This window comes from Eptesicus fuscus, chromosome 19 (genome assembly GCF_027574615.1).
Source record: "Eptesicus fuscus isolate TK198812 chromosome 19, DD_ASM_mEF_20220401, whole genome shotgun sequence".
NCBI lineage: Eukaryota > Metazoa > Chordata > Mammalia > Chiroptera > Vespertilionidae > Eptesicus > Eptesicus fuscus.
Window position 1 is genome coordinate 31,016,172 of NC_072491.1, and position 72,089 is coordinate 31,088,260.

Below are 72,089 nucleotides of genomic sequence, written 5' to 3' on the forward strand. Positions count from 1 at the left end.
AACCCTATATTTATAAACAAGGGAAATAGACACAAAAGGGCTAAACCGTTCAATGATTTGTCCCAAATAACACCACTAATTATATATAAAATGTTTATATACAGCCAATAATATATAAGCCTATGCTGTGCTCCATGATCTGTGTTCTATAATTTGCCTTTCCAGGGTGATAGACACTGTTTATTATAATAATGGCTAAAACACTTTTGAAGTGAAGGCAAAGTTGGTTTTCCTATCAAAATTTCCCACATTTTTACTACTTCATAAAATAATTAAGAGCTAAATTTCTATTAAGTTTTTATGTTGTATTCTGCAGATAAGCATGGATCAAATTACTTAGTATGAACAATCTAGTTTCTTCTATCTCTTATTTTCTCATCCACAATTAAAGAAAGAAGATAGTACTTTCCAACTCTCTGACAATTTAAAAGACCGTTGGAAATTGTGTGGGAAAGCAGGCCACCTCTTAAACTGTATGTTAGAGAATAAAATGGTGCTAAAGTATGCTAGTAATTTCACAGTATCTATCAAGAATTTAGATCACATAACCTTTGATGCCACAATTTCACTTCTAGGAATTTATTCTGCAAATATCAATTGTAACATTATTGGTGATAGCAAAAATAAAAAGAAAATCTGGAAACAACCTGTTATTAACAGGAAACTGATAAGATAAATTATAGGTCATTGATACAGCCATACTATATGAAATACCTACAGCTATTTTTAACATGACATAATTCTATGGGTAATTATAAGAAGAGTAAACTTTATGTTTAAAGGGAAAAAAAGCCAGTTATATATGTGCTATCATTCCACTGGTGTAAAACTATATAATTTTATATTTACAATAAATATATATTAAAACTAGAGGCCCGGTGCACAAAATTCGTGTACTTGGGGGGGGGAGGCTCTTAGCCCAGCCTGTGCCCTCTCGCAGTCTGAGAGCCCTTGGGGGATGTCCAACTGACAGCTTAGACCTGCAGGGAACAGGCCTAAGCTGACAATTGGACATCCTTAGCACTGCTGCAAAGGCGGGAGCAGCTCCCACCACCACCACTGTGCTCGCCAGCCGTAAGCCCGGCTTCTGACTGAGCGGCGCTCCCCCTGTGGGAGCACACTGACCACCACAGGGCAGCTCCTGCGTTGAGCATCTGCCCCCTGGTGGTCAGTGCATGTCATAGTGACCGGTCGTTCTGCTGTTCGGTCAATTTGCATATTAGCCTTTTATTATATAGGATATGGTTTTACATATATATAATTTTATAAATATACTAGAGGCCCAGTGCACGAAAATTCATGCAAGAGTAGGCTTTCCTTTCCCCGGCTGCCAGCACCGGCTTCCCTCCAGTACCTGGACCGGGGCTGGCTTCCCTCCTGCCCCAGCTTTATCAGAAAGGTCATCTGAAATGATGTCCAGTCTAATTCGCATATTACCCTTTTATTATTATAGATGATAATGTATATACACATAAACAAAAATGCATTTGTTTATTCCTAGAAAGGTCTCTAAGGCATGTTACATCTTTTCAAGTTAATGATTCATAGCAAAAAATTATTCTACACTCTGGGGTAAACTGGAGGGGATTCAGGAACATCTATGTGGAGCTTGGTACAAAAGAAAACAAAACAAAAAAGAAAACACGTGATTTTTTTCTATATTTCAAAATTAATATAAAATCCATACAGTATTTGGAAAGACATTAAATACTAAATTTAAGCTTCAAAAGTTGTCAAATATTTAAGTACTTGTAAGTTTGCTACAATTAATATAATTTTAATACATATGTGATTTTATTCTTGAAATGGCTACATGCAATTCCTAATCAAGACTTTTAAAAATGATTTAGTCTAACTTTTGATAGCTATGGTTGATTTAGAAAGCTTTATTGCACTACTATACAATAAAAATATTTTATGACCATGCAAAAATTGTCACGCAGCTGAGAGCCTATCTTTAATTGAATAGATTTTCCTTTTCTGTCATTGATAACTATAATGTTAAAACTTCTTTGATGTAGAACGTCGGTCTGCGGACTGAAAGGTCCCAGGTTTGATTCCGGTCAAGAGCATGTACATTGGTTGCGGGCGCGTCCCCAGTGGGGGATGTGCAGGAGGCAGCTGGTCGATGTTTCTCTCTCATCGACGTTTCTAACTCTCTATCCCTCTCCCTTCCTCTCTGTAAAAATCAATAAAAAGTATATTAAAAAAAAAACAACTTCTTTGATGATACAAATGGATTCCCAACTTAATTAAACATTTCCATACCATTTATTTCACAATCTAAATAGCCTCTAATTTGCAAAAAGGCATGTGCCTTGTTACAGCAATCACCCTCAAAGTCATCTGGATGCCCCAAAAAAGGACTCATGCGCTCTAAGTAGACAGAATTATATAATACATATGGTGTACTAAGTTGAATAGTGTCCTCCCACCAAAAAAAAAAAAAAATTGTGTCCACCCAGAACGTGAGAATGTGACTTTGCTTGGCATAAGGTACAGTTCAAAATAAACTCATCCTGGATTAGGGTGGGACTGAAATCCAAGGACTTTCCCCTTAAAGAGCCAGAGAAGAAGACTTGGGGACAGAGAGAGAAAGGTGATGTGACTATAGAGGCAGTGGTTGAAGTGATGCATCTACACACCAAGAGATGCCCAGGATTGAGGGCTACCACCCGAAGCTGGGACAAAGACAGGAATGGACTCTCCCTCAGGGCCACCAGAAAGAACCAATCCTGGGGACAGACTGGTTTCAGACTGCTGGCCTGCAGAAATGGGAGAGCCTAAGTTTCTGTTTTAAGCCACCCTGTTTGCAATGGTTTGTCATGGCAGCCCTGGGGCGCGAAGGTATTATGGATGCCACCACCTGCACGCCGCCCCCCCGGGATGAGACTTCTTAGGGCTCGGCCGCTGCCCAGCTGCAGCCACACTTTCTGCAGCCTGGGGGTGGTGGAGGGAGGTGGATGTCTGAGAAGGAATTACATGTAGCCATCCCCAGAGTCAGCTGTGGCTGAGGAGTGCAGCGCTCCCTTCTCTGGAGGTAAACCAAGATTTCACTTTCAAGACGGAAAGTCCATGCGTCTCAGCCGTAACCTTACCCAGCTCCCTACAGGCCTGTTCCAGTCCATCATCTCCCCAGTGGAACAGTTCATGAAAACAACCTCTGAGGGCGACACCTAGAGGACAACCAAGGAAAACCAGATCGGCATTCAATCCGTGGGACAAAACGTCCTAGAATGAATGGAGAAGGAAGAAAACCACCAGAATCTTTCAGAGAAGCCAGCTTTTTCCACAGAAGGAAACTGGAATGGCACAAAACGTTTAGACACACAGACAGTGACCTGGACGAAAGGACGTATTTGAAAAATACCTTCAAGAATGTCAGTGCACGTGAATCTCAGTCACTTGATACTGGGTCCTGCAAGTGATCTCCAACATGATATTCTGAAGGGGAATCTTCCCACACCAGGATTCAATGAAGAAAAAGCAAACTGGGGAAGCAGGTACAGGAGAAAAAAAAGACCTTCTTCAGAGGCTAAAACTAGTCAAAACGTAGAACTCAAAGAATGGCCTGTTTCAGTTACAGCTGTTAAAGAAGCGAAGAGGCTTGGCCGGCTGTCACCCTGAGAGTCGCAGTCAGGCATGTCTGAGAACAAGAAACTCTTTACTCAGTTGACATACCGCTGTGGGTCCCATGATAAATTGCTACGTGATAACAGAAATGGAGACGATTTTATAAGTGTTTCCTTCAGATTTTTTTTTCCTCCAGAATATCTTTGAGAATGACAAGTAAATTTAAGGGAAGGTATACACCATTAGGGCTTAGAGAAAGCTAACCTTGTGAACATCAATTTAGAGCATTCTGTTATGTAAATATAAACTAAGCTCTAAAATAAACATTTGCTATTTTAGGTAAATTTGTCAAAGAAAATTTGATAGTTAAAAAATTTGAAAAAAAAGTATTAAAAATAATTTGGATAATTCTGAAAGTGAATTTTCATGTGTTCTTTTGTTCATTGTAGTAAAAAGGCTTTGTCGAATATTTTTTAAAAAATCGTTCAATCTGGTGAATGTCTAAACCTAAGCTGGTCTGAAAATGCCTGCCTCTTTCTTAGGCTTATGACCCTTGTTTTCATCCATTTATTGCATATTTCCATCTGGAAGGTCTAGCTGGTAATTAAATTCATATGTACAAATTTTTTAAATTATAATACACATGGAGATAAAAATTGGGGCCACTGCATAAGTCACAAGCCTTGCTCACCTCCAACCCCCAAGCTGCTCCATGTGTCCTGCGTCAGCCCCTTTGGGCATCTGGAATGGCAGTGCCACCCTAAGCCCCCACCCTGCCTGCAGAAGCAGGTGCCCAGACAGCCAAGCCTGCCACACCCTCCCCTCCTGCTCCTTCCCCATCACATCCCTCTAGCCCAGTGGTTCTCAACCTTTCTAATGCCGCGACCCTTTAATACAGTTCCTCATGTTGTGGTGACCCCCAACCATAAGATTATTTTTGTTGCTACTTCATAACTGTAATTTTGCTACTGTTATGAATCGTAATGTAAATATCTGTGTTTTCCCATGGTCTTAGGCGACTCTGCTAGCGGTTCTCAACCTGTCTCGATCCACCTGTCTCGACCCACAGGTTGAGAACTGCTGCAGTAGAGCCTAAGACCATCGGAAAACACAGATGTTTACCTGGCAGCTACTGTCAACTCTGTTTCTATGAGTTCAGCCTTAAAAAAAAAATTTCTACATATAAGATACCAAACAATATTAAGTTTGGTATCTTATATGTAGAAATTTAAGTATAATAAGTCTCTGGCTTATTTCACTTAGCATTATGACCTGAACTAATTATGGATCCCTCAGCTCCCTAGGTGATCTCTCAGTCTAGTCAGTGACGCTTTTTGAAAATCTCTGACTTGTGCCTGGACAACAACAATGAAAATATCCATTACTGCTGCTTTGTGCAGCCCTAAATGCATCCACTTACTCTGGCCGTATTTACTTATTTAATAGACGTGTTCCTTTAATCCCTCTGTCTAAGGCTGTTAGTCCCAGGACAGACACTATTTACAGAGTTGTGCTTAGTCTGAGGGCGCTCACTGATGCTTTTGTTGATGGTGGGAGAATAATGGGAGCCTGAGGCCAAGTATTTTGATCAAATTAATTCATGTTATTTGGCAAGAAATAGAAGACAAATAAAAAGTGAAGCCCAACTGGTGTGGCTCAGTGGTTGAGCATCGACCTATGAACCAGGAGGTCAGGGTTCCATTCCCAGTCAGGGCACATGCCCGGGTTGCGGGCTTGATCCCCAGTAGGGGGTGTGCAGGAGGCAGCCAATCAATGACTCTCTCTCATCATTGACGTTTCTATCTCTCTCCCCCTTTCTCTCTCCCTTCCTCTCTGAAATCAATTTAAAAATATTTTTTAAAGTTAAAAGAGGGAACTAGTGAAAGCTTCCCCCTATCTTCTCCACTGTAAAGAGCAAAGAAGCATAGACGGGAATAATACCAAAGCTGTTTAGCCTTGACCTCATCTCTTCTTGGCTGCAGTCAGAGTCAAATAGCAACAGGCCCAAACGGGCCTCACCCAATTTCAAAAGCTAGACAGTTCTTTTTACTTAAGAATAGAACTTTTGTGTTAGTCTTATATCTCACAGCTCTCTCAAAGATTTTCCCTTTCAAATCCATGCTGCACTATGACAATGAAGAATAACCTCCTGGTTCTGTAAAATGTGAACACAACTGGGCATGGAGGACCTTTGTCTCATAGTCAATTTAGGGTGAAATTTTACATATTGGATTTTTTAAATTCATATTTACTACCCTAATTCTTGCCCTTTACTCTGAGAGTGGGGACTGGGAGTGTTTGTCTTGAGGCCAAGGGAGAGGAGTGAAGGGTGGGAATTGGGAAGTGCCCAGGGCAATGAAGAAACAAAATATTGGATGTTTGTTAAATCTCCAGAGAGTGTGCTTTCCTCGAAAAAGATGAAGGTTTAAGGAATAACTTGGCTAAAATTTGCAATCAAATCAATTAATAAAATTGTTATATTAGACTAGAGGCCCGGTGCACGAAATTCGTGCACAGGGAGGGTGTCCCTCAGGCCAGCCTGCACCCTCTCCAATCTGGGACCCCTCGAGGGATGTCCCTCAAGGGGTCCCAAATTGGACCAGCCTGTTTGCCCCTAATTGCCAGCCTGTTTGCCCCTAACTGCCCTCCCCTGCAGGCCTGGTCACCCCTAATTGCCCTCCCCTGCAGGCCTGGTCCCCCCTAACTGCTCTCCCCTGCAGGCCTGGTCCCATCCAACTGCCCTTCCCTGCAGGCCCGGTTACCCCCAACTTCCCTCCTCTGCTGGTCACCCCTAACTGCCCTCCCCTGCAGGCTTGATTGCCCCCAACTGCCCTCCCTTGCAGGCCTGGTCCCTCCCAACTGCCCTCCCCTGCTGGCCATCTTGTGGTGGCCATCTTGTGTCCACATGGGGGCAAGATCTTTGACCACATGGGGGCAGCCATCTTGTGTGTTGGAGTGATGGTCAATCTGCATATTTGTCTATTATTAGATAGGATAGAGGCCTGGTGCATGGGTGGGGGCCAGCTGGTTTGCCCTGAAGGGTATCTCGGATCAGGGTGGGGGTTCCCTTGGGGTGTGAGGAGGCATGGGTGAAGGGCCTGTGGTGGTTTGCAGGCCGGCCATGCCCCCTGGTGACCCAAGCAGAGGCCCTGGTATCTGGGATTTATGTATCTTCTACAATTGAAACTTTGTAGCCTGGAGCGGAGCCAAGCCTCCTGCTTGCTCCGTGGCCAGCAGCCATTTCTTTTGGGGTTTGTGTATCTTCTATAATTGAAACTTTGTAGCCTGGAGCGGAGGCCTAGGCCAGCCAGGACTGCAGAAGCTTTGCTTCCTCCATTGCCAGGGGCAACCCTTGCCTCCTGCTCTTTCCAGCTCAGTGGCTGCAGCCATTTCTGTTTGGATTTGTTTACCTTCTATAATTGAAACTTTGTAGCCTTGAGTGGAGGCTTAGGCCAGCAATGGCAGGCAGAAAGCTTGGCTTCCTTTGTTACCGGGGAAAACCAAGCCTCCCTCCTGCTCTCTGTGGCTGTAGCCATCTTGGTTTGGTTTATTTGCATATTTGCTCCTGATTGGCTGGTGGGTGTGGCTTGTGGCATGGCTTGTGGGTGTAGCAGAGTTAGGGTCAATTTGCATATTACTCTTTTATTAGGTAGGATGCTTTAAATAATTTTTTAAAACATTCTTTTTTGAGCTATTATAAAATGAATGGAAACAACCACTGAGAATTTCACATCAGTAGCTCATTCTCTGTCACCAAATTCAACTTTACGTTTATACATAATAACAATCACAGTGACATATTTAATCCTCCCTTATGTATATTTTATATAACACTGTATGCTCATGTTTTATAAAGTTTGGAAAGAATGTGAAGCTGGAGTTGGATTCTCAAGTTCCAGTTGAAGTCTGTGAGCTGGTGCTCCCTCTGGTGAACCATTTTTGCATTGCACATACTATTTTTTAATTTTTTTTTTTTTTTTTTTTCAGTGCAGGAACACTTCCTTCACAGGCCAAGAAACATCTCATAAAGCCAAGACCAATCAGGAAGTAAAACTCAAAAAATAGCTGCATGATCAAATACGCATGAATCTGAAAATATTGAACTGATTGTATTCACCAGAATTCTTCTAAAGAAACTTGTTAAAAGTAATGGCTTGGTAATAGCTCGGAATGGCAGGTAAAACAGCAAGGGACTTCTCAGTAATAATTATTTTAAAACATTTGTTCTGATTGATAAAGCATGGGGAATCTGGATTTGGAAATTGGAGAGGGAGAAATTCCACCTCCCCCCTGGGGACAGTGCTGCATAGTAGAGTGGGAGCCACAGAAAAAAACATGCTAACTAGTGTCCAAGTGACCTGCTGTGGGTAACCTGAGACGCCAAACCCTTCCCTAAACCCTTCAAGCCTTCAGCAGAGAAGACAGAAAAATAGTGGCCTCTGCAATAAACCTAAGAAAATATAACAGACATAAACATCGAGCTTGGATATGAACCTCTGACATTTTTAAGGAGTAAGGAGGGTAGGGTGTAAGTCAAAGAGGACGGCATCTGCTTTGGCACAGTCAGTCAATTATTTGTGGAGCTTAGAGAACATCTTTTTGTGTTTCTACAGAGTTGGGGCTTTCTGAGTACATTTTGCTAAAAAAATAATAATAATAAGGGTTGGGTTCTGAGCTAAGAGCAAGTCTTGGGAAGTTAATTTACAACTTTATAGAAAGTGAGAGATCCAGAGAGAGAACTGCAGGAGTTCTCATGGTATGTGTTTACATGGCAAGGGAAAATGAGGCCCAGGACTCATATCTCCAGGTTATGAAAGAGACTGCAGGGCTCCTGTGGCCCTTGGAGAGAGAGATTTACATTCCAAACAATACGAGTGGGAACCCAGCACCCTCTCCATCCCATCTCTAGGAAGCAAAGGTCGTCTCCCTCCTTTCGGGCAGTTGCATCTTTCTCCTGGATACAAGCAGAAGAAACCCATTTTTCTCTTTCTCTCACCTTTGGAGCATCTGGCCACTTGTCATTCCAGGGGAATGCACTGGAGAAAAAAAGGAGTTTGGGTTTGAGACACCCAAATGAAAATAACAGTTGAAAAGACAATTGGAAACGAATGTCAAGAAGGAGGTATTGGAAAATAGATTTGTAAATCCTAAAAGCAGTCAGTTGTCTATTTGCAGATTCCGTATTTGCAAATTTACCTACTCAATAAAATTCATTTGTAACCCCAAGTCAATACTCTTAGGGCTTTAGTGGTCATTCACAGACATGCACACGGAAGCAAAGAAAATGAACTGTCCAGCGAGCATATTCCCAGCTGAGGGCAAACGAGGAAATGTCCTAGCTTCTCGATTCAGCGTTTGTACTGTAAATAAATGCGCAGTCTATTTATATCATCATTTTTGCATTTTTGTGCATTTTATTGGTAAACTTGCTGTTGAAAATGGCCCTAAGCGTAATGCAGAACTGCTGTTTGCCAAGTCCAAGTTCCTAAGCACAAGAAGGCTGTGATGTGCCTTGCAGAGAAAATACATGTATGTATTAGATGAGCTCTGTTCAGGCATGAGTTATAGTGCTGTTGACTGTGAGTTCAGTGTTAATGGACCAAGAATATATATTACATAAAGTGTCTTTCAACAGAAACTGGCATAAAACCTCTCTCATCCTCAGTGTCTTTATAGTCCAAGAGGAGACAGTTCCACCCCTTCCCATCAAGGGGGGCTGTCTGGTAACAATAACATTTCCTGCAAGCTCTATTGCAAATAGCATTTTATTATCTGTTTACTCTTTCCCCCACTAGAAGGTGAGTTTTATATCGAGTGGAACTAGGTTTCACCATTGCATCCAGGGGGCATAAAAGTGCCTGGGTTAAGAGGAGCGTTTAAATAAACCTCAGATGAACGGGGAGGGTTTTAGTAGTCTCTAGCTCTGACTGCAAAGAGCACTTATGATGTTCTTTATTCCCAACACCAGTTTATGCTTTGGAGCGACATGCCACCCAGTCCGCTAGAAAAGTCAGGAGGCAGTTTTGCTCAGATAAACATCCAAAGGACGTTCTCCTTGTTCAGTTGAAAGAACTTGCTGCCCTCTATGGCGGCTTACAGAATCTTCAGGATTGCCTCAGAGGGTACAGGAAGCTCTTGCAGAGGCCTCTCTGTGGAGAAACTGAGCCAATTAGGGAACCAGGAGGCTAGGACAGGTAAGGCAGCGCCGGAAAAGAGGGGCGCGCATCGGCGCAGGAGGAAGCGCGGGGGCGAGCGCGGAAGCCGGGCGCACAGGCACGGCCTCCCGCGTTGCCCGGCAACCGGCCCGGAAGTTGCGGGAGGCAGGTCTTCCGCTGGCGCCGGCACCTGCGAGCGGGTGAAAGATGGCGGAAGGCGGCGATGCGGGGCCGGGGGAGCAGGACAGAGCCTCTGGGCCGAGACCGCCGAGCGCGCGGGACTTGCAGGTGCAGCGAGCGGCCGAGGCGGGGCCTGGCGGAGGGCGGGGCCGCGGGCGGGGGCGCGCGGGAGGCCGACCTGGGGACCGAATAGGGACTCGGGCGACGCCAGTCTCCCCAGGGCGGCGCAGCGCCCCAGGGTGTTCGTGGGAACAAGTGTCCGTTCCCCGTCCGCCCCACTGGCACAGTAAGAAGTCCCGGTGCCTTTCCGAGCGGCATCTTGTGGGGTCGGTGGAGTGGCCTTGCGGCGGGTGTTCCGGGAGACTGGCCGCGGAGGAAAGGTTGGCTGTGGCCGCGGGGGAATCGGCGGCGCTCACTTAAAAAGTAGTAACAGGTGTGCTGGCTGGATCTTGGTTCTAGGTGCTGCTTCTGTCTTGAATATAAAAACCGTTCTTTTCTTTTTTTTTTTTTATCAGATAGCTTTTCCCTTTTAAAGGGGTGCACTGAAGTATGTCATCCTAGGGGTGCACAGCCTAGTGGTAAAGGCTACAGCCTGTTAGTTTGCACTCGCTTGCTTTTTTCTCGATTCGTTTATTCTAATGCTAACCGTGTCGAGTCACACTCGACATCCGAGTGCAAAAGGTTAAACCTTGCACCTTAGAACCGGGGAATTGAAACTGGACGATGTTACAGGACACGGACAGTGGGTAGCTACTCAAGAGGCGTGCACCGGCCTTGGCTTTTATCGGATGCTTACTTAACACGACTTTGCTCGTTTTAGGCCTTTTTTTTTTTTTTTTCGGTCTCCTTATGAGATCATTGATAAAACTCAACAAGTGGCCGTCTATAGCGAGCTATGTAATGAAACATAAGTGACCCTGAACCCACAGCCTTGGTAGAAAAGTTCTATTCCTTTACGGTCCCACCTTCATTCTCTACTTCCCTGAACAAATGTTGACCACCTGCTACGGGACGCACTGCTGAGCTCTGGGGGTGCTGAGGTAGGTACAGACATAGGGACATCACACCCACAGTTGGTGCTGGACACCGTTGAAAGGGATACAATTTAAAAAGACATTTTTACCTTTTTATTATTTTTTTTTTTTTACAGAAATAAGATATGACTATATTTTGGGTAACATTTAAGATGGCGTTATGATCGAGTGCCAAAATAAGCAGTGCATAAAGTGCGGACTTGGAGCATGGTAAGGTCAGGTTAGGAGATGAGCCCAGTGTCCAGTAGCTCCAGTGCCCAGAAGTCAGGTCAGTAGGAGTAAAGAGCATGGAGGAATAGCAGAGCCATCGTCTACCTGCCTGTCTACTGTAGACCGCCCTCACCAAGAGGCAACATGGGATGCTGGGGGAACATGGAGATTCCCGCCAGGGCAACTTCGGTTAGCTTCTTGGTCCTGCCACTTAGTAGTTGTGTGACCTTGGTGCCCTTATTTATAAACTAGGGGTGATGTTATTGACCATTGATCACCTGATTCTTGGCAAATTTACCAATAATCCAGTGGGTTAACATAGGATTAATGATCAGATATTCTAATAGTGCCACCATCTATTAGAACAGTGGTCGGCAAACTCATTAGTCAATAGAGCCAAATATCAACAGTACAACAATTGAAATTTCTTTTGAGAGCCAAATTTTTTAAACTTCTTCTAACGCCACTTCTTCAAAATAGTCTCGCCCAGGCTGTGGTATTTTGTGGAAGAGCCACACTCAAGGGGCCAAAAAGCCACATGTGGCACGCAAGCCGCAGTTTGCCGACCACTGAATTAGAAGATAGAGTTTTTGGTTTTTTTATTTATGAACTAGAGGCCTGGTCCACTCAGGAGCGAGGGGGAGGGGGGACCCCTCAGCCTGGCCTGCGCCCTCTCGTAGTCCGGGACCCCTCGGGGGACATCTACCTGCTGGCTTAGGCCCACTACCCGGGGAATCAAGCCTAAACTGGCAGTCAGACATCTCTCTGGCAGCCTGAGAGTCCTCCAGGGATGTCCACCTGCCAGCTTAGGCCCACTGCCTGGGGATTGGGCCTAAGCCAGCAGGAGGACATCCCCCAAGGGGTCCTGGATGGCAAGAGGGTGCAGGCCAGGCTGAGGGGAAGCCCCCCACTCCAGTGCACAAATTTTATGCACCAGGCCTCTAGTGTTTAATATTAACTTAGTGATGAGAGAGCTATGAAGATTTAGAAAAAAATATCATTTAGTTAAGAAAATTAGGATAGGTTTCATGAAGGATGGCTAAATGAGCCTTTGCAATACAGATAAGATTTCCATTTATAGGAAAGGAATAGCATAAAAGTAATTCATAGAGCCCAAATAATATAGTCAGCTCCAGAGGAAATCCATAAAGGGTTATTCTTATGTAGAGATTTCAGGGAGGTAAAATTTCCAAAAACTTGTCCTAACTGTGTTGGTTCAGTGGATAGAGCGTCGGCCTGTGGACTGAAGGGTCCCAGGTTCGATTCCGGTCAAGGTCATGTACCTTGGTTGCGGGCACATCCCTAGTAGGGGGTGTGCAGGAGGCAGCTGATGGATGTTTCTCTCTCATTGATGTTTCTAACTCTATCCCTCTCCCTTCCTCTCTGTAAAAAAATCAATAAAATATATATTTTTTTAAATTTCCAAAAACTTTGAGCCCAAGTAGTCAAAGCATCTGTCTCTGTTTCTGTCTCTATCTATATGTCTCTCTCTCTCTCTCATTTTTGTTGTTGTTCTTAAGGGATAAAGTAGGAAAAGGCCATAGGTACTGTATATACAAATAGCACTGAAGAAAGAAAAGAAATCTTAGGGAAAATGAAACACTGATAATCATTATTACCTTTTTTAAATAATATCTCCTAGTAATGGAGCACTTGTCTTGTGTTTTACATACACTGTGTATTCCATAAAACAACTCTATAAAGTAATTTTTTAATAGACATTTAAAGATGATGGAAGCTCTTAGAGAAGTTAAAACATTTGCCCACCATCACAATAGGAGCCTAAGTTAGGATTTAATTCAGTTCTTTTAGATTACAAAGCACTTTTATAATTAGTATGTCTAGCAAATTGCTGTTAGAAATATGGAAGCTGATGTGTAAGTGGGTAGAGTGAGGGTGAAAATTTAGGAAGGAAAAATAAAGCCATTCATTTTTGTTTTCTAATGTGTATATTTTAAAAGTTTATTAATAGAATCTTCAAAGAATTAACTTGCCCCATTCCCTGTTCTTCTTTTCCTCCAGAGAAAAGAAACCCCGGAAGTAGTTTTCTTATCTCTTGTGTTTCTAGAAGGAGCACCTTATCTATTTTATTGTGTGTTTTTGTTATTGTTTTTTGTTTTTTTCTTTCCCTCAAAGATTATGACCATCCTATCTAATAAAAGAGTAATATACAAATTGACTGTACCTCTGCTATACCCACAAGCCACGCCCACCAGCCAATCAGGATCGAGTATGCAAATTAACCCAATCAAGATGGCTGCGGCCATGGAGAGAGCAGGAGGCTTGGGTTTCCCTGGCAATGGAGGAAGCCAAGCTTTCCACCTGCCCCGGCCTGCCTTGGCCTCTGCTTAAGGCTACAAAGTTTCAATTATAGAAGATAAATAAATCCCAAAAAATATGGCTGCGGCCACGGAGCAAGCAGGAGGCTTGGCTCTACTTAAGGCTACAAAGTTTCAATTATAGAAGATAAATAAATCCCAGATACCAGGGCCTCCGCTTGGGTCGCCGGGGGTCATGGCCAGCCTGCAAACCACCACAGGCCCCAGTCTGCCCCACGCCCCACGGGAACCCCCACCCTGATCTGGGACACCCTTCAGGGCAAACCAACTGGCCCCCACCTGTGCACCAGGCCTCTATCCTATCTAATAAAAGAATAATATGCAAATTGACTGTCTCTCCAACACACAAGATGGCTGCCCCCATGTGGACACAAGATGGCCAGCAGGGGAGGGCGGTTGGGAGGGACCAGGTCTGCAAGGGAGGGCAGTTGAGGGCGATCAAGCCAGTAGGGGAGGGCAGTTGGGGGTGATCAAGCCTGCAGGGGAGGGCAGTTAGGGGCAACCGGGCCTGCAGGAAAGGGCAGTTGAGGGGGACCCAGATCTGCAGGGGGGAGCAGTTGGAAGGGACCAGGCCTGCTGGGGAGGGCAGTTAGGGGTGACCAGGCCTGCAGGGGAGGGCAGTTAGGGGCAAACAGGCTGGCAGGGGAGCAGTTAGGCATCAATCAGGCTGGCAGCAGAGTGGTTAGGGGGTGATCAGGCTGGCAGGCAGAAGCGCTTAGGGGCAATCAGGAAGGCAGGCAGGCAAGCAGTTGGGAGCCAGCAGTCCTGGATTGTGAGAGGGATGTCTGACTGCCCGTTCAGTTGGACATCCCTTAAGGGGTCCCATATTGGAGAGAGTGCACGCTGGGCTGAGGGACACACTCTCCCGTGCATGAATTTCATGCACTAGGCCTCTAGTGCCAATTATAATTGAACTTGAGGCCCAGTGCACAGGAGGGTCTCTATGCCTGGCTGGCGATCAGGGCCAATTGAGGCTGTCTCTCACAGTCCCAGTCGGGGCCTATCGGGGCTGGCCGGCCAGGGGAGGGACCGCAGGAGGTTGGCCGGCTGTGGGTCACATTGACCACCAGGGGGCAGCACCGGCGTTGAGCATCTGTCCCCTGGTGGTCAGTGTGCATCATAGCTATCAGCTGGTCATCTGGTCGTAACAGTCACTTAGGATTTTATATAGAGAGACTTTAGGCCCAGTGCACAAAATTTGTGCCCTGGGTTCCCTAGGCCTGGCTGGAGATCAGGGCCAATTAGGTTCCCCGCCTCCTTCTTCCCTTGCCGCCCATGTGCTGCCACTCTGCAGTTCCCCACCTCCTTCCCTTGCCACCCACGCACGCCACCACTGCGCAGTTTCTTGCCTTTCCCCTTCCTCCTTCCCTCGTTGCCCGTGTCCACCACCACCACCCACCCCTGGTTCTCCATTCCAGCCTGATCCAATAAACAGGACATGCTGGCCAGAGGGAGGGACTGGGAGGTTGGCCACTGGCCTTGAGGAGGGAGCCAGCCCTCGGGCCCTCTGGGAAAGGGGCTGCATCTGCCGCCATCCACCCCTGGTTTCCTGTCCCAGCCCGGGGCCTGGCCCTGATCGCATTCGGGGCCTGCTGGCCAGGGGGAGGAACCAGGAGGTTGATCGGCAGTCAGAGCCTGCGGGCTGGGGGCAACTCCTGTGTTGAGCATCTGCCTACTGGTGGTCAGTGCGCATCATAGAGACTGGTCATTCCATTCATTCTGTCATAGCAGTCACTTAGGCTTTTATATATATAGATAGCCACAAGGGGCAATTAAGGAAAGTTTTTTTTAAGTTGTTGCCCAAAAATATCAAAAGTGGGAACAAAATAACTTAATTCTGAAATATTTGGTTAACTTTTTAAAATTCATGAACTATGTTTTGTTTATTTCATTTTGCAGATAGCCAGCCATATATCTATAATGCCTAATTTGGTAGTATTGCTTTCTAAAAGTTATACAAACCATGTATGTAATTCATTGTCTTTCATTTTCCAGTGGCTTAATTTCCTAAACTTTATGAAACTTATATGTCTGGTAGACTTTTAAAAAGAATACTTTTGAAATTGTTCTATGTGTTTGGATTTTGAAAACTTGAACAGCTAAATGAAATAATTTTTGACATCTGATGGGAGCAAGTTGTGAAACATCTTCTTTAAAAGGATTGTAGCATTTAGTTTCAGCTCTAAAAATGATCTGTAACCAAATACTGGTTTTGAAACTTTTGAATAGTTATTTAAAAATAATTAAATAATTATTGTAACTTTAATTTATTCTAATATCTGTGACATGTTGGTTAGTTTTATAAAAGAAGAGTATGCATTGGTTTTATTTTGAAAGAGAGTCATCTTCTGAAGCAGCGGCCTTCATTAGAGCCCTTTACTATGCACTTACAAGTTAATGTTCTCATAATTTCTAGTTTTGTATGAGAATTCATTTCTAGTATTATACTGTATAACAAATCTGTTGTTTTATAGTTGGCTTTGGCAGAATTGTACAAAAGTGAAGTGAAATGCAAATCTTCCACAACTGATAGACCTAAAGCTTCCATCTTTAAAAGCCCACGAACACCACCTCAAAGGTAAGTTTTTCTCTTGTTTTTAAAAATTGTATCCCTTTTTAGTTCACTAATCCCAAATTATTTTAAATGGCCTTGAAATCTTTTAAAAATATTATCTAGGTTTTCCAGTGAGGTCTTTCTCACCAATACCCCTTCCTTTCTTTATCATTTTCTCTACCTTTCTCTTCATCTTCCTTTCTCATTGCTACCTCTCTGTTGTACAGCTCCTAATACTAACACTTGTCTTACGAGCCGGCTATGTATGGTGCCAGATGGGTACTGGAAATATTGAGGGATCACTTTGTAAAGTATATGATTATCTAACCACTATGCTATGCACCTGAAACTAATACAAAATAATATTGAATATAAATTGTAATTTAAAAATAAAATTTAAAAGAGAAAAGAGAAAAGAAAAAAGAGCCACCTGTGGTAGCATGTGGACCCTCAGGATAAGCTTGGCAGGAGAGCTTCCAGTGGCTCCTGCTTGGGGTAACGTGGGCCTCAGTGTATTGCCAGGATCTCTAGCAGGGTGGGGGCAACCCCACCTCCACTTCCACCCCTGCCCTCAGCAGTTGTGAGCCAGCCTTATGTTAGCTTACGTCAGTGGGTGCTGCTTTCTAGTCCCCACTGGTTCTCCAGGTGGACTTTTCCTTCACTTACAGTGAATTGAGAGCTGATCTGCCCTTCCCTCTCCGTTCAGTTTTGCACATACTAATTTTGGAGAAAGTGTTGAAGGTGACCTTCATTCTTTGTCTCTAGTGCTGATAAAATTTACCCACTTTTTGTTTTGTGGGTCAGTTCAGTGCAGATTTGAAACTGATTTGGAGGGAATGGGTAGTTAAAAACATGAGCTCTGATTGTCACCTTATACTTGAAGTCTCCATGTTGATATTTCATTGGTTATGTTTTCTGTTATTCTTGATTGAAAAAAATCTTAAAAGATAAAATAGGAAACTAATGTAGAGGCAATTTTTATGTTCTGGAAGACCATTATAAAGTTGGAGTGAGTAGAAATCAGTTTCTACATGGTTAATACACTAAAAAACTTGTTTGTGGTCTAAATTATTTACCTTTAACACAGGGTTATAATTTTTTAGTCCAGAGAACTCTTAGGAGTAAACCTCTATGTGTAGCTCTGCAGTCTAGATTTGGGTGTTCACACTCTCTAGAGGTCTCTTCACTAACGAGGTCCTTAGTGATTGTAGATTCCTCAGGGAAGAGACTTCGCTTTTGGTTGCCACCATTTCTCCCCATCACACTCCAAAAGTGCATTTGATAAGTGATTGCAAAGGGTGAGGGAGGAAGAGCCAAGCCTGTTCTCATGCTGCGCACTGAGCTTGCTATAGGAATCTGCAAACTCCACAAGAAACTATGAACTGTTCACTATTTAATTCCTTAATCCTATTTTACAAATTAGATATTTTCACAGAAGGCATATAAGTTATTCTTTTTACTTTAAAGTTATTTTCTAAGACTGTAGCTTTTTACTTTAAAGTAGTTTATGTCTGTATTCTAAGTTTTTATTCATGAACTGTAATGTTTAAAGGTTCTGTTCAGGTGAGCAAGAATACAGTGGATTGCATCTAGTTCGACCTTCACCTGGGAAAATAGTGAATGAACTTTTCAAAGAGGCAAAGGAACATGGGGCTGTCCCTCTACAAGAAGCCACCAGAGCTTCAGGTGATTACAAAACTAAGGTAAATGCTCAATTTCAAAACTAAGGATGCTACTTATATATTTGATCTCCTCTATAGGTTTTTAAAAAGTTGATTTGAGAGAGAGAGGAAGGAAGAGAGGGAGTGAAGGAGGAGAGAGAGAGAGAGATTTGTTGTTACACTAATTTATGCATTCATTGGTTGATCTTGTATATGCCCTGACTGTGGATTGAACCTGCAACCTTAGCATCTCATTAAGACACTCCAACCAACTGAGCTACCCTCCTAGGGCTATAGTTTTTTATATTATTATATAACAGTAGAGGCCCAGTGTATGGGGGTTGGGGGTGTCCTTCAGCCCAGCCTGCACCCTCTCCAATCTGGGACCCCTCGAGGGATGTCCGACTGCCCGTTTAGGCCCAATCCCGGTAGGATCGGGCCTAAACGGGCAGTCGGACATCCCTCTCACAATCTAGGACTGCTGGCTCCCAACTGCTCGCCTGCCTGCCTTCGTGATTGCCCCTAACCGCTTCTGCCTGCCAGCCTGATCACCCCCTAACCACTCCCCTGCCAGCCTAATTGATGCCTAACTGCTCCCCTGCCAGACTGTTTGCCCCTAACTGCCCTCCCCTGCAGGCCTGGTCACCCCTAACTGCCCTCCCCTGCAGGCCTGGTCCCCCTCAAATGCTCTCCCCTGCAGGCCTGGGTCTCCCCCGCCTCCCAAACTGCCCTTCCCTGCAGGCCTGGTCACCCCAACTTCCCTCCTCTGCTGGCCTGGTCACCCCTAACTACCCTCCCCTGCAGGCTTGATCGCCCCCAACTGCCCTCCCTTGCAGGCCTGGTCCCTCCCAACTGCCCTCCCCTGCAGGCCATCTCGTGGTGGCCATCTTGTGTCCACATGGGGGCAGTCATCTTTGACCACATGGGGGCAGCCATATTGTGTGTTGGAGTGACGGTCAATTTGCATATTGTTCTTTTATTAGATAGGACTAGAGGCCAGGTGCATGAAATGAGGGGGGCGGGTGTCCCTCAGCCCAGCCTACACCCTCTCCAATCTGGGGCCCCTTGGGGGATGTCCGACTGCCAGCCTTCAGGATTGGGCCTAAATTGGCAATTGGACATCCCTCTCACAATCCGGAATCGCTGGTCCCAATTGCTTCTGTCTGCCAGCCTGATTGACGCTCCACTGCAGGCCTGATTGATGCCTAACTGCTCCCCTGCCATCCTGATCACCCCCAACTGCCCTCCCCTGCTGTGACCTGCCTCCTCTGCCGGGCCCCACCTTTGCTGTGTGTGCAGCTACCTTGTGACGGCCATCTTGTGATGACGTGAGGGCGTGATGCCACCTAGGCTATTAGAATAGATTATTTTTCTTATTGTATATTCCTCCTTTAAATATTTCATTCACTTTTATAAGTTTATAATCTTTCTATTGATGATTTACAGTTGAGGCAGTTTCTTACATTTCTATGCAACTTCTCTATTTACCTTTTTATTTTGAAATAATTATGCTCACAGGAATTTACAAAGGGTATACAGAGAGGTGTTGTGTACCTTTCACCCAGTTTTCCCCAATACCCTAATGGCTAATGATGTTGCATTTTCCTAATGGCCTATAATGTTGAACATCTTCTCAGGTGCTTATTTGCCACTTTCTTTATTTTTCCTCTGTAGTAAAATGTCTCTTCTTGACTTTGGCCCATTTTCAAATTGGATTATTTTGTTACAAACAAAATTGTTTGAGAGTTCTTTATTTTAATAGATATAGATTCTTTGTAAGATACTTTTTTTTAAATATATTTCCTTCTAGACTGTAGCTTGTCTTTTTATTCTCATACCAGGTTTTTTTATAAAGCACAAGTTTTAAATTTTGATGAAGTCCAATTTATCTCTTTTTTTGTGGATTATACTTTTAGTATCTTGTCTAAGAACTCTTCACCTAACCTTAGGTCCCTAAGATTTTCCTCTGTGTTATCTAGAAACGTTTTATAGTTTTCCTTTTAAACCTGTGACCCATTTTAAGTTGATTTTGCATAAAGTTTAAGTCATGGTTCTTAATTCGACTTGTGCAGAGGACTAATTGCTCCACCATTGTTGAAATGCTCTTTTTCTTTCATTGTATTGCTAGAAGTCTGATGCACAAAGATTCGTGCTAGAATGGACCTTCCTTTCCCTGACTGCCTGTACTGCCTTTCCGCTCCTGCCTGGAGTGGCCTCTTTCCACTCTGGCCCCGGAGCCGCCTCTTTCCGCTCCAGCCTCACCTTCCCACGCTGCCCAGAGGCCCTGAGCAGCTGGGGCAGCGTGGAACACCTCTGTCGTTGTCATGGCGATGACGCAAGCGTTCTGCCCTGCCCCCCATCACTTGGTGCCTGAGTATGCAAATTAACCCACCATCTTTGTTGGGTTAATTTGCATACTCCTGATTGGCTGGTGGGCGTCGCGAAGGTATGGTCAATTTGCATCATTCTCTTTTATTAGTGTAGATTTTTGTACCTTCTTCAATCTCTGCAAAACTTTCTAGATGCAGTATTGGTATACTAAAGCGTATTTTTGTGTATAATTGCCATATGTTCTCATAATCAACATTTCCCAACCTGATTTTTCTTGTCAAATCATTTGGGGAGGTTTCCTAAACTACCACGTGGTCAACCGGCCAGGGCAAGAAACATAATTTCTTACTTGAATACACTTCTCTGTATTGTAACATAAGACTTTAATGTTAATATACTGTTTTCCTGGAAAATAAAAACCCATTTGACTGATTATAGTTAATTTAGTTTTAAAATACATATCACACAGTAGAGATTCATGCACTCAGGGGGGTTCCTCAGCCCGTCCTGCACCCTCTCGCAGTTCGGGACCATTCAGGGGGATGTCCACCTGCCAGCTTGATCCCCCTGCTAAGCCAGCAGTAAGACATCCTTCTCACAGTCCAGGACCCCTCACTACTATCGCCCACCTGCAGAGGAGGCAGGAGAGGCTCCCGCCATTGCCGCTGTGCTCTCCAGCCGTGAGCCTGGCTTCTGGCTGAGCGCTGCTCCCCCTGTGGGAGCGCACTGACCACCAGGGGGCAGCTCCTGCGTTGAGTGTCTGCCCCTGGTGGTCAGTGCATGTCATAGCGACCAGTCATTCTGCCATTCATTCACTTTGCATATTAGGCCTTTATTATATAGGATTATTGCAACATATTGCTTAATAAGCCTTAGAGAATTTTTAACTCACTTGCTTTGTATTTTAGTGCTTTACAGGTGGAGGATACAGATTGGGTAATTCCTCTTGTAAACAGTCTGAATACATCTATGGAGAAAATCAGCTGCAAGATGTAGGTACAGTAATCAAAGTGAAAAATTATAGATATTTGCCTCTAGTTACTACTGTTTATTTTAGAATTAAAGTTAGTAATATAAATATCTTTTTTTGTTTTCTTAAATTGTAAAACAGATTAAAAGGCCTAATTTGTAAGTTTTCAGTCTCAAATTTTATATTTTGTATCCCTAATGTGCCTTGCAGTTAGAGATACATAACTATTTGTTGAAAGAATTGTATGAATCACTATAAAATAAGCTTATATATGTATGATGATGATGATTATAAATGGTGTATTGTTATGATATAGAATGAGCTGAGTTGTAAACATAGCAACACCTAAGTCATTATTTCTGTTTTGAAATTTCGGAGTTATTTTAAACGTGTAGTTTAGCCTTGGCGGGTCCCTGGAAATTCTGTCTTGCCCCTTGGAATGAATATTTAAGTTCTGTATTAGAAGAAAAGGACACAGAAGGAGAGGGTGGGTGCAGAGTGCAGCTGGATGCTCTCATTCCTTTTGTTTTCTCAATGAACTAGAAAAAATTGTGCTTTGAAGCCAGGGTCCAGGTGTGGGACCTGTGGGACCTTTGGTCTTTCAGCCATGGTCCATTTGTTAAGCTAAATACAAATCTGCTTAGCAGACACACATGGTTTCAATTATGTCTTTATTTTAACTGAAGGGGAGTACAAATAACTCCATATTTTAAATTAAGTAAATTGTTTAATATCGCATTTAAAACTTAAGATTGATGCAAATAGATTTTTGTATTTTCTCTTTTTTTTTTTTTCTGTGCTCAAAAGGTTCAGATTTTGCTTAAGTTGTGGAGCAATGGTTTCAGTTTAGATGATGGAGAATTGAGACCATACAATGATCCAGTGAATGCTCAATTTCTGGAGTCTGTTAAAAGAGGGTAAGCTGTATTATTGTGTTCTATTTTTTATTCAGGGTGGGACTTTTTTTTTTTTTTTTTTTTAAGCAGAATGCCATTTAGTAAGACTCTACTGGTATATAAGAGTTGTATTATGTAAGTGACTACTGGGGGAAGGGTATTTCTAAGTATATAAAGGACATATTGTCTGTAAGTTACTCTTTTCACCTGTAGGGAGTGGGAAGGCAGTAAGACATTGGTCCCTTTAAAAATCTGATGAAACTGTAGTCCCAACTCTAAGAAGAACCATCTCAGTATAATAAATCAATTAATTGATTAGCATGTAGTTGCCCATCCACTAAGCCACTATCCTGCTTACTGTTGACAGGGTGACTCATTGCATGTATGCCTGAAATTCAGCAGCTTATATTAGAAATCTTTTAAAGTGGCATTACTGCTGGCAGAAGATTTCAAAAGGTTAGTTTGAAGTTATAATTTATGAAAGTAAACCAATATACAGTACTCTGACCCGTCTAAAGAACATAACTCACTAGCCCTTCTCACTGAAGAATAAGATATTTTACTGAGATATTGGTGATGAACTGGGAGATTTAAGTAGCAGTAAAGGGACTGGAGTAGGAAGTTTTACTCCACCCAGGAATTGAAGACAGGGCTTTTCCAAGTGATGAAATATATCTAAGTGGAGTAGAGATGAAAGTCATTGGAGTTGAGATACTGAAAGAAAACTCTGGAGAAAGGGTATTTTAGAACATTAATTAGCATGAATTTTGAATTTGAATTCATCAAAGATAATGTCAGGATACCAAAAAAAGGCAAGAAATGCTGTAAGCTGTAGGCAGTATGCTGAAATCATTGAGAAAGGTGGGAGGCAGTATATGGTGAGTGGTAAATAGAAGGATCTGATAGTTTAAGTCAATGCTATGGACTGGGAACCCTGCAGAGTCCCTGGGAAGAGATGGGAGTGATAAATAGGGAAAGGGTTCATCTGCTAAGTGAAGATCAGCAGTACAGTTGAAATCGATGCTTATTTCAATATGTTAGAAGAAAAGAACTTATTGATGATGAATGTTCTATAATATAGATCAAAATTAATTTGTTAAGTGAAAATAATCTATAAACTTTATAGGCTACTGTTCACACAGTATGATATACTATTTTTTTAAAAACTTTGAACCACACCATATTCTCAAACTGGTGATCAATTATGATCAAGAAAGTTTTAGAAAAGACTCCTTGAAAACAGTGATTGATATCAAACAGTGATTATCAGCTATGTAATTGTTCCCTTTTTATAACAAATATTTTGTAATACCATCTTCAGTATTTCCAAAGAAAAATTCATAAATCTATCTATGTATATTATTTCCAAAAAATTAAATTTTATCTTTAAAATATTGAGGGACTAAAAGAAAGTAATTTACCGTAAAATTACACACATTTCAATTTCTAAATGCCCAAGTATGGCCACACCAGAAGATATAACAAAGCAGCCAGATAATTTGCACTTATGTGCAGTCTAGCACTTCTCACATAAATGTGACAGGCATAAAAACAGAATAGGGAGGTATAGCAAGTTGGCAACTTCATTACTATAAGTGGCAGTGCAGTCAGTGATTTGCTGAAGTTCTAAACAAAAAGAAGTTGCAGTCTTCCCTCAGTTTATATGGAAGATGGAAATTGCAAAGCATATTAAAACAGTACACACAAAAAACAGGTTTTGAGGTTTTGCTTATGTGTAAAACAGAGCCTAAGCCTTAGGTTTTAGGCTCAGACATTATAAACAGTGTCATTCGTCATCATATGACTTTCTGGCAGGGCATTCAGTGGTTCTGTGGAACCCGAGACAAGTCTTCATTGTGCAAGATGACTCCCCCGTGTCAGAGCATCGTTCATCCCCTGCCCTGACTGGGCAGCAGCACTCAGCAGCCACGCAACAATCAAAACATCCCTATCACTTTGAAAACTTCTTCCAGGAGTTTGGAAAGAAATATCTGCATTAACTGTTATGTCCTCATAGGAATTTCCTAGTGTTAATTTAGGTAAGAATTGCTGCCTTACAATTTTTCAGAAGCACTCCAAGATCACTATGACAACAAAAAATCCCTATGTTGACAATCTCTAAGGAATGATGTGATGCAACTTTAATAAATACCTATAGATAAGGAAATATCAATCATCACAGAAACTTTTATATTACAAATTTATGCAAAAATTGTGGTTTTCCAGAATAGCTCACAACTTGACTATATCAATCTCAACAGTATAGATTCTTTTTTTCTTTTTTTTCCCCAAAAAGTTAATTAAAACCTTTTTCCCTTTTTTAAAAGAGAAATTCCCCCGGAGCTTCAGCGACTAGTTCATGGTGGCCAAGTGAACTTGGATATGGAGGATCATCAGGATCAAGAATACATAAAACCCAGATTGAGGTTCAAGGCTTTTAGTGGAGATGGACAAAAACTTGGAAGGTAGAATTCTAAAATGAGAAAAATACTTGTGTTTTTTCAACATGAATTTCCTTTGGGAATAAAATATATCAAAATAACCCAGAAAGTAAAAACTAAAACTTTGCTGATGGAATTAGATATGCAAATCTGGTGACAATATTAGTAGCTAATACTTACCAGTTACTACATTCTTGGCCCTCTAAGCACTTTATATACATTAACTCATTTAATCTTCACAACCACCTTTCCCTATGGATCCTGTTATTCCTTCTTTTACAGATGCAGTATTTTGCCCAAATTGATTGAGGTGGGAAGTGATTAGCATATAAGATTCAAACTAGGAACTCTGGCTCCAGAGTCTGTGCTTTTAACATTATACCATCTTGCCTCTTTCTAATTACATAGTATCAAAGGGGGATATTGGAAGGGGTTGTTGATTAGATAAAACAATAGATTTCTTAGATCATAGCTTTAAGCATGCTTAAGTGCCACCAAGCTCTTGCAGCAAAGCAGTGTGCTTAAGTTGGTTGTTCTCAATACATTTTAAGCAGCCAAAGTCTTCAAGTTATGGAAGCCCAATATATAAAACACATTTAAAACCTGAGTTCCTCTGGTTGTAGGAGAAGGAGGAATTATCTCAGACATTTCCTAAGAACCCCTTGGATTCTGCTGAGCATAATTTAGGAACTAATGTGCATGGTATAGTGTATGAGTGGACTCCTTTATAACAGCCTGGCTTAAAAGACTCTTCATAAATCTTGTAAAATAAGTTGGTAAAAGTTACCCTCTATTTGTCCACATATCACTACAGGTGACCTGTGGGATTGAGGCATTAGTCATGTGTCCCACGTACCCTTTTGTGCATGTTTTATCCCTTTTTATATAATTCCTTCCCTTCCAAGTTCTTTTCATTTGCCTTGTGCACACTGGTTTTCTATTCCCCTTGCCTCAGAATAGGAAAGAATTCAGTATTGGTTCTTTATCCTTGTCTTTCATATCTCAAGTCTCCATTTCTGTATCCTTTTCTGCTTTTGTTATTGGAGAAAAACGTTCCTAATCTTCCCCCATCACTAGTGGGAGTGGAGTTCTTGAGGTACCGTTGGAATAAGCATTTCCGAGACTTCCACAGGAGGACGAGATATAGTAGAAAGCTTTATTTCTATGGAATTACAGCCCTGGGTTTCCAAAGTCCCATTTCCCTTAGACCAGTCATAGAAGAAGTGTAGCTGGGGTTTCAATAAAGCTAAAATGAGAGCTAGGGTCCAGAGTTTTTGTTCCATGTTGGAGTCGGGTCCAGTTCAGTATCAAGCTAGTTGAAGTCCATTAGTCCATTGTGTGTAGGGGTCGACATGGTCGTGGGCCACATGAAAGAATGTAAGGAAGCCAAGTGTGATCCATGAGCCAAGTGTGCCAAGAGCATAAGAGAATGAGCTTCTTTGTTTAGGGGATTATACATCCCAATTTTCCATGCACTTGCTGTAGCCACACTCATTCTGGCCAACCATCTCTGTCACCAGGTGTGATTGCCCGGCAAGTTCCTTCCCTTTGTCAGCCCAGCTTTACTGGGCATGCGTCTATCTTCCCTATGTCCAGTCCGCTCTCCCCAGTGTTTCACATGGAACATGCCTCTAATGTTTGGCCTTCCCTTTGCTCCTGTCCTATCCTATCTAATAATAGACAAATATGCAAATTGACCATACCTCCGACACACCCACAAGCCATGCCCACCATCCAATCAGAGCGAGCATGCAAATTAACCCAAACCAAGATGGCTACAGCCACAGAGAGCAAGGTTTCCTAGGTAACAGAGGAAGCCAAGCTTTCCGCCTGCCCTTGCCAGGCCTAAGCCTCCACTCAAGCTATAAAGTTTCAATTATAGAAGGTAAACAAATTCAAACAAATGGCAGCAGAATGGAGCTTGAGAGAGCAGGTCAGGGTTGCTGCCGGCAACAGGGGAAGCAAAGCTTCCCGCACACCCTGGCCGGGCCCACCCGCTTAAGGCAACAAAGTTTCAATTAAATCCCCAACACAAATGGCTGCCAGCCTCAGAAGGAGCCCTAGGCTTGGCTCCGCTCCAGGCTACAAAGTTTCAGTTGTAGAAGGAAAATAAATTCCAGATACCAGGGCCTCCGCTTGGGTTGCCAGGGGGCGTGGCCCGCCTGCAAACCACCACAGGCCCCTCACTCAGGCCGCCCCACACCCCAAGGGAACCCCACCTGATCTGGGACGCCCTTCAGGGCAAACCAGCTGGCCCCCACCCCTGTACCAGGCCTCTATCCTATCTAATAAAAGAGTAATATGCAGATTGATCATCACTGCAACACACAATATAGCTGCCCCCATGTAGTCAAAGATCCTGCCCCCATGTGGACACAAGATGGCCACCACAAGATGGCCAGCAGGAGAGGGCAGTTGGGAGGCACCCGGCCTGCAAGGGAGGGCAGTTGAGAAGGACCAGGCCTGCAAGGGAGGGCAGTTGAGAGGGACCAAGCCTGCAAGGGAGGTCAGTTGGAGGTGATCAACCCTGCAGGAGAGGGCAGTTAGGGGTGACCAGGCCAGCAGAGGAGGGAAGTTGGGGGCAAACAGGCTGGCAGCGGAGTGGTTAGGGGGTGATCAGGCTGGCAGGCAGAAGCGGTGAGGGGCAATCAGGAAGGCAGGCAGGCAAGCAGTTGGGAGCCAGCAGTCCTGGATTGTGAGAGGGATGTCCGACTGCCCGTTTAGGGATCCGACTGCCCACCAGGATCGGGCCTAAACGGGCAGTCGGACATCCCTCCAGGGGTCCCATATTGGAGAGGGTACAGGGTGGGCTGAGGGACAACCCCACTCCGTGCACGAATTTCGTGCACCGGGCCTCTAGTTATTAATAACTAGCTGATTATAATGGCATCACTTTTAGAGACTGATTTCTGAGACATGTAGGAAATACAAGTACATATGTTAACCTGCCTTTTTTAAAGACCCACACATCCTTCATAGCCCAGCAACTAGATTTTGTTTGATAAAGTGTTCTAGGACTTAATGGTACAGGCACACCTTGTATTATTGCACTTCAGTTTATTGAGCTTCATAGATGTTGCATTTTTTTTACAAACTGAAGGCAAGACCCTTCACTAGCAAAAAGATTACGACTTGCCTTATTGTGATACTCATTTTATTGTGATACTAGCTTTATTGTGGCGGTCTGGAACCAAACCTGAATCTCTGAGATATGCCTGTATAACATACCTTCATACCCCAGTATTCCTCCATTTTACAAATGGCAGAACTAGGATTCAAAGAGATTAATTTACTTGAGTTTACACAATGAACATAGCTGAGATTTGAAACCAAGTCTGTCTGTGCTCTTAGTCATTTTTTGATGTTAACTCAAAGTTGCTCAGATTTCTGACTAAAAGCCTGTGCATTGTGGTGGTTCTAAAAAAATGTGCTAAACAGTTTCATGAAATTTCAAAGGGATAAAGAAGGAAGGAGCACACAAATAGGCTTTTCAAAGAGATTGGATAAACTAAATCAAAAGCATAGGGTCCAAAATAACTAACATAATGAAAGAGCTTGGAAGAAGTATAGGAGACCAAAGGGAGCCATGTTCTTGCTAGTCCAGAAGCCAGAGGAGGGGCTGGCTGGAGAGTCAGGGATGGGTCTCAGTGGTTATGCCACTGTCTTCAGTTTGTTATATGTCTTTTGTGTTTGCATTTGTTTTCTGACTCTTTCATTCTTATTTCATAGCCTTACACCTGAAATTGTCAGTACACCTTCCTCCCCAGAAGAGGAGGAGAAGTCGATACTTAATGCAGTTGTTCTGATTGATGATTCAATGCCAACAACAAAGATTCAAATCAGGTTGGCAGATGGGAGTCGTTTGATACAAAGATTCAATAGTACTCACAGGTAAGCTTCTAGTTGACTCTCACACATACAGTTACTGGTCTGTGTAAACTGTATGTGACTGGAGTAATGAAGAATATGAAATTCTTTAGATTTGCAGTAAGTTTTTGACAAAGGAAAAAAAACTTTAAAAGGGTAATAGTTATGTGTAAGAAGTGAAATACTTAGTAATTAAACATCCTTTGTAAACTCCAAATACTAATGCAAATCCAGGTATTACTCATTAAAAAATCATTAAAAGCTGCAGTTTTGCACTGTTGTTAAAACCACATAAAGTGGAATCAGATTAATTTAATATTAAAACCTTATTTAGACTTTACTCATAAAAAATTATGGTAATACTGATTGGATTAACTTCATAATATAAACCTGTGCTGTAAAGTTTAATTGTGCTTGTCAAATACATTAAATAAACCGTTTTAAATGCTATTTCATCCTTAACTTGTAAATTAACACTTGTGCTAATACAATTATTTTTGTTTATTGTATGCTTTTGCAGGGATACATTTATGATCTAAGTTGAGTATTGTGTATATGTGAAAGAAATTCTTTTTTTACTTTAAATAGTTTTTTTATTTTTCAATACAGTTGACATACAATATCATATTAGTTTCAGATGTACACTGAGTGGCCAGATTATTATGATCTCTGAACGCATAATAATCTGGCCACTCAGTGTGTGTGTGTGTGTGTGTGTGTGTGTGTGTGTGTGTATTAGAGGCCTGGTGCATGAATTCGTGCATGGGTGGGGTCTGGCCAGGGGCAGGGGACATGGGCGGTTGGCCAGCCTGCCTGCTGGTTGAACTCGCGGTCAAGGGGACAATTTGCATATTAGCTTTTTATTATATAGGATATACACTGAGTGGCCAGATTATTATGCGTTCAGAGATCATAATAATCTGGCCAACCAGTGATTAGACATTATATCATTTACTAAGTAATCATCCTGATAAATTTCATACCCATTGCTCACCATATATATAGTTAGAATCTTATTGACTATATTCCCTATGCTGTACTTTACATCCCCATAACTATTCTGTAACTACCAATTTGTACTTCTTAATCCCTTCACCTTTTTCACTCATTCCCCCTCCCATTTGGCAACCGTCAAAATGTTCACTGTATCTGTGAGTCTGTTTCTGTTCTGCTTGTTCATTTGTTTTTTAGGTTCAATTATTGTTGGATATGTATTTATTGCCATTTTATTATTCATTTTCACCTGAGATGGGCAGTCCAGTTGCATCCCCTATGTGTACACCCTCCTCTTGTAGTTGAGCCTTGATTGCTATTGGCACCTCAATGGGAGGGATTTACCCCTGGCCGATAGATCACAAGGACTGGCTGGGACCACCATGGAGTATCAGCTGTGCAGGGACCCACCCACAGAATAGGACTTACTTCAGTGCAGCTCTGTTGCCTGCTGAGTCTGCCATTTGAGTTAGTCACTTGAGGAAGTGGTTGGGTGCTACTTCTATGTGATCTAAAGCTGTCCATCAGGTGTGCTGGCTGTGGGTCCTCCTGGGAGGTTCAGGCAAAGGTCAGCCACCCCTGGTGTTTGCCTGGGGCCAACTGGAATGAGTTACAAAGCAATCTGCTGATGGCTGCAACTTGTGCTGGGCTTGGAGGTGCCCAGGAGAGGCCAAGCTGTGGACCAGGCTCGGTGCCACTAGTGTCCGGCCTGGGGCCACGTAGTGAGAGGTAAAGGGAATGCCAAAACCAGATGCTACTCATTTGAAAGGTTTTAGGAATGTGTGAAGTATGAGCCAAGACAGGCTGTTTGTATGGAAAAGCCATTGGAATCACTTGGGTGGGCCTGCAAGTTGGCTGGCCTGCAAAGTGGGTGGGGCGGGTCTGAGGCAATCATGAGGACAGGACTAGCAGTGTTAACCAATTTGGTGGAGACTCAGATGTGGCGCTCACCTGCCAGTTCTATGGGGGGAGGGCTCAGAAAAGGAGCAGTGGCCTCTGCCAACACTTTTCTCTGGGAAAAAACTACCCCTCCAGCTCTTCTCCTGCTGCCACCCCACCCCACGTCAGACAAGTCAGTTCTTCTCAGTATGTCCCTGGTAGCTTTCAAGCAGCTGCCCCAGTGCTGGAGCTCTGAGGAAGTGCATTCAAGTAAGTCCATGCATGGGCCCTTTAGGAGGAACTGCCTGTGGCCCTTAGTTGGTTAGAGCCTCATCCCCATACACCAAGGTTGCGAGTTCGATCCTCTGCCAGGGCACATACAAGAATCAACCAAAGAATGCATAAATAAGTGAAGAACACATTGATGTTTCTCTCCTCCTTTCTCCCCTCCCTCCTTTTTTTCCCTCCCTCTCTCAAATCAATAAATAAAAATAAAAAAGAAGAACTGCCTGGGACTCCTGAAGCCCTCTGTCTCGCTTATCCACAATCCCCACTGGTTTCTGTATAGCCAGAAGATATGGGGACTTCTCAGCACTGGACCCCTGGGCTGGAGGACCTGATTTGGAGCTGGGTCCCTTCGCTCCTCAGGGGGGCCGCCTCAGCCAAGATATCCCTCCCAGTTTTTATTTGCCACAAACAAGTGTGGGACCAGCCCATTCTGCGTCTCCAGCCCTCCTACCAGTCTTGATGTGACTTCTTTATATTCTCAGTTGTAGGACTTCTGTTCAGCTAGATTTCAGTTGGTTCTGAATTGTGGTGGTTCTGTAGTTGTAATTTTGATATAGTTATAGGAGAATGTGAGTATGGCATTTACTGATGCCACCATCTTGACCAGAAGCCCTATGTGAAAGTAATGTTTAAAAACTATTCTTATGACTTACACTTTTCATAGTTTCAGACTCACTTTGACAGAGGCCAATTTGAGGTACCTTTCTTTTTCTGGGTCAAGTGCTGCTAAAATATTTTATACTCTGAAAAAAGTAGGGCCTGCACTTTTCATTATAATAACATGGTTGGCATTTATTTTATGCATAACTCATCTGAAGATTGTCTCTTTTTTACAGTAAAAGTAGATACTAGGTACACTTCAGAGTTAATCCTCGTATTTCGTCTTAAAGCTAAAATAAATCCATCCATTGAAATAGTGTAAATTAAAGAAAATTACAACACATTTAAATAAGGATTAGAATTGTGTGATTTTTATTATTATCTAATTTTAGCTAAAAGCTTACATGGTAATAACACTTCTGTATCACAAATTATTTTTATCTTATTTCTCAGGATCCTGGATGTTCGGGACTTCATTGTACAGTCCCGTCCTGAATTTGCAACTCTTGACTTTATTCTTGTAACTTCATTTCCAAGCAAAGAGCTAACAGATGAAAGCCTAACACTACAAGAAGCAGGTATTATTAACACTGTGATTCTCCAGCAACTGAAATAATGCTACTCCTATTCATGCAGTAGCGCAAAGGAGAGATGATGTGCCATATTATAAGGAAAACTTACTTATACAAATATCAGATTGTTTTTATAATTTATACAGATGCATTTTGCTTTTATTCTTATTTTATCCTCCAGCCTTAGTATAGATGAATTTGAACTAGGAGTAGATCTTGAGATAAATATCTTTGAATTATTATTTGTAGGGCTGGCTTATGTTGATAGCATTTAAATACCCACAAACCCAATTTGTTACATGCCCAGAGTTCACGTAACATTTGTTGGCAGAGAAAATTAACATAATTCCATTTTGATAAATTTGGTAAAATTTGCAGTCAAGTTTCTTGATGCATTGATCAAAAGCCATTAAGGGATTTCCTGATTAAATGTTTTGAAAATTTACCTGTAATGTATACTAAAGAGTATCTGTATTCTGATTTTGAAATACTTTGATCATGCAATGATTATTTCTCCTATTAAGATATTATACATCCTTTTTACTTACTGACTTAGCTATATTACTGTATCAAAAATACAGTTCAGTCTTGTATTTTATGGAACTGTGAACATTATAAACTTGAAACAAACCTAAAGGTCAGCTATTCTTGAGATGTGGTAAACAGCACTTTAAAAAAGAGGAATTACAATCCCTCCCAGAGCTTGCTTTGATCACATTCATTTATTCAGTCAACATATTTTTCTAGGGGGCCCACTATAGATACTAAACTGTGCTAAGTGTCAAAGCCAGAATGTTTTCTACTTCAGAATAAAACCAGTATAGATATACAGGAATGTCAATTCTGTCAGTCCCAATGGATCTGAAAAAAGACCAGGGAAAGGTTTGCATTCCTGCTGAAGCCAGGTATTTCCTTAGTGAGGCAGGTACATCAGGAATGATAGAAAAGCTTGTTCTTCTTCCCAGACACCATTTCCTCTTAGGTCACCACTCCTGGTTAGTTTTCTATTGCTGCTATAACAAGTTACTACAAACTTAGTGGCTCATAACAGCAAAGATTTATTATCCTCTAAATCTATAGGTTAAACTAGTCTAAAGTCAGGTGCTGACAGGACTGCATTCTTTCGGGAGACTCTGGGAGAAGCATTTCCTGGCCTTTTCAACTTCTGGAGGCCACTTGCATTGGTAGGCCTGTGGCCCTCTGTTCCCATCTTCAAAGCCAGCAACATTGTATCTTTCTGACCGTTCTGTCATCATATTTCTATAACAACAGCCAGGAAAGGTTCTCTGCTTTTAAGACTCATGTGATTACATTGGGTCCACAAGGTCATCCAGGATTATCTCCTCATCTTAAGGTCTATAGTAACCTTAACCACATCTTTAAAGTTCCTAGTACCATGTAAAGTAGCATCTCAGATTCCTTCTGAAGGCTCCAGGGGGTGAATCTGTTCTTTGCCTCTTCCAACTTGTACAGGCTTCTGGCATTCCCTCACTTATGGCTGTATCCCTCCAGTCTCTGCTTCTGTTCTTACCTCTTTTAGTCCCAACTTTAATTCTGCTTTTCTCTTATAAGGATCCTTGTGATTATATTTTGTTTTCCTAGATAATCCAGGATAATCTCTCAAAATGCTTACTATAATTACATCTGCAAAATGCACAGATTTGAGCATTAGAACATGAGCATTTTGGGGCCATTCTATCTACCATAGTTTACTCCTGCCTCAAAAGTTCACATCCATCCCAGATAAAGTTACCCCATCCAGAGGTGCTCAAAGTTTCAAACCATTACAGCATCAACTTCAAATGCACTATCTTATCTGAATTTCACCCTCTCAACAATTCCAAATCTTATTTTAATCATCTAAGATAGGTATGATTAAGGATTTGGGTGCGATTCCTTAAAGATACTTTTTCTCCATCTGTGAACCTAGAACCATTTATCTTCTCCCAAATACGAAGGGAGGACAGGCATAGAATAACAGTTATAGACGTTCCTGTTCAAACAATCAGAAAATGGAATAAAAAAAGGAGCTACCAGTGCCAGGCAGTTTAGAAAATGAGCCAGGCACACTCTGTTCAGTTTCAAAGCCTCGGCATCGTCTTCTGTGCTGGCAGCACCATCCTCTCGGCTTGTGGATGTCCTAGAGGACATCCTTTCAGAGTCTTAACTTCTTCATGAAAGGCAGCACATGTGTGCAGCCAAGTAGTTTTGTCTCAACTTATTTCTTACCTGTGGAATTCTGGGAGGTCTGATCATTTCTCATTTCACACACTCTATACCTTTCCATTTAAGATGGCTGTGTCTGCTGGTATAACATTCTCAAAATACATGTGGATCTTCTGTTTAATTTATGGAGATTCACTGTAGACCAGAGGCTCCTCCACATATTTTTCCTAGATAATCCCAACTCTTTCTGATTTTTTCTGAGATGGCTGGAGGGTCTGTAAGTCATACCTCCAATCTCTTCAAAGAATCTTTTGTGTGACTAAATACTCAGGCCTTTCTTATCTTTCTTGAGTATTAACAAAAGTTGTACAGCTACCCCTTATCTATTTCCCTAGAGCAGGCTTTCCTGAATCTCTTCATTTAAAAAAATACATATATATATTATAAATACATATATATTATATATATATATAATATATATATGTATTTTATTGATTTTTAGAGGGAAAGGATTAGAGAGATAGAAACATCAATGAGAAAGAAGCATAGATTGGCTGCCTCCTACATGCTCCCTACTAGGGATCGAGCCCACAACCCTGGCATGTACCATGACCGGGAATTGAACCAGTGTCCTCTTGGTGCATGGGTCAATGCTCAACCAATAAGCCACACCAGCCAGGCCTGAATCTCTTCATTTTAATGTCTTTTTCCATCTGAGTAGGCTGAGAATTTCCAAGTCATCAAGTCCTATTTTCTTTATACTTATTTAACAATTCTTCTCTCAATTTATCTGTCTCCTCCCACATCTATATATATAAAAGCCTAAGCAACAGTTACAACCAGAACTACCAGTCGACCGTCGCTATGATGCACACTGACCACCAGGGGGCAGATGCTCAACACAGGAGCTGCCCCCTGGTGGTCAGTGCCCTCCCACAGCCAACCTCCCGCGGCCCCTCCCCCCCCACCCCCACCAGCCGGCCAACCTCCTGTGGCCTCTCCCCCTGGCCGGCCAACCTCCTACTGCCCTCTCCCCGGCTGGCCAACCTCCCATGGTCCCTCGCCCCTGCCGGCTGCTACACCCCCCCCCCCCCCGCCCCCGTAGGCCCCGATCAGGGGGTCAGCCGGCCAACCTCTCGGAGTCCCTTCCCCCAGCCAGCTGGCCCCCCATAGGCTGCACCCTCCACCCTTTGCTTAGAAATCTCTTTAGCTAAATATAGTAAGTCTATCGCTTAAAAGTTCTGCTTTCCACATTACCGCAGGACACACTTCAGCTAAGATTTTGCTAGTATATAACTCTAATCTCTTTTTCTTTAGTTTCTAACAGCATGGTCCTCATTTCCTTCTGAGCCCTCACTGGCAGCACCTTTAATGTCCTTATTTCTCATGACAATTTAGATATTGTCCATGACAGTTTACCATTCTCTGCCATGCTCCTTACCTCCTTTGAGCCCTCACTAGCATTCATCCATATATCCACTAACAGTGTTCAAGGAAATCTTGACTTTTTCTGTCATGCTCCTAAAATTTCTCTCATCCTCTAGTCACTGCCCGATTTCAAAGTCGTTCTGTACTTTCAGGTGTTTGCTGTGGCAACACCCCACTTTCAGGGATCTAGAAATGTGTTCTGTGCCAACTCACTGCCAGATGACTTGATATGCCAATAGGAGATTTGGAATTCACCTTTCTCAGGGGGCTCTGGGTATTTATTTATTTTTAATATGTTTTTATTGATTGTTAGAGAAAAAGGGAGAGAGAGATAGAAACATCAAGGAGAGAGAAATGTCATTGATCAACTGCCTCCTGCACACCCCCTACAGGGGATCGCCCGCAACCCGGGCATGTGCCCTGACCAGGAAGCGAATGTGAACTCCTGGCTCATAGGTCAATGCTCAACCACTGGGCCACACCGGCCTGGTGGGGGCTCTGGTTATTTTTAAGGCAGTGAATTTACCTAGGGGTTCTAATACTGGGAGTGCTACCAGAAATTCCACAGATAAAAGTGTTGATCCCACCACCACAAAGAAAACTTTGAATGTCATAACATAGAGTAAGAAGATTATTCCTGTATCCCCCTCAGAATAGGAAGCCCTGTTTCTTTCCACTCATTGAAAACAACTTGGAGAATCCTATCTAATAATAGACAAATATGCAAATTGACCATACCTCCGACACACCCACAAGTCACGCCCACCATCCAATCAGAGCGAGTATGCAAATTAACCCAAACCAAGATGGCTACAGCCACAGAGAGCAAGGTTTCCTAGGTAACAGAGGAAGCCAAGCTTTCCGTCTGCCCTTGCCAGGCCTAAGCCTCCACTCAAGCTATAAAGTTTCAATTATAGAAGGTAAACAAATTCAAACAAATGGCGGCAGAATGGAGCTTGAGAGAGCAGGCCAGGGTTGCCGCCAGCAACAGGGGAAGCAAAGCTTTCTGCACACCCTGGCTGGGCCCACCCGCTTAAGGCTACAAAGTTTCAATTATAACCCCAACAGAAATGGCTGCCACTGTGGAGGGAGCCCCAGGCTTGACTCCGCTCCAGGCTACAAAGTTTCAATTGTAGAAGGAAAATAAATTCCAGATACCAGGGCCTCCGCTTGCGTTGCCAGGGGGCGTGGCCGGCCTGCAAACCACCACAGGCCCCTCGCTCAGGCCGCTCCACACCCCAAGGGAACCCCCACCTGATCTGGGATACCCTTCAGGGCAAACCAGCTGGCCCCCACCCCTGTACCAGGCCTCTATCCTATCTAATAAAAGAGTAATATGCAGATTGATCATCACTGCAACACACAATATAGCTGCCCCCATGTGGTCAAAGATCCTGCCCCCATGTGGACACAAGATGGCCACCACAAGATGGCAGCAGGAGAGGGCAGTTGGGAGGCCCCCGGCCTGCAAGGGAGGGCAGTTGAGAGGGACCAAGCTTGCAAGGGAGGGCAGTTGGAGGTGATCAACCCTGCAGGAGAGGGCAGTTAGGGGTGACCAGGCCAGCAGAGGAGGGAAGTTGGGGGCAAACAGGCTGGCAGCAGAGTGGTTAGGGGGTGATCAGGCTGGCAGGAAGAAGTGGTTAGAGGCAATCAGGAAGGCAGGCAGGCAAGCAGTTGGGAGCCAGCAGTCCTGGATTATGAGAGGGATGTCCGACTGCCCGTTAAGGGATCCGACTGCCCACCGGTATCGGGGCTAAACGGGCAGTTGGACATCCCTCGAGGGGTCCCATATTGGAGAGGGTACAGGCTGGGCTGAGGAACAACCCCCCTCCGTGCACGAATTTCGTGCACTGGGCCTCTAGTATATAAATAATAGTTCAAAGAAGGGCTCGTAGTTCAAAAAGATGTCCAGGGATACCACTGTCTCAGGAGCAAAATCATCTTTCTAAGGAAACAATCTATTGAAACAAATGAGCATTTTAAATAAAAGGGCATTTTCCTGTTTTGGATTACCAAAACCAGGGGGAAATTAACCAGACCCTGTAATATTTGAAATTTTATCCTTGCAATTTCTTTTTATCAGTTATGTAGAGTGCCTAGCACATATAAAATAGCTGCCAGTTTTGTTTATAATAGTCTTCCAAAATATAGAGATTTGCATTAGGAGAGAGAATTAAACATCCGGAAGGGATGAACAAGACTTTTACATGAACTATATAGCATTTTGCTTCATTTAGAGTCATTTTCCTGATTTTTTATTTATTAAAAAATTATTTATTTATCACTGTAACTTTTAACCTTTTGCACTCGGATGTCGAGTGTGACTCGACACGGTTAGCATTGGTAGCAGCTCGTATGACGAGCCACACTCGACACGTAGTTTCACCGTGGGGGGGAAGGGGGATTTTTGTCTATTTTTCAAGTATCTTTTCTTGTTTTCATTAGCATGAAAGGACAAGTAAAATGTAAATGCCGTCTCAACTGATGCCAAAAAAAGAAAAAATGAAAAACCGATAACGCATGTGAAATTTATTAGGAAACTAGTACATGATCTTGTTGGAGAATTCAGAGATGGTACACTAACTTCCAGGGGTAGATTATTATCCACTAACTTAGAGCAACGTTTAGATGGAAAGCTCCATATAATCACACCTCACCCTAACAAACAACACAAAGATTGTGTTGTTTGTTCTAACAGAAAAATCAAAGGAGGAAGAAGAGAGACGATTTATATTTGCGAAACATGTGAATGTAAACCAGGTCTTCATGTGGGTGAATGTTTCAAAAAATATCACACCATGAAAAATTATAGAGATTAAAATTACTCTTTGAATGTATCAATAATTTGAAATATAAAAAAAATCCAAATAAATAAGTTTGTATGAAAAGAAACTCCAGTTTTTTATTCTACTGCCGCGCTTTGTAAAATCTGGGGTATTTAAAAAATTAAATCCCGAGTAGAATAAAGGAATCGAGAAAAAAGCAAGCGAGTGCAAAGGGTTAAAATCTATAATCATCTCAAAGGAGAATATGTCACAATGAGCAGTTAGACAACCATGTATGAAGTCAGTTGTTTTGCATGATGTGTGGAATCAAAAAGTTTTTAAGTGTCTGCTTACCAATAAAGAATGTTCTCACTGAAACTCATTGAAAATCTTTTTCAAACTTTCCTTGATTTGTAGTTTTATTTGAGTGGCTTAATAGAGTCTTTTAAGCATGAGTAACATTTCCTGTGGTACAGCTTTTTAATGGGCAGAGAAGAACCTGAATTTGGAGCAATGTTATCTCAATTTCCCATTACTGTTTCTATTTTTATTCCACAAAAATAAAGGTGTAAATTTTTGTCAACTTTTTGCCACAGTGAATTTCTGAAAACCTGTCACAACATATATTGTTGATAAAGTGCATCATGTTTTCCCTTGAGTTTTTGTCCCTGATCAGTGATGCAAAAAATTCAGTGGAGTAAAATTAAAGATCTGATTGGTTTCATTGAGCAATTCATGAAGGAGGCAGCATCCAGGGCTATAGAAAGGGGCAGGTTTTTAAAGGCAAGGCAAGGACAAAAAAAATTATTTCCGGACTAGGTAACATATCTATGGCGGACAGAAAGGGTCTGTGGCAGATTACGTCATCATCCTGTGAATAAAATGAGGGGCTGTGTAGTAAACCTGACAAGCTCGGGGCCACTTGGCAGGCTACAAGCCTGACCTAAAGTAACCACACCAGGTGGTCTGATCACATATTCCTAACGGGGTAGGTCACAGCCCAGGCCTATCACTTTCTTAGCAAAAGTCAGTCTTTACCTTAAGTGAGCCATGTCCATTGTTCTTATGAATCTAAGAAAACATACCTTTGAAATGTCAGAGTAATTTTGTTTTATAGACTCCGCAGAGCACAAGCGCCCACCAGAGCACACCACAGAACCCCTCATTGTTGTCTTGTTCCCCGCATATCATCTCTGTGTGCTATAAATGCTAAGTATTTACTACGCTGTACCCACCAATGTAGAAGAAGTATGTGTTTCTCCACTTTGCCTTTTATCCAGTCCTAGAAATTTCCCCGCTTTGCTTTCTCCTGCCTCCTTAATGTACCAGCAATGGACTTCATGTTCCTTCCCTATGTTTTTTTCTTTGAATTTAAGTGCATGAATGAGACTGCAGAACTACCATTCTCTGGAGCATTTTCTCAGTCTGTTGAGATCTTGCTTCCAGGCATGTTGTAAAATTTGGCTCAAATAAACTCTTATAAAACGTCTCTGTAGGTTTGGATGTTCTTTCCTCTATATTCCTTTGAGGGGTGGGGAAAGGCCTCTGTGGCAGAATACCTTATTGGTGATGGCCAAAAGATTTCATTTCACACTGACCAGTTCTGACGACACTCCCGGGTGAAGTGGAAGCCCGGTTAGCTTAGGTGTTAAGTCGTGGCTTGCATAGCACATGACTCCATTTGGGGCTTGTTGTTTCTTTTTAACAGTGGTCAGGGCTTGTCTCTTCTAATGTCAACAGGTTTTATCATTCTTATCCTAGGATCAGGAATAGTAAAAAGTATAATTTTGAGTTTTCTATCAGAATCTGTTGTTTAAAAAGGAACAACAAGTACAAATATTCAGAACATCAGTAGGTAAATGTGAAAGCATGAACATGGTTGAGTCTTGCTCCCAGCAGCATGGAATATTCAGTTGGGCCTGGACTTCTGAGCATAGTACGTGATAGGATGAAATAACATCTTCGTGGAAAGAAATGCTCTTCCTTTCTACAAATCAGTCTCAGGTTTAACATTCCCATAACATTTTTATTAATGTGGTAAAACTGTATGCAAATAAATGTTTTATATGTGCATCATATAAAATGATGATAATGCCAAGAGTAGGAGGTCTTTTTCCCATTGAGACCTATTTTAAATATTTATAATGTAAGTAGATGTTACTGTTTGAAATATTGTCTACATAGGTGTTCTAGGGCAACGCAAACTAATCTTACTTTATATTCTTTAATATTAAGCATTATATGATTTATTTACAATAAGGAGCACATATCTTAGAGATAACTACTTGAGTTTCACATTTATTGAGGCTTGCAAAGAGCAGAATCCTATATTGGCCGCAGCCTGTTGCTTATAGTCAGTGTCACAGTTTGTCATTCTGACCTCAGCGTAAATGTGACTTCTTCAGAGACCCTTCCCTGATGCCCCACCTGAAATCATCCCCTTGTCTCTCTCAGTCACATACTCTGTTTACTATAGAGCATTAGCAATACCTGATAATTTCTGATAAATTTGACTTTTATCCCCATTTCTAACATGGAGATAATCTTTCCTGTTCCTCCCTCCTGTCATATACCAAAGCAATTTAGGAACACAGTAATGTCCTTTATTTAAGGGGAAAATAATCCATGAATTGGGGGGTATGGTGCCTCACAAGCAGTGGAGCACTGTTCACAAAGAATTTGGGGCAAGAAGTGAGTTTTATAGAGCATTAGAAGAGGCGACTCGGACACAGGGCAGAATTGGCTAGGAGGGCAAGGATTTCCTTGTAAAGCTAAGAGGTCCTCTGTCTAGGGCAAGGTGAGCTAGCTAAAGCTAACTTGGAGGATTGTGGTTGGTGTAGTAGATTAGGTTTCCTTGAGAGGTGTTTCCCATAAATGCAGCCGACTTGGGGTTAGATTTGTGATGTGGGGCGGCCTCCATTTTGTGAGTCCCAATATACAAATTAATTTGATCACCAAGATTCTCAGAATTCGAGTTTGTGAGAGCTTTGGTTTTTCTTATCCCTGCTGTATCCTTAGAGCCTAGAGCAGTATCTCCAATGTAGGAGTCACTGAGTAAATGGCTAAAATTAATAAGTCAGTGACTTAAGAATGGGACCCTCTGAATATTGGAATAATATGCATTCGTGTATTTTTTGTTTTTGTTAATCCTGTGAAATGTGAGGGTTATTTTTTCCTTCGATTTTTTTTTTTTTTTAGAGGGAGGGAGGGAAGGCGGGAGAAACATCTTGGTGAGAGAGGCACATGGATTGGTTGCCACCTGCACACACCCCGACTGGGGATCAAACCTGCAACCCTGCAGTGTGCTGGTCAGTGCTCTAACCACTGTACACATCGGCCAAGGCTACATTTGTGTTTTAAAAATGGGAGATTCCGAATAGCGCCAACAAAGTTAATAATGGCGGTAGAAAACATTTGTACAGTTTGATTGGGTTGTAAAGGAAGAAGCAGAGAAGTGTTGTAGAAGTGGCAGCTTTGGCTCATTTCCAGGCATGGTAGCACCTATACCTGTAAGTGAATGGTCCTGGCCGTTGCCAATGGTGGAATGTGGGTGAAGAGGGCTGAGGAATGCCCTCCTGAGATTCTAACAGTATGTGAAATGCCTGCATTGCCTGGATCTCGGTAAGAAGGAAGGTGCTGTGACTCTAGAAGTGTAGGGGTAAGGAAGAACACTGCTCCGTGAAGTCATGATGGAGACTCAACCTGGTAAATTCTGCAGTATTTGATTCCTCAGAAAAGTATGCTGGTCTTTCGTCATGTAATCTGATTGTTTATCATTACAATTTTTTATAATACCTCATCATTTATTTACTTTAATTCTGATAACCCCCAAAAGTGAGTTGATTTAGTGAAATTTAATCACAATAAATTGGGAGTATGCTAAAATATATGTGAACACTTTTATGAACTAAAAAGCTACAGAAAGATGATAACGGAGGTTTAATCACCTACCACTTGTGCCTTTGAAATCACACTAGTTTGAGGAGATGTTGACTTTGGCTGCACTCTCAATTTGGCTGAACTTATAAAGAAAATTCTCACTTGTCATTAGATATTGTTCTTGTTCTCTAAATTAATGCCATTGCCCAATCTTCCACGCAAGCAAAGAAAGCAGAAATGACCTGGAGTTACCGATTTCCAAATAACCTTTAAGCAGAGAAGGATATCTGCAAACATCTGTGAGTTTCAATGTTCTTATTTTTCAGAAACTTAATGATGTTATACAGTTTTCCTAATTTTGATATTCCTTAATACCAACCTTTTATGTATATTAAAATACTCAACTAGTACTTCTTTAATTTGCATAGATTTCTTTTTTAAAAAATATATTTTTTATTGATTTCAGAGAGGAAGGAAGAGGGAGAGAGAGATAGAAACATCCATGATGAGAATCATGGATAGGCTGCCTCCTGCAAGTCCCCCACTGGGGATCAAGCCCACAACCCGGCATGTGCCCTTGACCGGAATCGAACCTGGAACCTTTCAGTTCGCAGGCCAATGCTCTATCCACTGAGCAAAACCAGCTAGGGCTAGATTTCATTTTTAAAACATAAGCACAAACCTTAAGTACATTTGACATTAAAAATGGCACCAGAGCTTACAATTATAAATGATCAGGAGTTCTCTATGTACAGTCCTCCAAATAAGAAGTTACTTTAATGCAGAATTATATCCTGAGACACCGTAATCCTTTTGTTTTAGATATAATGAAAATAGCAAAGAAGCTAGATTAAATTGCATGCCACGCCATGCCTCAGTGAGTACTTGGCATGCATTCATTTGATCTCACCTCCTCAGATGCATGGGACCACTGATGATTCACAAACTGTATGTATTATTTTTTCTAAATTTTTTAAAATAAGATTTTTAAAATGTAATCTCTTAGTGAAAATAAATTTATAAAAGGTGTTTGCATTTCTAGGTTTTTAAATTTTATCACTTAAGTTTTTTATTTCATACCTGAAAATAGGTCCCCTAATTCCACTTTTATGGGTGATTTTCCAATCAAAGTTGAGATTTGACTTAAATAGTTAAGTACATAAAAGTACATTTGGTTATTTTCTCATTATTCTTTCTGTTATAAATAATGGTACTTACTTTACTCATAGACTATCTGCCAAGTTATCATCTCTGTACTATATGTATGTGGGAGTTGGAGGTAGTGGTGGGATAGGTTTGTTATCTAACCAACACAATCTCCAACCAATACATAAACTTTCACTTCCATTCTTCTTCCTTTCTCTTCTTTCTTTTCTCTTTGTTCCCTATATATTTCTAAATATTACATCCCAAACTTTCTGATTTACTGGGAATTTTTTTCGAAACAATAAGTTCTCCCTCCTAAAATATATAGGAAGAAGAGCCACATGTGAACAGGATTGGGTAGGACAAGGCCTTGATGAGAAACCTGGGAGATAAACAGATAAATGTTATCCCCAGGATCTTCATGAGGAAGAAAGGTAAATGCCTTGGAACAATCACATTTTGAGTAGAGTGGAAGCCAGTGTCTCCTTCCTCTTGGTGTGTTCCGTTTCCATCATCCTACAGTGCTTGGGTAATCAGCATCTCATTTCTTATTGCTCATTTGAAGTGTACACACAGAAATATCTGGATACTGGTTTTATAGATGACTGATAAAGGTTAAGCCTTTTCTAAAGGATATTCAGCAAATATGGTAACTCTTAGCTTCACCACCAAAAACATCCTCAGGTGAAATGTTAACTTAGGATTTGATAATATTGGTCCTATGTAACATTTTTGTGTGGAGTACTCTAATGCAGCTCAATGTTTTGTTACATTTTTCCTCAATGCTTGCTATCTTCCTTGCAATTTTAATACATCTGAAATGATGTGGCAGAAAAATCAGTGTTTGAAAGGGTCTGGCACTATTTCTATAAGAATATTATGTTCTTTTAAAAAAAAAAAACTGGAGATATGAATATCAGATTCTTTTTTACATTGATCTAGTGCAAGAATCTGGTATTCTTAATCAACTATAAGCCAGAAAGTTTATTAATAAACCTAGAAATTGGAAAAGCTCTTAATACAATCTTTTAAAAATCATTAAAACATTGGGGTGGGAGGAGATGGTTATCTTTAATATAAGAAAAGAGATTATCATAGCAAATATCACTGCTTGGGAACAATTAACAATATAAAAAATGCTATTGTTGATTATTATTTAACTTCTTTCATAAAAGGACTGCAATCTTATAAAACAGTCTGTGGAGGGGGAGGCATGTGAGGAAACAGCAATGGTTTTTTTTCCGATGTTATCATCTGGCAATAAATGCTTAAGGTCACAGGCCCTGTTAATCTTTACGAAGATTAAGAAGCTTCTGATAGTAAAAAATAATCTGGAGTTACCTTTGACAAGTTAACATTAGGACATCAGTGTGTGGGAATTTGATTACTTATCATCTCCACCAGAGGGTGTGTGGGCCCTGGGAAAGGATGTCCATCATTAGCTTCTCCTTAGCAGGTTTAATAAAATAAAGGGAGAGGATAAAAGGTACTTATTCATATAAGAGCAAGGAATTACCCAGACATCAATATCAGTTAGCCCTGCTTTTTCCTGACCTCCTGCAGTGTAGATAAGGAACACTAGGCTAACTATAATTAGCATTTTCTTACAGAGAACAGACTGAGCACTGTCAGAGGGGAAGGCGATTGAGGGCTGGATGAAATATGTGAAGGGATTAAGCAAAGAAAAAAAATACTCTTAGACACAGATAACAGTATGGTGATTACCAGAGGGGCAGGGTTGGAGGAGGTAGAAGAGGGTAAAAGCGGGGAAGGTGGGGAGGGGACAAATTGTAATGGAATGAGACTTGGGGTGGTGAAAACAATATACAGAGGATGTATTAGAATTGTATATGTGAAACCCGTATAATTTTATTAATGTCACCAAATAAATTCAATTAAAAATAAATTAGCATTTTCAGAAATGTAATAATGTTTAATTGTTAAAGTATTGGTAGTGTCAATGTACTCTAGACCTTAGGGTTTTTTCAGTGTGATACTACCCATTAAACACTGCTCAGATGTTTATCACTTTGGTGTATCACTGATGATAATTCTCCCTGGAAAGTATTAAAATTGCCCCACTAGTGTTTCAACTCCTTCAGTTATGTGTTCTTCATTTGGATGCACTGCCACAGAATGACTCCTTAACTCTTCCCTTCACCCCTTTTTTCTTTTCTTGGCTAAATTCTGATTACTCAGATTTCAATTCTTGGATCTTTCATATCTTTGCAGTCACCACTTCTCACCACAGTGAATTCTGTTTCTATTTAGTTATAAGGTCAATTTATGAACAGTCACCCACCGCCCCTCATATGTGGCTCCTGTCCTAGACTACGTCGACACAGATGTCGAACTTGAACCCTCTCTGTGGTTTCCTCCCCTCCCCTGCCCTCCCAAAAAAGCAAAGCCCAGCAAAAACAAAACTTCACACACAAGGCCTTCTTCCTTTCAGCCTCTGACTTTAATGCATAGGAAGAGAAAGAAATATTTCAGCAAAAAAACAAACAAAATACAACTATAATAGGACACTACACATTTCTATTTTCAAAAGTCCTGCTGTTCAGCCCTAGAGAGTCGTCTTGACCTTTTTCTGCTGCTCCCCCAGGCTTATGCCGTACCAACTCCATGCTCCCTGCTTGGGGGTTAGTGCTTCCTAGAGTTCCAAATTCTTCCTATTACGTAGAGCCTCTTCTGACTCAAATCATAAACCTAGGCCCTGAGTCAAACCAACTGAGTTTTTCAATAGAAAAAGGTGGGGAGTTCATTCAATAGGATTTGCCTACCTTAGAGGTTGTAAATAGCATTTTCCCCATCCATTACATCCTGGTTTGGATTTTCAGTGACAGTGTGGCAATGGTATTGCAGTTGGTGTGTTTTTTTAATGTCATTTATTCTAGAGCTTATAGATCTAGGACAGAACTACCTCATAAGGAGGAGGACACCCAAAAAGAACAAGGCTTTGTGCAAGTGCAGTTTTGTTTCAATGTTCCAAACAGCTGTGGTGTTTTAAAAAAACAAAAAAGACCTTGATAAATACTGTTCAAGGTCTGCTCTTAACAGCAAATGGCCTTGATCTTGGCTATTGGGTCCAGAGCTGAGCAGGCTCTGCAGGGAACCTACTGGCACATGTTGACTTTGGAGGCTTTACAGCTCTTCAGTGAGAAAACGCTTGCCATTTCTAAGCTTTCTAATATGCACACAAACGCACACTTCATTTCTACTGCTATCTCCTTGTCCTATTGATACAGTTATGAGTTAGACTACCTTTTTGTATAAATCTAAGTTTTGAAAAATATGCCATTTAAAGTAAACAGAGCAAAAGGTGGGAAATAAATTTAATTAATCCATCTCAGTATAACCAACTTTGATTTCTCCTGCTTTTATTTGAGATATATTTTTTAAAAGTCATAGAACTTAATGTGTGGCCAATATAACATGAACCAAGGTGAACTGGAGGCTGGAGTGTAGAGGAAGTTCTCGCTATCTGTCTTTGAGCTTCCGTTAACCAACCAACAAAAACAGCATGGCCCATCATATTACATGCTTGAGCCAGTTTTTCAATTCAGTTTTAGTAGATTAAAATCATGGTAATGTGCCCTGGCAGGTGTGGCTCTGATGGTTGAGCGTCGTCACATGTACCAAAAGGTTGTTGGTTCTATTCCCCATCAGGGCACATGCCGGGGTTGTGGACTCAATCCCCAGTAGAGGCATGCAGGAGGCAGCTGATTGATGTTTCTAACATCCAAGTTTCTCTCCCTCTCCCTTCTTTTCTCTCTCTCCAAAATTAGTAAAAACACATTAAAAAAAAAATCATGGCAATGAGCTCATCAGGTTACATGTTTGAAGTTTTTTATTTCTCAAATGTCTGTGTCTCCTATAGATTTCTCTAGAAGCAAGGTAGTATATAAATGCTGCATGGCTTAGGCGCAGGGGTGGGGAACATCTGGCCCATGGGCCATATAAAACCCACAAAATCATTTGGTCTGACTCTGCCAAGGCATCAGGGGTGAGTTAATTACAAATGCGTGATCAAATATAGCAGGCTAATTTTTAAGCTGAAAATTTTGTATGGACCTCGAATGATGTTATAAATATCCATATGGCCCTTGTCAGAAAAACGGTTCCCCAGCCCTGGTGGAGGAAAGAAAATGACTCTAACCTGGATCTTATTCCTTATGCCACCATTTAGCATCAGTGAGACCTTAGACAAGTCACTTCACCTCTGTAAAGTATTATACAACAAAATAAATGATTATGCACCTCTCACCAATTGATTTAAGGCAATCCTTGCATGACTCTCCACTGACTGTGAAATAGGGATAATTTCTTTTAGTTCTAAAATTTGTTTACATCTTAAAAGGTATAGATAGTACTTTTTACAAAATTTGAAATGTGATGAAAAATAAAGTCACCATATTATTCTTAGAATCATCTCCCAAAACTCCTCTCAACATTTAATCATAATGATAATGTGCTGATTCGGAAGCCTACTTATTTCAACCAAAATAGGAATTCAATGTTGATGGGTCCTTGTGAAGATTCTTTCAATTTTGGAATGCTTTGAAGATTTCTGGAGGCTTGTGACCAGAATGCCAAGAGGTAAAACAAGTATAGATACAGCATATTAGTCATTTATATTCTTAGTTAAGTATTACTTGAATTTTTCTTTGGATGAATTATCTACACTAATAAAAGAGAAAGATGCAAATTGACTGTACCTCTGCGATGCCCACCAGCCAATCAGGAATGTGTATGCAAATTAACCCAATGAAATGGTGGGTTAATTTGCATACATAGGCACAGAGCAAAGACTGAAGGCTCCGCTGCGGCTGGAGCCAAGCCTGAAGGCTGAAGGCTTGGCTCTGCTGCAGCCTGGGTGCCAGAGGAAAACTGGTGCCAGCAGCCAGGAGAAGGAAGGCCTATTGCACGAATCTTCGTTCAACAGGCCTCTAATCTATATAATAAAAGCCTAAGCGACCATTACGGTGGAATGACCAGAATAACCAGTTGCTATGATGCTCACTGACCACCAGGGCACCGATGCTCAATGCAGGAGCTGCCCCCTGGTGGTCAGTGCGCTCCTCCAGGGGGAGCACTGCTCAGCCAGAAGCCAGGCTCACTGCTGGTGAGCTCAGTGGTGGTGGCGGGAGCCTCTCCTGCCTCCGTGGCAGTGCTAAGGAGCAGTGAGCTAAGCAGTAAGGAGCAGCGAGCAGGCGGGCGGTAAGGAGCGAGGGGTCCTGGACTACACGAGGGCACAGGCCAGGCTGAGGTATTCTTCCCCCACCACCACCACACCCCCAGTGCACAAATTTTGTGCACCGGGCTTCTAGTCTGTCTTATATTTAGCTAAGGTTAACTCCATCTATGCTTTTCTCCCCATTTTCCTCACTTTGTGAGAGATGTCTAAAATGTGTTTTTCTGTTTCAATTTTGATCTCTAGAGAAAATTCTTAGTCTCCAGAACTCAGTACTGTTTGAGCATATCCAAGCTCATAGCTGTACTTAACCCGTTGTACTCAGAAAGCAGAATTCTATGAGGTCAGGCTTTGGTAACCTAGCCTTTGTTGTTAATCCTCATGCAAGGATATTTTTACATTGATTTTTTAAAATTAAGTCTTCATTGTTGAAAGTATTACATATGTCCCTTCCCCTACCCCCATTGATTCCTTCTAGCCCACCTCCGTCCCCTGCCCCAGGCCTTCACCACCCTATTGTCTTTTTAGAGAGAGTGGAAGGGAGGGAGGGAGACAGAGACAGAAACATCTGCGTGAGAGAGACACATTGATTTGTTGCCTCCTGCATGCGCCCTGACTAGGGCCAGGGATGGAGCCTACAACTGAGGTACGTGACGTTGAGGGAATCAAAATGGGGATTAGTCCTCAGGCCAGTACTTTGTCTACTGAGCCAAACCATTTAGGGCTAACCTAGCCTTTTATAATGCAGCATCATTCACAATCAAACAAGTCACAGAGTCCAGGCAGACTCAAGGGGCGGGGAAATCACACACACCTCCCCCCGCCCCAAAGAGAAGAGTATCTTTCACCTGTAGTCTGCCACAGTCTCATTTTCCAGAAACATCACTCTCATTTTTACCTAAAATGACATTTCAAAAAGCCAACATAGAGTCAGTCTAATAATGACATAGGCAGTGTTTGATCTAAGATACAGAAAGATTCTTGTTTTATTTTGGAATTAAGTGTACCCAAACATACTATGTAATGATGTAGCACAATGGTAATGTCTTATATAGGGGATCTATTTTCCTAATGATGTGCTTTCAGAAAGTACCCACTCCAGGTTAGGATAAGTCATGCAAGGTTGGATAGGGAGAAAAATTAATCCTATCAAGAGTGATTAATATTTACATTCATATTCAAAAGTAATACTGAATGCTACAAATAATCTCTCAGGGTCTGGTAGTGGTGCTTTATCTGCATTAATAAATGACTAGTGCTTATTCTTATTTTCAACCTAGTCTCTTAACTAACATCTGAGGGCCATCTAATAGCAGTTAATCAACTGCATTGCCTGTAATGTTTAGGCTTTGCAGGTAAAATCAGCAAGCTCCAAAACAATCTGAACAGAACTGCTCCATCTTTTTAGAGCTGCAGGTTGCATAAACTTGCTTTGCCAGCTTTGAATGACGTCACTATCACGTGAACAGATGCCTGGTGGGAGCTTCCAGCAGGTGTGCCAGAAAGAGATGACGAGAGTGCAGATAGTCAGCACTTGGCAAGGCAGTTGGATGCTAGAACAGCCAGAGGCCATGGACCAATGTCCTCCAGCCTCAAGCAGGCCCTTCCAGTTACCCACATGTGCCTAAAATAGAATTATTTTCTATGTGTACCCTGATGGGGAAAATTTAAGAACACTCACCTGGCTAATAGCTATCATCAAAATTTTAAGTATCCAGGTTGGACGATCATCTATTCTGATAGCTAGACTAATTCATCAACAAATATATGTGTTTTCTAACAACAGCAAGGTTCCAAAACATTTTATCTAACCTGTTTATATTTTTTAATTGTGATAAAATGTGCATAACATAAAATTTCCTATCAACAATTTTTTAAAATTTATTGTTAAAAGTATTACAGATGTCCCTTTTTTACCTCCATTGTTCCCTTCTAGCTCACACTCATCCCCACCCCACCCTGCCCTCTGCCCCAGGCCTTCACCACACTATTGTCTGTGTCCAGGGGTTATGCATATCTATACTAATAAAAGAGTAATACGCTAATTAGACTGGACATCTTCTGGATGTCCTTCCAAACAAAACCACAGTGGTAAGGGCCAAGGCACAGGTGGTTAGGGGCAATCAGGTCGGCAGGGGGGAGCAGTTAGGGAGCGATCAGGCCAGCAGGGGAGGGCCTAAACCAGCAGTCGGACATTTCCCGAGGGGTCCTGGATTGGAGAGGGTACAGGCTGGGCTGAGGGACCCCCCAGTATGAATTTCATGCACTGGGCCTCTAGTCCTATATAATAAAAACCTAATATGCAAATTGACTGAACAGCAGAACAACTGGCAGAATGACTGGTCACTATGATGTGCACTGACCACCAGGGGGCAGATGCCCAATGCAGGAGCTGCCCCCTGATGGTCAGTGTGCTCCCACAGCCAACCTCTCATGGCCGGCCAACCTCCCACGGTCCCTCTCCCTAGTTGTTCAGCCCCAATCCGCCCCAATCGGGACTGGGCGAGATGGCTCCAATCGTCCCCAATTGCCGGCCAGGCCCAGGGACCCCTCCTGTGCACGAATTCATGCACCGGGCCTCTAGTATGCATATAAGTTCTTTGCCATGTTAACCAGTTTTAAGTAACCAGTTCAACAGTGTTAAGTACATTCACATTGTGCAACCAATCTCCAGAACTCTCTTCATGTTACAAAATTGAAAGTCTGAACCTTTTAAACAACTTCCCATAACCTTGGTAACCACCAGTCTGTTTTCTGTCTCTATAAATTTGACTAAGTACCTCATTTTAGTGGAATTATACAGGATTTAGCATAATGTCCTTAAGGTTCATATATGTTATAATATGTGTCAAAATTTTCTTCCTTTTAATGGCTGAATAATATTTCATTGCATGTATGTACCACATTTTGTTTAACCCACTGATGTTTTGTGGATGCTTTTATTATTTATGCAAACTTACTTGACCATCTGGAGCAAATCAGGATATGCAAAAGCCACTATATTATGATTCATTTTTATTTACTAGCCCTCTTAAATAAATGCCGAAGCTCATAAGTCAGCCACGATATTTGATTTATCTGCCTTGGCAATGTGTAATTGATGTCATATATTAACCTTTTGCACTCGGATGTCAAGTGTGACTCGACATGATTAGCATCGGTAGCAGCTCGAGAAAAAAGCAAGCGAGTGCAAAGGGCTAAAAAGGGGCAAAAATGATTAGAACTCTAGTCCAGGCCAAAGCACTTGAGTGCCTGTGACACTGAATGAAATACCTTTGATTGTTGGATTCAGTACAGGGTTAGATTAGTGAAGGCTCTAAGTTGGTATCTTATAGAATCTAAGGAGTGGAGGGAGGATTTATTAGAACCACACGAACAGCTGGATCTGTGAGCTCAAATGGCATCAGGACTTTCTCTCTCATATCTATTTGTCTCTCCTCGGTCAGCCTCAGCCTTCTCTCTATGCGTATAATACCTGCCCTATGTGATTCCATCTTCACTGTGGAGCAGTGGCTGCTGGGTTTCCTCTTTTCTGAATGGGAGTTTTTATTGCAGTCATCCCCAAGCCTTATTTCACCATGTCCTCAGCGGGAAGGTAACACAAGCAGAACCTCTGCGTGATCTCAACTTCTTATGTGTCTTTAAATCATGCAGCTCTACACAAGATGCTCCTCGGCTTAAAATGGAGTTAGGTCCCAATAAACACATCGTAAGTTTAAAATATCATAAGTTGAATATGCATTTAATTAACCTACCAAACACCATGGCTTAGCCTAGCCTACCTTAATCATGCTCAGAGCACACATTAGCCTACAGTTGGGCAAAATCATCCAACATAACAGATACACTGTAGCAGGGGTGGGAACCTTTTTCTGCCAAGGGCCATTTGGATATTTATAACGTCATTCATGGGCCATACAAAATTATCAACTTAAAAAATTAGCCTTCTATATTTGGTCAAACAATTAACTCACCCCTAATGCCTTGGCAGAAAAAAAGGGCCAGACCAAATGATTTTGAGAGTCTTAAAGGGCCCATGGGCCGGAGGCTGTTCCCTACCCCTGCTAGAGTGTGGGTTGGTTACTGTGTAATCATTTGGCTGACTGGGAGCTACAGCAACTGCTGATGTCCAACATCACCAGAGTGTACCTTACAGAATATTGACTATTGCTATCTTAGGTGAAAATCAAAATTCAAAATTTAAAGTAAGGTTCACACTGATTGCATATTACTTTCCCACCATCCGAAAGTCAAAAATCGTAAAGTGAACCATTGTAAATGGGGGACCATCTGCACTGACTCCTTTGGTCCAATCTCCCTCCCCTGTCCTTCTTCCCCATTTGTTTTCATGGATGGCTTAGGACAGGCACTCCGCCCTCTCTTCCTGTATGTTTTGTCAAGCCAGCTGGTGTACACCTCAGATCTTTCCTCAGAAAGAAGTCCTTCATTTAATCAATGGCTAGCGACTTGAGATATAGCCTTTGGCTTTCCAACATCTTTAGCATATTAATGCTGGTCTTTAGGGATCTGGTCCTGCTGGGACTCCACACATTCAAAAATTAATAGTATGTCTTTAGCACAGGCCCAGCCTCTGAGAGAAAACTGCTCCCATCCCGCAACCACTGTTACTAAACAGCTTCTGCTCTTCCTTTCACACCAACAATAGAAGGTGTTTAGGGCTTAGCATTGGGGCCTGCAAGGTTCAGATCATTACTTGGTCATGAGTTATTTAACTTCTCTAAGTCTCAGTTTCCTTTTCTGTAAAAAGAAAGAATAATACATACATTATAAGGTGATTATGAGGATTAAATGAGACAAAACATGAAAGCCCTCAGCACAGTGTCTAACACATAACAAGTGTGCAATCAGTTCACTATTATTATTAGTCTCAGTTCAAAATATTAAATGGGATTAGACACTCAAGGCTTCCATCTGATTTAATAAATCAACAGGTCTAATCTATGAAAATCAGCAGAATTCCTGTATCACTTGCCATCACAAAACTTCATTAATTACAATAACTTCTAGGTGATTTATATATACACTAGAGGCCTGGTGCATGAAATTCGTGCACAGGTGTGGTCCCTAGGCCTGGCCGGGGATCGAAGCACGAGCATCTGGTGTGGAAGGGCAGGTCCCAGCTGAACTCTGGGCCCTCAGGCCCCCGTGCACCCCCCTCCACCTGAGTCACTGGGCCCCCACCCAGCTCCCTCAGCGCCTGGGAGCCAGGCGATGGCCCCACCTCCCGCCACCACTGCTGGTCGCCATCTGCAGGGCAGTTGGCAGGGTAATTGGGTCCTGCTGGCACCCGCCTTGGCCTGGCACCACCTGCTCACCTGCTCCACCATCCCACCACGGTCCCGCTCTTGTCAGGGCCCATCAGGGCCAGGAGCACCTCCACTGCCACCCACTGCCAGTGCCATATGGCCATTGCCCGCCATGTTCTGTGCAGCCCGCTGGTGGTCAGCGCACATCATAGTGAGTGGTCAAACTCCTGGTCGTGGGGACAATTTGCATATTAGGCTTTTATTATATAGAATTCTCCAGAACACATGGATTGATGGATGAAGTGAAGGTCTTAAAGTCTTTAAAATTCTCATACTGCAATGATTTGAAGAAGTCGTATTCTGGGAACTGTACCTCTGTGCCTTCTGTGATGATTGTCTTTAAGAAGCAGGAGGTGGGTCTCTGGCTTCTCCTCCTCCTACACTGTCCAGCTTCACAGGTAAATCATGAGGGCGCGCTCCATGTTTTATTTTCTGGCAGTCGCATGGTTTCCTGGCTGGGAGGGAGGCATAGCCGTACCCTAAAGTCAATAATGACTTGCAAAGATATATTTACTTTGGCTTTACTTCTAGCAGAATTCTGTAACCTTGGGCAAAAATGGACAGTTCTCAAATATATTTTTTCTGAAGGGCAAAGTCAAGAGGTTCCCCACCCCCTATTTTCTCCTTAGGAAGAGAGACAGGGAACCATCAGAAACAGGACAAAGCTTCTGCTTCTCAGTTTCTGAGAACTTAAACCTGAAGGACTCTGCACAGTAAGATTGTTGGTTCATCCAATTCAATGTTCCCTTCATCTGAGGCCTCTGCCATGAGAGGAACTCTGTGCTCTGCTTGGACAGCGATTTAGAGTTCTGCCATTCTTTCCTTTCCTTTTTTTTTTTTAAGGAAAGATATCTCAATCATTTTTATTTTTTTAATGTTTTTATTGGTTAGAGAGAGAGAGAGAGAGATTGGTTGCCTCCCATGTATACCCGAACCAGGGATCAATTTGAAATCTGGGTATGTGCCCTAACCAGGAATCAAACTGGTGATCTTTTGGTGTACTGGATGATGCTCAACCAACTGCGTCACACTGGCTAGGGCAGTTCTGTCACTCTTGATGTTGTACCATTTCCTTTTTCCTTCAGTCCTAACTCTCCATGGATAATGCATTTAACAAACATATTGCCTACTATGTAAACTAGTACAGAAAGTTCTCATCTTTATCCCTATAACATTCTGAAATCTAAAGCATAAACACTTGTAATCATAACTAAAACTTCTACAAAGATTACTTAAATTATGCAGCATTTTAAAAACTCATTTACTCCTAACAGCTCCATGAGGTCAGCACTTTTTTTAAAGGTAAGGAAATCAAGGCACAGAGAAATCAAGATCATGAGGCTTGTAAGTGGATGAGCAGAGAAGAGAATGCTAGCATTTCAGTTCCAGAATCCGGACTCCTAGCCAGTGTGTTAGGCAGCCTCTAAGATGACCCGCTCTGATCCCTGCCTTCTGGTGCTCATGGCCTTGAGCTGAAACTTTTGACTTGCTTCTAACAACTCAAATACAGCAGGAGTATTGGGATATTACTTCTGAGATTAGGTTATAAAAAGACTGCATTTTGGACAGGTCCATTTTGGAAACTCCCTCTTGCTGTCTCCTGGATGACACCTGGGGGTAGCTAGTGGCCATGGTGTGAAGCAGCCCAGTACAGATGCCCACACAACTGATCTTTTAAAAAAAAAAATAAATCTTTATTGTTTAGATTATTACAGGTGTTCCTCTTTTTTCCCCCTCATAGCTCCCTCCACCTGATTCCCCACCCCACTCCATGCCCTTACCCCCTGCCACTGTCTTCATCCCTAGGTGTAAGATTTTTGTCCAATCTCTTCCTGCATCCCTCACACCTCCTTCCCCCTGAGAATTGTCAGTCCACTCCCTTTCTATGCCCCTGATTCTATTATATTCATCAGTCCATTCTGTTCATCGTATTTTTTATTCACTTGATTTTTAGATTCACTTGTTGGTAGGTATGTATTTGTTGTCATTTTGTTGTTCATAATTTTTATCTTTACCTTTTTCTTCTTCTTCCTCTTCTTAAAGAATATCCTTCAGCATTTCTTATAATCCTGGTTTGGTGGTCATGAACTCCTTTAGCTTTTTCTTGTCTGTGAAGCTCTTTATCTGACCTTCAATTCTGAATGATAGCTTTGCTGGATAGAGTAATCTTGGTTGTAGGTTCTTGCTGTTCATCACTTTGAATATTTCTTGCCACTCCCTTCTGGCCTGCATAGTTTCTGTTGAGAAATCAGCTGACAGTCGTATGGGTACTCCCTTGTAGGTAACTAACTGTTTTTCTCTTGCTGCTTTCAAGATTCTCTGTCTTTTGCCCTTGGCATTTTAATTATGATGTGTCTTGGTGTGGTCCTCTTTGGATTCCTCTTGTTTGGGGTTCTCTGCGCTTCCTGGACTTGTAAGTCTATTTCTTTCATAGGTAGGGAAAGTTTTCTGTCATTATTTCTTCTAATAGGTTTTCAATATTTTGCTCTCTCTCTCCTTCTGGCACCCCAATAATTCGGATGTTACGCTTAAAGTTTTCCCAGAGGCCCCTTACACTATCTTCATATTTTTGGATTCTTTTTTCTTTTTGTTTTTCTGGTTGGGTGTTATTTTGTTTCCTCATATTTCAGATCTTTGGTTTGATTCTTGGGGTTCTTTGATCTACAGTTGAATTTCTGTATATTCTTTATTTCAGACAGTGTATGCTTAATTTCTGACTGGTCCTTTTCCACTTTTTTTGACATTCTCATTAAGGTCCTTGAAGGTCTCACTAAGCTCCTTGGAGGTCTCATCAAGTTTCTCGTCGGTTTTTAGAAGATTCTTGAGTAAACTTATAAATGTGGTTTTGAACTCTATGTCCAGTAGTTTGCTTTCCTCCATTTCTTTCATTCGTGACATGTTTCTTTATCTCCACATTTTGCTGCTTTCCTGTGTTGATGGAGTGGAAGAACTGCTGTACTGGAGACACACTTATGGGGCAGGACTTGCTTCAGTGGGGCTTTGGTGCTCACTGTGTCTGCCTCTTGAATGTGTCACTTATGGATGTGAGTAGTTGAAATCTAGTGTCATCTCACACTGACCACTAGATACACTAGCTTCTGAATCTCCAATGGGGTGCGGGTCAGCTACTGTCTGAGGCCACCCAGCAGGAGCTACAGCAAGAACTACAGTTTTCTCCTCTTTGCTTAAGGTTTGGAGGTTTTGGAGCTGTCTGACCAGAGCTGCAGTTTGTTAGGTTAAGCTGTGATAGGGCAGGCCATTTATATGCAAAAGCCACTGCGTGGAGCTTGGGTGGGTTTGTAGATTGTGCAGAGCGGGGTCTCAGGGAGTCACTAGGCTAGGGCGTGGCAAACAGCGATGGCTGCCAGTCAGCCATCTCTGCATCTCCGCGTTTCCAAGTCCCCGCATCCCGCGCCCCAGCGCAGTAAAAAATGATTTCTGCTCACACCTCTGCAAGAAAGCCACCCTCACTTTCCGACCCGATGGCAGACAGTCCAGCTTCTCCCCATAGGAGTTTGGGTCCCCAGCGTCTCCCCAGAAATTGGAGTTCAGAGTAATTGGGAGCTTGTCTCCCTTCGGGTTGAAAAAAGCAGCGCACCCAGTCCCCCACCGCCAGACCAATTCGCGCGCCTCCGTACCTCAGCTTTTCAGTGCTTGTGCACATCTCAATGCTCTTTTCTCTTTCCTTCTAGTTGTAGAACTTCCACTCAGCCAGCTTTCCCGTGGTTCTGGGTGATAGACGTTTTGTCTTTTAGTTGTAGTTTTGAAATTGTTGTGTGAGACAGCAGTTTAGGTGTTTACCTATGCCGCCACCTTGGTTCTCTCTCCACGCAACTGATCTTGAGTGCAGATTTCTAAGGTCTGCAAACAACCACAGAGTGTGCCTAAAAGCAGAGTTCTCAGCCCCAATATGGCCTTGAGATGACTGCAGCCCAGGAGAGACCTGGAGCCACAGGAACCCAGCTTAGTAGGTCTGGACTCCTGGCCCACAGAAACCACGAGTTAATGTTTTTCCTTTTAAGCCACTAACTTTTGGGATATTTTCTTTAAAAGCAACAGTACAACCACTAAACTATACTACTAGGTTTTTAGTTTATTTGTTTTAAACTATGCATTATATTACAACAAAAAATTACATTTCTTAAGAAGGCCTATAGTTCGTGAGGGCACTTCGCTGTTCGTGGTATGTATGCTGGTTGCTTACTTCAAGCAGGTTCTTTATGTTCAAGCAGAATTATTTCTGTAACAATTATGGTTAATTTTTTGAAACTTATCAAAGACTGTTTGAAATTCTAAATCTATTTACTGCTTCTGTTATCTCTTTCCTCTCCAAAAGAAATCCATGTATCTTGCATACCTTACTAGAATTATGTGGACAAGTTTTATCTAATGGGGAGCAATCATGTCCTATAGCATAGGCTCCATGGGCGTGGACAGTATGGAAGTATTAGCTATAATTACCCTCGCCTACCTTCCGTAGCTGGTCCTTTCACTATCTTTATTTCACTCTCTTTTTACTTTAATCTCTCTTCTTTATCTGTGTGTGAGTGTGTAAGTGCATGATTATTCTGTGTGTGTTATGTATAGGAAATCCTTTTGTAGTCTTCTCACCTGGCACAAATGAACATGTTCTGACCAGAGTTTTTTTCCTAGATTCCTATAAAAATATAAAATTCTTTTCATCTGGGTTCAGTCATTTTTTTTCAAATATTTATCAGTTTAGGTTAGAAATACTGAATTGCTATCAAATGATATTATCCATCTATTTGTACATTTTATGAATAAATTTGAGCGTGAGGACCTCTTAACATCTTCTTCAATAAAAATAGAGGTCAAGGATGTATTTATTCTGAGTCATCATCCTTTCCTCCTAAAGTCTTTGCCCCATAATCATGAGAGGACCCATAGAATCCTCCTTTAAGGATTTGCCAGCACAATTTTGGACATTTAGAAAGGTCTTCCCACCATGCATAACACTTAGTACTCTGTGGATTTTCCAATTGACATTTGTGTATAGGAGCGTGGCATTTACCTAGTGAGTTAACACCGGGCCATCAGCCCAACATCAACATCTTAATTTTTTGTGGCAAGTATATTTTACAGAGGAATTATATGTTACAGTTGTATTTATCTCTAAGTGTCCAGGGCTACTTAATCTTTTGCTGTTAATTGCCCTCTTGTTTCTTCTCAAGAATCCTTTGACTTGCATCATTTTTAGTTTTCCATCTAGTCTAAAGATTTTTCATTATTTGAAAATACTTTTTCCCTCTTGTTTTATATGAATGCAATGTAGCGTGTGTGTGTGTGTGTGTGTGTGTGTGTGTGTGTGTGTGAGTGTGAGAGAGAGAGAGAGAGAGAGAAACATGCCACCACATCAGGGTGTGTGTTTTTTTTGTTACATTCTTACTGATGAGCCTCACCACTGCCCTTAAATGACTTTAGATTCAAAGGCTGCCTGACTTATAGAGACACACTGATGGGTACACCATTTCACCAGAGGTAACCGAGGTACCAAGGTGAATGCTTTGCAAACAACTATTGACTCTAGTTCTCCTGCCAAAATTTCAAACACCGTGAGACAGCATTGGAAGACATCCAATGTGAGTTTATAGCTCGGAGCACTGAGCACTAGGGTTGTTTTGCAGGATTCATATGGCACACAAGGGTTGATAAGGGCAAGACTTTTGAAAATAAGGCAAACAGTTTAAGAAAAACAACCCTGATGTTTTGTAGGTGAGCAGTCAGGTAGAAGGGGCAGCCATTATATCCCCGAAACAGGGCCAGCCTCTAAAGCGCATTTGTCCTCAGACCTGGCTGCAGGAAGACATCCTCACCCTCCGTCACCACCTGCCACTTGAAATCCTCTAATACAGGATGATGTCTGTTTATTCTGCAATTAGAGTTTACATTTTGAATATCCACCCCACCCCCCGAAAAGGTATCATGTTATTTCAATCTGCCCTTCGGTATGTGAGGTATTGGAATTAGATCTTCCTGGGTTTCCAAATTGTTGAACTTGAATCTGAACTCCTTGTGGGCAGGGACTGGGTCTGTCATCTATATAAGTCACCGTGTACTGTGGCTGGTGCAGCCTGAGCACTCAGCAGCCCTTAACTCTTTTGTAATGAAAGATGGACACTGTGCCCTAGCCTGTTTGGCTCAGTGGATATTGTTGGCCTGCGGACTGAAGGGTTGCAGGTTAGATTCCAGTCAAGGGGCACATCCCTCGGTTGCAGGCTCAATCCCTAGCCATGGTCAGGGTGTGTGCAGGAGGCAACCATTCGATGTGTTTTTCTCTCTGTGTGTCTCTCCCCCTCCCTTCCACTCTCTCTAAAAATCAATGGAAAAATATCCTCCTTGGATGAGGATTAAAAAAAGAAAAAAGAAAGAAAGAAAGATGGACACTGTGAGATGAGGAAGGGGCCGCCAAAGATAAACCTCACTTCATGATTGTGCCTTGCCTTGCTCTGGAGTGTCAGACTAAAGTGATGTTGGGTTAGTCCAGCAGTTCAGTGGGGGTCACACTGGATGCATGAATGCTTTAGGATCTGGGGAGTTACAGCCTTTACCTGTTAGGTTCTAAGGGACCCACTGCCTACATGTAAATACAAGTACCAAAGAAGGCTGAGGTTTGCTCTGTGGTCCCTACAGTCCTTCACTCACCTGCTTACTCAGTGGAAAACAGGAATGGGGTAGATATGTGTAGATATTTATGCTGTCTTTCTTATTCTTGGGTTAGAGTGAACAAATGAGTAAGTTAACCACAAAGCAACAGGGTCAGGATTAGACCAAATCAAGTTGTTGCCTATGTTCTCATAGGAGAGCTAAGCACTGAGTGGGAGAAAGGGCTCTTAGCCTCTCTTTCCTAGTTCTGAGCACATCAGTCAGGTTTAGGGTGCCCCTGAGGGCCTCACTCCTACCTCCTCCACTAACAATGGATCAAAGAATGCCGGAGGTGGATTTTGGTAAATGCACTTGTCCTCACATTGTTGCATTTCAGTGTTTGGGGTTACTCTCATGGACTGGCTACAGTTTGACTTTGATTTTTATTCCAATGGAGCTGGAGTACAACACGGAGAAGGAGGCTGAGAACTGGACGCAAACCTTATCTAAGCCACTTGTGAAGTTGTTCCAAAGTTTTGGAGAACGAGCTATGCAGTGGACCATTGGGGGTGAGTTAGCACATGGAACGTGATAGAATCTAAAAAAAAAAAAAATCTTTATAAAAGTAAATGTCAAGGACAATCAGAAAAGAAATAGAGAAGGAAAGAATCATTTAAAAAGTGAGGCAATTTCAATATTAGAGAAAGGATGGGGTATGCTAACATTTCAGCGACAACATAATGCAGATTTATTATGTCTCATTGGTGCAACATCCAGTGCGAGTCAGAAGGCCCTTCTGCCTGTCTCCAATATATGATCTGAGGTCCTCATGGCAAGGGAAAAGGGAACTGGCATATCTTGAAGGAGGTTTTTAAAGGCAAGGTGGGAGCCTGGCCGGTGTGGCTAGGCTGATTGAGTGTCATCCCAGGCACCAGGAGGTCACCAATTTGATTGCCAGTCAGAGCACAGGTTGCAGGCTCAGTCCCTGGTAGGGGGTGCGGGAGGCAGTCCATCGATGTTTCTGTCTCTCCCTCTCCCTTTCTCTCTCTGAAATCAATAAAAACATATTAAAATAAATAAAGGCCCACTGGGAGTGGCTTCTAGCACTTGTGACCTCATCCTGTTAGCCAGAACCCAGTCATTTGGCTGCAACCTAACTGCAAAATAAGCCAGGACGCGTAGTTTTCCCAGGTTTCTAGAAAGAGGATGTAGAAATGGAATTCATTGAACCCATAGCATTGTCTCTACATCAGTCCACTCTCTCATCTTCTCATTGACAGAACACATTCACCCCTTTCCAAGGGACACCCCCTAGGGGCCATGAGTCCCATATCCTGCAGAAAGTATGGGGGCTCCCTGGCATAGACTCCATCAAGTCAGGGCACCTGCTCTTGATCTGGAGATATATGAACTAAAAATTCACACACTCAGCTGATGAACCAGGGTGGAGTAGGGGTAGGATAAGGCAAGAAAATACTCCCGTTTAGAACATGAAAGACTGGGAGACACACAATGATCACTGGCCTGCCGCCATCTGAAATTCCCTTTGAGACATGGGGAAGGCCTTCTGTAGGTTGGGGAAGCTCCTTGATTGGTCCTGGGTCACACTGTCTGGGAGGGAATCCCTTGACCATTGCTCTCTGCTTGCCATGTCTGAAATGGGCACTAGGAAGTGTGCCCTCACGGGGGGCTGCACAGCCATCTCAGCCAGCTTCCTGTTCAATACTTGTGAAAAAATAGGATAAAAGTGCGCTTCACAGAGCCTGTGCGTGATGGCATTGGGATTTAGGGCCCTCGGCCCTGGAAAAAGTAAAATTCATGGCAATGAAAATTGAGCCTCTTTAGTCACCGCCCCTCCCCCCCCAACACACACACACACACACAGAAGGCCAAGTTCCATACCCCACTCCACCCTCTACCCCAGGCGTCCTCAAACTACGGCTCGCGGGCCACATGCGGGTGTTTTTGCCGTTTTGTTTTTTTACTTCAAAATAAGATAGGTGCAGTGTGCATAGGAATTTGTTCATAGTTTTTTTTAAACTATAGTCCGGCCCTCCAACGGTGTGAGGGACAGTGAACTGGCCCCTGTTTAAAAAGTTTGAGGACCCCTGCCGTGCAAAAGCTCCCAGTTCTCTTCTTCCCAACCATCGCTCTGTGCGCTCTGTCCTGTTCGCTTGGCTCATTGGCAGCACTGCAGCCTCCTTGATGTTCTTCTTGTTTCCTTTCACTTCTATAGACCGAATCGTGCCCAACCCCCAACTTCTGTGCTGAAACCCCAACACCTGGCTCCTCAGAATGTGGTTATATTTGAGATAGGGACTTTAAAGAGGTAGTTAAGCTTAAATGAAGTCATATGGTTCGGCCATGATCCTAGTTGACCGATTCATTATAAGAAGAGGGAGAAACATCAGGGACGTACATGCACAGAGGAGGACCATGTGAGAACTCATTGTGAAGATGGCTATCGGCAAGCTGAGGGAGGCCTGAGGAAACACCGGGCCTGCCAACACCTTGATCTTGGACAGTAAATTTCTATGGTTGAAGTCACCCAGTCTGTGATATTTAGCCCTAAAAAACTAATATTCGGATCTGTCCCATTTTCTCAAGTTCTTCTCTACATGCCATTAGCCTTCTCCCTGGCATCATCTGACCTTTAGTGACACAGCTATGAGAAAAGTAAATAAAATGAATAAGCTTTGAGGTACAATTAGAAGTAACCTTCTGCTGCTTGTTTTTCTCAGCTGCAAATAAGTAATTATTCATAACTTGGAGACTCTAGGATTCTAAGCCATGTCCTTTGAAAGTACCTAGATAACTCCAGAATCTTTATGTTCCATCTCCCATCTCTTTCAAGTTGAATTATTTCTTAGTTGATTTAAAATAGTTATATTCCAATTGCATTTACCTTCTCTTTTCTTTCTCATTGCAAAATTATTAAAAACAGAATGACCATATGATCTTATGGATTAAATTAGCTTTTGTTTGTTTCTCTGGACATTTAAATCCCACTTATATAATGTAGTTTCTTAAGTAAAATATGTTCTGCGTTCTAAATATTTTATTCACAAGAGAATCTTTGGAACATCTATATATATAAAAGCCTAATATGCTAAGTGTCCGACCATTGAGTCAAATATTTGACCAGTCACTGTGATGCGCACTGACCACCAGGGGGCAGATGCTCCAACCAGTAGGTTAGTTTGCTGCTGGGGTCTGGCCGATTGGGACTGGGTGAGACGATCCTGACTGGGCAAGACTGGCTGAACACGCCCTGGGGCCAACCTCCTGTGGTCCCTCCCTGGCCTCTAAAATATTTCTTCTAATTAATTTCTTTTCAATGTGCACGAATCCGTGCACAGGGCCTCTAGTATTACTTATAAATTGGGACTTTCTAAACATGGTAGAATTGAAAGAAGTCATAAATCTTGATGCTATTTGGCAGTCAGCTTTAGTTATTATGAGACAAGTAGCTTGACCTAATTATAATAGGAGCAGAAATCTAAGAGGTGGCTGACATCACAGCTCCATCCTCTAGCCCTAGAAAACTGTGTTATGAATGGGTGACTTCATCATGCCACAAGCCAAGGCTTGATTATAACCAAAAATAGGCCTAGACCCTCAGCAGGCTGAACATTTCTGAACCTTTACTTCATAACAACATAGAGTTTAAATATAGGGTATTCAGTAAATTAATTGTCTGAATTAATTGTCTGACTGAACGGAAGGACAAAGAGTTCTGTCTGAAGCTTGCTTATCCTTGGCTCCACTTCCTGTGTCTGACACTGTCCACCTCTCTGAGATCTCTCAGCAGTTTGCTCAGCTGTGCTCAGAGCTGAGACCCTCTGCACCTCCACTTTATTTTAGCAAATAGTAAACCGCCCTATCACGCAGTGTGGGCCTGGGTTCAGGCTAGCTGTGTTCTCAATTCTGAGTGTAACTCTTTCTCAATATTTTAATAGCGTGGGAGATCAATAGAGAGAAGCAAAAAGGTTTGCTAGCAAAGCAGCCAAATAAAACATTGACAACTTGTTGGAGCTTGGACTAAGAAAAACAGAGACCCCAGAGTGCAAAACGCCTCCACACAGATCACTGATTTACTTCATTGTTGTCTTCAGGCGTCTGAACTCCTACTCTGTGTAAGACGCCGATTAGGAGCTTTGGTGGGCCATAGCGTTGACTTAAACCACCAACAATCTGCTTTTGGAGCTGCAATCCCCTGGAATCGCTCCAGGAAAGTGATGAAGTAAAAGCACTTCCAGCCAAATTTCTGAGAAACTGACTGCTGACTCTGCTTGATTGTCATGTTTTCATGGCCAAAGCACACCCAGGGACACCTGCACTCACGCCTCCAGTTACTCAGGTATCTCCAGGACAGCCAGCCCCTGGCAGACACACTGTGTTACTTGGAGTGCTGAGTGCCTCGGTGCGCGCTTTCACCAGGTTCCCTGGAACTTCTCCGTAACCACACTCACCAGCACACACTCTCTCACATGCACCGGGCCCTCTTGGGACTCCTGTTGCAGGGGATGCGCTCTCCAGGGCCCACGTGGCTCACGGTCGTGTGGGGCTCCACACATGAACTGATGGACTTGAATTAGCTTGGATGTTGAACTACACCTGGCTGCAACATGGGACAGAAACTCTGGACACTGGCCTTGCTTTTGACTTTGCAAAACTCCCAGCTGCCCCTCTTTCAGGATTGGCTTGGGGTAAAGGGGACTTGGGAACACAAAAAAATGTAACTTCATGCAAAGAAAGCCTTTCTCTACATCCCATCCTCGCGTGGGGGCTTCTAAAAAAAATGTCTATTTCAGTGGTAACACAAGAACCACATTCCTGCTCCTGTCTGGGAAATCTGGCCCATTAATTCCTCCTGCAACATAACCTTATAGATAAAGATATGGACTTCGTGGAATGTGTGAAACCTAATGCCCCTGGCTTGGAAGATGGAAGTTCTTAATGTTAAATGTACCCCAGTTAATTCAGTGGTGATAGTATTTGCCATGCAAACAAGGAAGTTTCTAGAGCCAGGCCTGTCCTGGAACTTGCTGTGCAACCTTTCTAACACAATCATTTCTCTTTCACTAAATGTCAGTTTCTAATTCAAATGAGGGCTTAGACTAGATGACTTTGAGTGACCTATGATCCTCTATGAAGCCTCAGTGCTTCGGGGTAACTTGATGTCACTCTACATCCAAGTGTCTGAATTGGTGTCAGCCAAGGTGGTGTGGGGAAGGGGCTGGTGAGGATGGTATTGGTGTTCCGTTATCTGTTAATGAGACCAATCCAAATGAGCCATAACCCCAACATCTCAAAACCATCCAACACTGCCCTAGCTGGTTTGGCTCAGGGGATAGAGCGTCGGACTGCGGACTGAAGGGTCCCAGCTTTGATTCCAGTCAAGGGCACATGCTCAGGTTGTGGGCTAGATCCCCAATTGGGGGCATGCAAGCCAATCAATGATTCTCTCTCATCATTGATGTTTCTATCTCTCCCTCCCTCTCCCTTCCTCTCTGACATCAATAAAAATATATTTTTAAAAAAAGCATTGAACACTGATCCTAGAAGAACAAGACTTATTAATTCCTCAGTTAACAAGTCCAAATTATTGGTGAGTTAGAGGAATATCTTTCTGTGTGTGTGCGGGGGTGGGTTATAGTTTAACATTGCAATATTGTATTTGATGATGCGTTCGCTCCTCACCGGCTCACAGTCCTTGGAAGGTGGGAGTCCTCAGCTTCTTGGCAACCGGGAGTGGCTGAGCATGGCAGCTATGGTGTCCTCGCCCTCTGGCCAGATGACGCTCCAGGCAGTGGAGACTGTAGGACAGAAATGACGTCATGGATTTTTATGTCATTGGCGGGAGTCAAGACAGTGTGTCACTTGGACTTGCTACAGAGTGAAGAATGCTGGCTCTGGAATCAGAACAGCCTGGATCCCAATACTCCCAGCTCTGCTACTTGCCAACACTGTAACCTTAGGTCACTGACTGACTTAACCTTTCTGGCGTTCCCTCTCTCCCCTCAGTAATACGGGATAATAGTGACCGGCACCACAAAGGACTCATGAGGATCAAATGAGATGACACATGCGAAACATTTAAGCCTGGGCCTGGATCACAGTAAGCCTGAGTAAATTTAGCCATATATACATATATATCTGTGAGGCCTATTTGATCTTACAACAGGTTATTACAATTTTTTCTTAATTTTAAGGCCTGGTTTCAAATGGAGATCCCTTGCCTAAATAAAATAGTTCAGCCTTCAGTAAAGTTCTAAGTTAAGGTTGTTTACAAGAAAATCATGTATTGTACTTTTTTAATGTCATCTTTCACGTGTGTTTTTAAAAGGTGAAAAACAGATCTCACGCACTAGTGCATTTTTTAAGTTGATAAAATTATAGCACCAAATAGGCTTTGAGATTGCTATACCATGGGGGTTGGCAAACATTTCCTGTCAAGGATCAGATAGTAAATATTTTTTTAAAATATATTTTATTGATTTTAAAGAGGAAGGGAGAAGGAGAGAGAGATAGAAACATCAATGATGAGAATCATTGATTGGCTGCCTTCTGCATGCCTCCTACTGGGGATGGAGCCCGCAACCCAGGCATGTGCCCTTCCCTGGAATCAAACCTGGAACCCTTCAGTCCGCAGGCTGACGCTCTATCCATTGAGCCAAACCAACCAGGGCCAGATAGTAAATATTTTAAAAATCTTTGCAACCTCATGGTCTCCATTGCGATTGCATTGCAAGAACAGCCCTAGACAAAAGCACAAACAAATGGGTGAGCTTGTGTCCCTACAAAACTTTACTTCTGGACGTGGAAATCTGAAGTTCATAGTATTTTCATATGTCAAGACATATTCTTCTTTTGATACCCCCCCCCAACAATTTAAAAATGTAAAAACTATATTTGGCTTTCCATCTACAAAAAAACAGGTGGGAGAGGGCACCCTTGGCCCATAGTTCTATCACTGGCCAACCCCTAGTCCACAAGAACAAATATATGCAAAGATGGCCATTGCCAGTGTGGCTCAGTTGGTTGGAAGTTGCCCTGTGCACTGAAAGGTTGCCTGTTCTATTCCCATTTGGGGCACATGCCTGAGTTTCAGACTCAGTTCCCAGTAGGGGGCATAGGAGAGGCAGCTAATCCATGTTTCGCTCTCCTCACGGTGATCTCTCTCTCTCTCTCTCTATCTCTCTCTCTCTCTCTCTCTCTCTCCCCCCCCTTTCCCCTCTCTCTAAAAATCAAAAAATATTTTTTAAAAAAGATATGTAATGATGTATGGACGCCTCCAGCAAGTTATGAAATAGACTAGAAAACCACATCAGAAATTTAGTTCCAAACCATCCTATATAATAAAAGCGTAATATGCAAATCGACCAAACGGCAGAATGACCAGTAGGCAGGGGGTGGGGCCGGCGAGCAGGCTGTGCCAGGCCAGCCAAGGCATGTGCAGCGGGCAGAGGGAGGGAACGGCAATGGGGGGCCAGGGGGCGGCGGCAACGACGGGGTGATGGGGGTGGCACCATCCCCTGATCGCCTGTCCCGTCACCTACCACAGAGAGAGGCTGGGCAGCAGCAGCAGGGTGATGGGGGCGGTGCGGTCCCCTGATCAGCCAGCTCAGTTGCCTCCCTCAGAGGGAGGCCAGACTGTGGCTTAGGCCCATTCCCCATGGACTCCCAGACTGTGAGAGGGCACAGGCCAGACTGAGCCCCCCGCCCCCCGCAGTGCATGATTTATTGTGCACTGGGCCTCTAGTTTACTATAAAACAGAATTTTGTTACTCTTAAACCACATCTAAATGAGTTTAATTTGCTTGATGTGAAAACCTGTGTAAGCGATAATTCCATTGTAATATGAAATATCAAGGTTACAAACCTTTAATGAATTTTATGAGGTACGATGGGGATTTTTGAGTGAGTGATTATTTTGCTTTTTCTAAGAGATGACTAATGAACCAAATTGTTGCAGTTTATCAGAGGTGAATGTTTTAAACATTCTGAGTATTTAACCATTTAAGAGCAGGGCCAGTCCTTTCCTCAGTGGCTATCAGCTATTGCAGGCCCTTCACGCCTTCAGCTCTTCCTCCACCTCAGCCTGTAGCGCCCCAATCCTCCTGTGCTGTGGTGAGGGGGTGGGTGGGGGTGGGGAAGGCTGCTCAAGCCCAGACTGAGCTTTGGGTACAGGACCGAGTGACCAGGACCCACCCAGCTCCACCCACCATCACATGACTTCACCCATCGGTCCTCCACCCCAAGGCATAGTGACCCCCTTCTGAGGCTTGGAGTCCTGTGCCCTCACTCAAGTACCCTCAAGCACAGGGCTGAGTGTCATGACTCAGAGAAATATACTGAAATCCAGGGACCTGAGGCAGGCACGTGGGTGTGGGGGTGGTGGGACATTAAACAGAGACAGAGAGACACGAGCAAGGAGAACCATGATGTGCTAGCTCCAAGGACTGAGACTCCAGAGCCATCTTCACCCTTTGCACGGGTGAAGACAGACTGGGCTTTTCTCAGCGTGGCCCACAGGCCAGATCTTGTCTCCATAGGGGAAGAAATAAAGCAGGCCAGGTAGAATGAGGATTTTCTGCAAGTCATTATAGGAGAGAAACTTTCTCAAATGCATCCTTTCCTTTTTGCCACTGAGAGTGGGCACTCCAAGATTTGACCTTGCTTGCAGGCACAAAATCAGTGTGACTAATGTTATGCATTTTGCCAATTGAGAAGACACTGAAAGGCCCTACTGCAATGCTTGTTATTTTTTTTTTTTCATTTTAAAATCCTCACCCAAGGATATTTGTGTGTTTTTTTGTATTGATTTTAGAGAGCAAAGAAGAGAGAGAAATATCAATCAGTTGCCTCCCATATGCACCCCCAACCAGGGATCGAACACACAACCTAGGTATGTGCCATGATGGGGAATCCACCTTTTGGTGTATGGAATGACACTCCAACCAACTAACCCACCTGGCCAGGGTCCTACTGGGACTTTTTTAGTTCTTATACATACTTTTAATAAAGCCCCCTCCCTCCCTGCTGGCCCTTATTGCTGCAATTCTGACTGGAATAAACTTTGGCTACTCCAAAAAAATGTTTAAGCATGCACATTCACACTTTTATTTCTGAGTGGTGAATCATTTCAAAATTATCAAACATTACAATATTTTCTTAATATTTGTAGTACAAGAGAAAGGTAAATATAATTGATATATAAATACATACAGGAATATCAATAAAAATATTACAGCTGATAATTCCCATACTTAAAATATTTTACCAAAGCATTGTTGTACACAGTAGTTAAACACCATAATATGGACTTAAATTATTTTTCTTTCAATTAAAAGTCATTTAAAGATAAAAAGTAATTTATTTAAATAGAATGCCGAAGTCACACACTCTTCTGATGTTTCATATCCAAAGCTCTTAAATGGTTATTTTCATCCAGTTTTAATTTTAAAAACATATCACATGAGAGCTTCATTGTTTTCTTTGATGCATGTTTAGTAATACCAGAAAACCGCCCTTCTCTGGAAAATAAATCTTCTCATTAAGATGGAATCAAATGAAAATATAAATAAGATCATTGAAACCTGACATAGACATTAGATTTTCTAGGAAGAGTAAGTAAAACAAAAAGGAAAAATATTAAAGCCATTTTAATGTTATCAGGACAACAGATCATTATTTTTAAATTCCTGAATACTAGATCTAAGGAAAACTTAAAAAACATGTTCTTTTCATTAAAAAACATAATCCTTTAAAATATCCTTTATAATATACATCTACACCTGAAGAGTTCCACATCTAGTCAAAAAATCATGCAGTTTCACTAAAACGTGAATTTATAACTTTTTCACAGTTGTTGGGTGGTTTTTATAAAAGCACTTTCCTTAGGAAAAAAAAAAATCTGCCAATTGGAAAGTCTTCCTTTGGGAAAACAAAAGACTTTTTCCTCTGAAAATAATGAGGTTTAGTCCCTGGCTACATGAGCTTGCATTAACTTACTCGAATGAAAACACAGCATTGTGCTTCTGAAAACTAGATTCTCTCATTAACACAGTCCGAGATAGCTTCTGGAAACCACCACCATGTCAGGGCTCACAAGCAAGCGGCAGTGACCACAACACCACCACTACCTGCCTGTGTCCACGGACACGGGGAAGTGGTGGCATTCCACACGCTGTCACATCAGCTACTTCCCTCTTGCTCCCAGCCGTGTATTCACAAACGTTTGAACTTATATTTAAACTCGACATCATTTAATGGTGGTAAAACGCCCAAGCCTGCACGGGATTGGTCCAAAGGGGGACATTTAACATTGCTCTCCACAAACTCTAGTTCAAAATAGGAAAGCATCAGAATCAAAAATTGCTTGATTTCCTGGACAGCAAATAATCTTCCAGGGCATATCGTCGCTCCTGACCCAAAAGGCATGTAGTAATATTTTAATTTGAGTCCATTGCTGTAGAAGGTGGTCTTTGTCTTCCCATTTTCATCAAGATAGCGATCATATTTAAATGTCTGCAATGAAAATACAAATAAAACAAACCTATAGAGCTAGTTTTAAATAAATGTATCTCTTTCTTGACCTGGAAACTCCAAAGAATAATTTTCTTTTTTAAATCCAATTTATTATTAATTTAGGAAAAACCCCACCATGAGTCAGAAAGCCATAAAGATCTGGAGCTTAACAAGAACTGCTGGGAACAGGAAAGCTTTCTGATGCCTCCTGCCCTGCCTGGGTCACTAGTTGCTCAGTGAGGCAGAATTAGAAAGGAGAGTTCAGATCAAAAACTACAAGAGTCGGTTTATTTATTATTAGTCTCTAAGCCTCTAATTTCCTGTATTTGGGAGCAGACATTTTTCAAGGAAAAGCATATATTCATATATATTTTAATTGATTTCAGAGAGGAAAGATGAGGGAGAGAGGCAGAAACATCAATGATGAGAGAATCATTGATTTTTCTGCCTCCTGCACGCCCTCTACTGGGGATCATGTGCCCTGACCTGGAATTGAACCATGACCTCCTGGTTCGTAGATCAATGCTCAACCACTGAGCCACACTGGCCTAGTGGCAGCAGCTTTATTATCATGACTGTATATGTAATCTAGCAGAGATTATTTGATGACAAATATCAGGAAAAATGAAGAATTTAGGCCATTGTCTAGGTTTTCCAACATATATGAGTATTTGACATAATAAAGGAGACCTAGGGCTTCCATAATTAAATCAATTCTGTAATGGTAATTTCCTCTTTATTTCCATCTGGGAGATATCTCCTGGCTATTGTACTTTGATGAGCAGGCACTTACCAAAGGGTCTGGGTAGATTTCTGGATCTAAATGCATTAACTGAGGATACAGAGCTATGATGTCATCTTTGCGGATATTATAGGAACCGTCCTGGAGGTGCAAAGTGAAATCCTCTTTAGCAGTCCGGATGTTCAGGGAGGCACTGGAAAGCCTCAGAGACTCCTTGATGATACTATCTAAATAGTTTTAAAGGAAGAAAGGAGGTGAGGAAAAGTGGGAGGAGGGAGGGAGGGAGGGAAGAAGGAAGAACAAATTAAGTATTTAAAGGCCACATCATACAGAGTCTGAAATGCTTCTAGCAGCCCGTAACACACAGCTAAACAGACTGTGGGAAACTGGCCAGACACAAATTTCGCACTTTTTTCTGTTGCCACTGTGTTGTGATCAATGACTCAGTTTCGTCTGCGTGTATCTTTTAAACTGATAATCTGAGTTAATAACCTTTTGAGAAGATATTTTGATGAGTAGAAACTAGACTTTCATAATTTCATAGAAAAATATTCTTGTTTATACATGTCACTAGACATCTAATATACAATTGGGAAAATAGATAAATCACTTTTTTTGTGAATTATTCAAAGTTCATCGCTTTGGGGATTTAATCTACTGATAATACTTTAACATAGAAGTATTTTTCCATATGTTTAATGCAGCTTCAATTCAATGTTTACAAGAACCCGTTTCTATCTTCCCACTATTTGATGATGTGTGA

General features: G+C 42.4%; 2 protein-coding genes across 2 annotated transcripts in view; one reads left to right on the forward strand and one right to left on the reverse strand.

The window, feature by feature from the left end:
• Window positions 1-9,926: 9,926 nt before the first annotated feature.
• On the forward strand, window positions 9,927-31,745 carry UBXN2B (UBX domain protein 2B). Its single transcript, XM_008143319.3, has 8 exons — window positions 9,927-10,016; window positions 15,966-16,069; window positions 17,598-17,748; window positions 20,946-21,029; window positions 21,815-21,924; window positions 24,231-24,368; window positions 28,074-28,235; window positions 31,425-31,745. The coding sequence occupies exons 1-8, from the start codon at window positions 9,936-9,938 to the stop codon at window positions 31,585-31,587; spliced, it is 993 nt and encodes a 330-aa protein (XP_008141541.2). The 5' UTR covers window positions 9,927-9,935; the 3' UTR covers window positions 31,588-31,745.
• A 38,539-nt stretch (window positions 31,746-70,284) lies between these two features.
• Window positions 70,285-72,089, reverse strand: part of LOC103287617 (cytochrome P450 7A1) — a 7,526-nt gene continuing 5,721 nt past the window's right edge. Inside the window, exons 5-6 of the mRNA XM_008143318.3 lie at window positions 71,378-71,553; window positions 70,285-70,584 (exon numbers count right to left, since the gene is read on the reverse strand). Coding sequence (XP_008141540.2) covers window positions 70,285-70,584; window positions 71,378-71,553 — 476 coding nt within the window. The remainder of the gene's footprint in view (window positions 70,585-71,377; window positions 71,554-72,089) is intronic.

Bases quoted from the DNA above. Each gene is read 5' to 3' on its own strand.
- UBXN2B (XM_008143319.3), top strand. From the start codon at position 9,936: ATGGCGGAAGGCGGCGATGCGGGGCCGGGGGAGCAGGACAGAGCCTCT. The intron at 16,070-17,597 runs GTAAGTTTTTCT...TAATGTTTAAAG, and splicing joins CCACGAACACCACCTCAAAG to GTTCTGTTCAGGTGAGCAAG. The intron at 28,236-31,424 runs GTAAGCTTCTAG...CTTATTTCTCAG, and splicing joins AGATTCAATAGTACTCACAG to GATCCTGGATGTTCGGGACT.